This window comes from Danio rerio, chromosome 4 (assembly GCF_052040795.2).
Source record: "Danio rerio strain M-AB ecotype USA chromosome 4, GRCz13ab, whole genome shotgun sequence".
Taxonomy (NCBI): domain Eukaryota; kingdom Metazoa; phylum Chordata; class Actinopteri; order Cypriniformes; family Danionidae; genus Danio; species Danio rerio.
The window spans coordinates 40,933,749-41,005,837 of record NC_141024.2 but is presented as its reverse complement, the minus strand read 5'-3'; the positions used below and the strand labels follow the sequence as shown (position 1 = coordinate 41,005,837).

General features: G+C 39.8%; 2 protein-coding genes, 1 long non-coding RNA gene and 7 other non-coding genes across 23 annotated transcripts; 1 reads left to right on the top strand and 9 right to left on the bottom strand.

Annotated features, from left to right (window-relative positions):
- Positions 1-216: 216 nt before the first annotated feature.
- Positions 217-293, bottom strand: trnap-ugg (transfer RNA proline (anticodon UGG)). The gene has a single exon. It is a non-coding gene; the product is annotated as a tRNA-Pro (tRNA).
- A 7,443-nt stretch (positions 294-7,736) lies between these two features.
- On the bottom strand, positions 7,737-7,808 carry trnap-cgg (transfer RNA proline (anticodon CGG)). Its single transcript has one exon. It is a non-coding gene; the product is annotated as a tRNA-Pro (tRNA).
- Positions 7,809-8,107: 299 nt separating this feature from the next.
- Positions 8,108-8,179, bottom strand: trnap-agg (transfer RNA proline (anticodon AGG)). Its single transcript has one exon. It is a non-coding gene; the product is annotated as a tRNA-Pro (tRNA).
- Positions 8,180-9,608: 1,429 nt separating this feature from the next.
- On the bottom strand, positions 9,609-9,680 carry trnap-ugg (transfer RNA proline (anticodon UGG)). The gene has a single exon. It is a non-coding gene; the product is annotated as a tRNA-Pro (tRNA).
- A 3,055-nt stretch (positions 9,681-12,735) lies between these two features.
- trnap-cgg (transfer RNA proline (anticodon CGG)) lies at positions 12,736-12,807 on the bottom strand. Its single transcript has one exon. It is a non-coding gene; the product is annotated as a tRNA-Pro (tRNA).
- Positions 12,808-15,751: 2,944 nt separating this feature from the next.
- Positions 15,752-15,823, bottom strand: trnap-ugg (transfer RNA proline (anticodon UGG)). The gene has a single exon. It is a non-coding gene; the product is annotated as a tRNA-Pro (tRNA).
- Positions 15,824-17,347: 1,524 nt separating this feature from the next.
- trnap-ugg (transfer RNA proline (anticodon UGG)) lies at positions 17,348-17,419 on the bottom strand. Its single transcript has one exon. It is a non-coding gene; the product is annotated as a tRNA-Pro (tRNA).
- A 4,515-nt stretch (positions 17,420-21,934) lies between these two features.
- LOC148680718 (uncharacterized) lies at positions 21,935-25,828 on the bottom strand. 4 transcript variants are annotated; one of them, XM_088650256.1, is made up of 6 exons: positions 23,946-25,828; positions 23,389-23,859; positions 22,824-22,993; positions 22,467-22,721; positions 22,141-22,386; positions 21,935-22,061 (listed from the first exon to the last, which is right to left on the bottom strand). In XM_088650256.1, exons 1-6 carry the CDS (start codon positions 24,604-24,606, stop codon positions 21,963-21,965), a joined length of 1,902 nt encoding a protein of 633 aa, XP_088506382.1. In that variant the 5' UTR covers positions 24,607-25,828; the 3' UTR covers positions 21,935-21,962. The 4 variants fall into 4 exon arrangements, with proteins under 4 accessions (XP_088506382.1, XP_088506381.1, XP_088506380.1 ...); XM_088650255.1 differs by having other exon boundaries at positions 23,389-25,828; XM_088650254.1 differs by having other exon boundaries at positions 22,141-22,721.
- A 10,442-nt stretch (positions 25,829-36,270) lies between these two features.
- On the top strand, positions 36,271-69,973 carry LOC148680716 (uncharacterized). The gene is made up of 3 exons (XM_088650672.1): positions 36,271-36,310; positions 36,614-36,752; positions 67,499-69,973. The coding sequence occupies exons 2-3, from the start codon at positions 36,668-36,670 to the stop codon at positions 68,377-68,379; spliced, it is 966 nt and encodes a 321-aa protein (XP_088506798.1). The 5' UTR covers positions 36,271-36,310; positions 36,614-36,667; the 3' UTR covers positions 68,380-69,973.
- LOC148680717 (uncharacterized) lies at positions 51,907-59,795 on the bottom strand. 11 transcript variants are annotated; one of them, XR_015942732.1, is made up of 11 exons: positions 59,725-59,795; positions 59,219-59,309; positions 58,513-58,562; positions 57,552-57,850; positions 57,202-57,332; positions 57,027-57,073; positions 56,807-56,897; positions 56,600-56,727; positions 55,248-55,319; positions 54,662-54,749; positions 51,907-53,335 (listed from the first exon to the last, which is right to left on the bottom strand). It is a non-coding gene; the product is annotated as an uncharacterized LOC148680717 (long non-coding RNA). The 11 variants fall into 11 exon arrangements; XR_015942735.1 differs by having other exon boundaries at positions 56,600-56,710; XR_015942733.1 differs by having other exon boundaries at positions 55,144-55,319; positions 57,552-57,659.
- Positions 69,974-72,089: the final 2,116 nt, after the last annotated feature.

Here is a 72,089-nt window from a genome sequence, read left to right as displayed (position 1 = left end):
TAAGCCCGTAGACCTTACAAATCAGCAGACAAATGTAAGGGCTCAACCGAAATTTGAATCTTGGATTTCTCATTGCATGAACGAAAATCATACTCCTAGACCAGCAAGCCACTATTCAAAGGATTGTTTATGTGGCGACACTATCTGCTGACAAACTGGAATTCTTCGAAAGACATTTTAATGAAAGTCATAGTGCCCTGTAAAACACATGACACCTGCAAGGGCTCGTCCGGGATTTGAACCCGGGACCTCTCACACCCAAAGCGAGAATCATACCCCTAGACCAACGAGGCACTACTGTAATAAAATTTCACATGGCGTCAGAAGCATCAGATAGTCAGAAAACTTTCTCTGACGAATCAAGGGCACCCTAAGCCAGAATCATACCCCTAGACCAACGAGCCACTGCAAAACAGTAACTTTACATGGCAACACTATCTGCTGACAAACCGGCATTCTCAGAAAAAGGCCTCTGTGTAAGCCACAACGCCCTTACAAAACAAAAGACAACTGTAAGGGTTCAACTGAAATTTGAACCTAGGATTTCTCATGGCATGAACGAGAATCATACTCCTAGACCAGCAAGCCACTATGCAAGAAATATTTTATGTGGCGACACTATCTGCTGACAAAGTGGAATTCTTTGAAAGACGTTTTTACGAAAGATATAATGCCCTGTAAAACACAGTACACCTGCAAGGGCTCATCCGAGAATTGAACCCGGGTCCTCTCGCAATCGCAGCGAGAATCATACAGATAGACCAATGAACCACTAAATTGAGAGAATTTCACAAGGCGTCAGATAGTCAGAAATCTTTCCCTAACGAATCAAGGGCACCCTAAGTGAGAATCATACCCCTAGACCACAGAGCCACCGAGCCACTGCAAAACAGCAACTTTATATGGCAACACTTAAAATGAACTGGGTCCAAATGAACAGTTGCTTCATTTGGACCCAGGACTTCTGCAATGGTTCGTCCAGGATTTGAAAACGGGACCTCTCGCTCCTTATGCGAGAATCAAGCCCGTAGACCAACGAGCAACTGCAAAACAGCCACTTTACATGGCAACACTATCTGCTGACAAACCGGCATTCTCAGAAAAAAGGCCTCTGTGTAAGCCACAACGCCCTTACAAAACAAAAGACAACTGTAAGGGTTCAACTGAAATTTGAACCTAGGATTTTTCATGGCATGAACGAGAATCAAACTCCTAGACCAGCAAGCCACTATGCAAAGGAATGTTTTATGTGGCGACACTATCTGCTGACAAACTGAAATTCTTCGAAAGACATTTTAATGAAAGACATAGTGCCCTGTAAAACACATAACACCTGCAAGGGCTCATCCGAGAATTGAACCCGGGTCCTCTCGCAATGGAAGCGAGAATCATACAGATAGACCAATGAACCACTAAATTGAGAGAATTTCACAAGGCGTCAGATAGTCAGAAATCTTTCCCTAACGAATCAAGGGCACCCTAAGTGAGAATCATACCCCTAGACCACCGAGCCGCTGCAAAACAGCAAATTTATATTGCAACACTATCTGCTGACGAACTGGCATTCTAAGAAAAAAGGCCTCTGTGTAAGCCACAACGACCTTACAAAACAGCAGACAACTGTAAGGGCTCAACCGAAATTTGAATCTGGGATTTTTCATTGCATGAACGAAAATCATACTCCTAGACCAGCAAGCCACTATGCAAAGGAATGTTTTATGTGGCGACACTATCTGCTGACAAACTGGAATTCTTCGAAAAATGTTTTTTATGAAAGCCATATTGCCCTGTAAAACAAAAGAATAACTGCAAGGGCTCGTCCGGGATTTGAACCAGGGACCTCTCGCACCCTAAGCGAGAATCATACGGCTAGACCAACGAGCCACAAAAGCTTGAATATTTCACAAGACATCTGAAGCAACAGATGGTCAGAAATCCTTATCTAACAAACGTTGAAGCAGGGCTTTTGCTTCATTTGGACCCAGGACTTCTGCAATGGTTCGTCCAGGATTTGAAAACGGGACCTCTTGCACCTTATGCGAGAATCAAGCCCGTAGACCAACGAGCAACTGCAAAACAGCCACTTTACATGGCAACACTATCTGCTGACAAACCGGCATTCTCAGAAAAAAGGCCTCTGTGTAAGCCACAACGCCCTTACAAAACAAAAGACAACTGTAAGGGTTCAACTGAAATTTGAACCTAGGATTTCTCATGGCATGAACGAGAATCAAACTCCTAGAACAGCAAGCCACTATGCAAGAAATATTTTATGTGGCGACACTATCTGCTGACAAACTGGAATTCTTCGAAAAACGTTTTTTATGAAAGCCATAATGCCCTGTAAAACAACAGAATAACTGCAAGAACTCGTCTGGGATTTAAACCCGGGATCTCTCACACCCTAAGCGAGATTCATACTCCTAGACCAACGAGCCACAAAAGTTTGAATATTTCACAAGACATCAGAGACAACAGATGGTCAGAAATCCTTATCTAACAAACCTTGAAGCAGGGCTTTTGCTTCATTTGGACCCGGGACTTCTGCAATGGTTCGTCCAGGATTTGAAAACGGGAGCTCTCGCACCTTATGCGAGAATTATGCCCGTACTGGAACTGGAATTCTTCGAAAGACATTTTAATGAAAGACATAGTGCCCTGTAAAACACTTAACACCTGTAAGGGCTCACCCGGGATTTGAACCCGGGACCTGTCACACCCGAAGCGAGAATCATAACCCTAGACCAACGAGCCACTAAGTTGAATTCATTTCACATGATGTCAGAAGCATCAGATAGTCATACCCCTAGACCAACGAGCCACTGCAAAACAGTAACTTTATATGGCAACACTATCAGCTGACGAACTGGCATTCTCAGAAAAAAGGCCTCTGTGTAAGCCACAACGCCCTTACAAAACGTTACAAAAACGTTTTTTATGAAAGCCATAATGCCCTGTAAAACAAAAGAATAACTGCAAGGGCTCGTCCAGGATTTGAACCCGGGACCTCTCGCACCCTAAGCGAGAATTATACCCCTAGACCAACGAGCCACAAAAGCTTGAATATTTTACAAGACATCAGAAGGAACAGATGGTCAGAAATCCTTATCTAACAAACATTGAAGCAGGGCTTTTGCTTCATTTGGACCCGGGACTTCTGCAATGGTTCGTCCAGGATTTGAAAATGAGACCTCTCGCATCTTAAGCGAGAATCATGCCTGTAGACCAACGAGCAACTGCAAAACAGCCACTTTACATGGCAACACTATCTGCTGACAAACCGGCATTCTCAGAAAAAAGGCCTCTGTGTAAGCCACAACGCCCTTACAAAACAAAAGACAACTGTAAGGGTTCAACTGAAATTTGAACCTAGGATTTCTCATGGCATGAACGAGAATCAAACTCCTAGAACAGCAAGCCACTATGCAAGAAATATTTTATGTGGCGACACTATCTGCTGACAAATTGGAAATCTTTGAAAGACGTTTTTCCGAAAGACATAATGCCCTGTAAAACACAGCACACCTGCAAGGGCTAATCCAGGAACTGAACCCGGGTCCTCTCGCAACCGAAGCGAGAATCATACCCCTAGGCCAATGAGCCACTAAATTGAGAGAATTTCACAAGACGTCAGATGGTCAGAAATCTTTCTCTAACGAATCAAGGGCACCCTAAGTGAGAATCATACCCCTAGACCACCGAGCCACTGCAAAACAGCAACTTTATATGGCAACACTATCTGCTGACAAACTGGCATTCTCAGAAAAAAGGCCTCTGTGTAAGCCACAACAACCTTACAAAACAGCAGACAAGTGTAAGGGCTCAACCGAAATCTGAATCTGGGATTTCTCATTGCATGAACGAAAATCATATGCCTAGACCAGCAAGGCACTATGCAAAGGAATGTTTTATGTGGCGACACTATCTGCTGACAAACAGGAATTCTTCGAAAGACATTTTAATGAAAGTCATAGTGCCCTGTAAAACACATGATACCTGCAAGGGCTCGTCCGGAATATGAACCCGGGACCTCTCTCAACCAAAGCGAGAATCATACCCCTAGGCCAACGAGCCACTACATTGATAAAACTTCACATGGCGTCAGAACCATCAGATAGTCAGAAAACTTTCTCTAACGAATCAATGGCAGCCTAAGCGAGAATCATACCCCTAAACCAACTAGCTACTGTAACAGCCACTTAACATGGCAAAACTATCTGCTGATGAACTGGCATTCTCAGAAAAAAGGCGTCTGTGTAAGCCCGTAGACCTTACAAAACAGCAGACAAATGTAAGGGCTCAACCGAAATTTGAATCTGGGATTTCTCATTGCATGAACGAAAATCATACTCCTAGACCAGCAAGCCACTATGCAAAGGAATGTTTTATGTGGCGACACTATCTGCTGACAAACTGGAATTCTTCGAAAGACATTTTAATGAAAGTCATAGTGCCCTGTAAAACACAGGACACCTGCAAGGGCTCATCCGGGATTTGAACCCGCGACCTCTCACACCCAAAGCGAGAATCATACCCCTAGACCAACAAGCCACTACTGAGATAAAATTTCACATGGCGTCAGAAGCATCAGATAGTCAGAAAAATTTCTCTGACTTATCAAGGGCACCCTAAGCCAGAATCATACCCCTAGACCAACGAGCCACTGCAAAACAGTAACTTTACATGGCACGCTATCTGCTGACAAACCGGCATTCTCAGAAAAAGGCCTCTGTGTAAGCCACAACGCCCTTACAAAACAAAAGACAACTGTAAGGGTTCAACTGAAATTTGAACCTAGGATTTCTCATGGCATGAACGAGAATCATACTCCTAGACCAGCAAGCCACTATGCAAGAAATATTTTATGTGGCGACACTATCTGCTGACAAATTGGAATTCTTTGAAAGACGTTTTTACGAAAGATATAATGCCCTGTAAAACACAGTACACCTGCAAGGGCTCATCCGAGAATTGAACCCAGGTCCTCTCGCAATCGAAGCGAGAATCATACAGATAGACCAATGAACCACTAAATTGAGAGAATTTCACAAGGCGTCAGATAGTCAGAAATCTTTCCCTAACGAATCAAGGGCACCCTAAGTGAGAATCATACCCCTAGACCACAGAGCCACCGAGCCACTGCAAAACAGCAACTTCATATGGCAACACTTAAAATGAACTGGGTCCAAATGAACAGTTGCTTCATTTGGACCCAGGACTTCTGCAATGGTTCGTCCAGGATTTGAAAACGGGACCTCTCGCACCTTATGCGAGAATCAAGCCCGTAGACCAACGAGCAACTGCAAAACAGCCACTTTACATGGCAACACTATCTGCTGACAAACCGGCATTCTCAGAAAAAAGGCCTCTGTGTAAGCCACAACGCCCTTACAAAACAAAAGACAACTGTAAGGGTTCAACTGAAATTTGAACCTAGGATTTCTCATGGCATGAACGAGAATCAAACTCCTAGAACAGCAAGCCACTATGCAAGAAATATTTTATGTGGCGACACTATCTGCTGACAAACTGGAATTCTTCGAAAAACGTTTTTTATGAAAGCCATAATGCCCTGTAAAACAACAGAATAACTGCAAGAACTCGTCTGGGATTTAAACCCGGGACCTCTCACACCCTAAGCGAGATTCATACCCCTAGACCAACGAGCCACAAAAGTTTTAATATTTCACAAGACATCAGAAGCAACAGATGGTCAGAAATCCTTATCTAACAAACATTGAAGCAGGGCTTTTGCTTCATTTGGACCCGGGACTTCTGCAATGGTTCGTCCAGGATTTAAAAACGGGAGCTCTCGCACCTTATGCGAGAATTATGCCCGTAGACCAACGAGCAACTGCAAAACAGCCACTTTACATGGCAACACTATCTGCTGACAAACCGGCATTCTCAGAAAAAAGGCCTCTGTGTAAGCCACAACGCCCTTACAAAACAAAAGACAACTGTAAGGGTTCAACTGAAATTTGAACCTGGGATTTCTCATGGCATGAACGAGAATCAAACTCCTAGACCAGCAAGCCACTATGCAAAGGAATGTTTTATGTGGCGACACTATCTGCTGACAAACTGGAATTCTTCGAAAGACATTTTAATGAAAGTCATAGTGCCCTGTAAAACACATGATACCTGCAAGGGCTCGTCCGGGATATGAACCCGGGACCTCTCTCAACAAAAGCGAGAATCATACCCCTAGGCCAACGAGCCACTACATTGATAAAACTTCACATGGCGTCAGAACCATCAGATAGTCAGAAAACTTTCTCTAACGAATCAATGGCACCCTAAGCGAGAATCATACCCCTAAACCAACTAGCTACTGTAACAGCCACTTTACATGGCAAAACTATCTGCTGATGAATTGGCATTCTCAGAAAAAAGGCCTCTGTGTAAGCCCGTAGACCTTACAAAACAGCAGACAAATGTAAGGGCTCAACCGAAATTTGAATCTGGGATTTCTCATTGCATGAACGAAAATCATACTCCTAGACCAGCAAGCCACTATGCAAAGGAATGTTTTATGTGGCGACACTATCTGCTGACAAACTGGAATTCTTCGAAAGACATTTTAATGAAAGTCATAGTGCCCTGTAAAACAGATGACACCTGCAAGGGCTCGTCCGGGATTTGAACCCAGGACCTCTCACACCCAAAGCGAGAATCATACCCCTAAACAACGAGCCACTACTGTGATAAAATTTCACATGGCGTCAGAAGCGTCAGATAGTCAGAAAACTTTCTCTGACGAATCAAGGGCACCCTAAGCCAGAATCATACCCCTAGACCAACGAGCCACTGCAAAACAGTAACTTTACATGGCAACACTATCTGCTGACAAACCGCCATTCTCAGAAAAAGGCCTCTGTGTAAGCCACATCGCCCTTACAAAACAAAAGACAACTGTAAGGGTTCAACTGAAATTTGAACCTAGGATTTCTCATGGCATGAACGAGAATCATACTCCTAGACCAGCAAGCCACTATGCAAGAAATATTTTATGTGGCGACACTATCTGCTGACAAAGTGGAATTCTTTGAAAGACGTTTTTACGAAAGATATAATGCCCTGTAAAACACAGTACACCTGCAAGGGCTCATCCGAGAATTGAACCCGGGTCCTCTCGCAATCGAAGCGAGAATCATACAGATAGACCAATGAACCACTAAATTGACAGAATTTCACAAGGCGTCAGATAGTCAGAAATCTTTCCCTAACGAATCAAGGGCACCCTAAGTGAGAATCATACCCCTAGACCACCGAGCCACTGCAAAACAGCAACTTTATATGGCAACACTTAAAATGAACTGGGTCCAAATGAACAGTTGCTTCATTTGGACCCAGGACTTCTGCAATGGTTCGTCCAGGATTTGAAAACGGGACCTCTCACACCTTATGCGAGAATCATGCCCGTAGACCAACGAGCAACTGCAAAACAGCCACTTTACATGGCAACACTATCTGCTGACAAACCGGCATTCTCAGAAAAAAGGCCTCTGTGTAAGCCACAACGCCCTTACAAAACAAAAGACAACTGTAAGGGTTCAACTGAAATTTGAACCTAGGATTTCTCATGGCATGAACGAGAATCAAACTCCTAGACCAGCAAGCCACTATGCAAAGGAATGTTTTATGTGGCGACACTATCTGCTGACAAACTGGAATTCTTCAAAAGACATTTTAATGAAAGACATAGTGCCCTGTAAAACACATAACACCTGTAAGGGCTCGTCCGGGATTTGAACCCGGGACCTCTCACACCCGAAGCGAGAATCATACCCCTAGACCAACGAGCCACTGCAAAACAGTAACTTTATATGGCAACACTATCAGCTGACGAACTGGCATTCTCAGAAAAAAGGCCTCTGTGTAAGCCACAACGCCCTTACAAAACAGCGGACAACTGTAAGGGCTCAACCGAAATTTGAATCTGGGATTTCTCACGGCATGAACGAGAATCATAGTCCTAGACAACCAAACCACTATGCAAAGGAATGCTTTATGTGCCGACACTATCTGCTGACAAACTGGAATTCTTCGAAAAACGTTTTTTATGAAAGCCATCATGCCCTGTAAAACAAAAGAATAACTGCAAGGGCTCGTCCGGGATTTGAACCCGGGACCTCTCGCACCCTAAGCGAGAATCATACCCCTAGACCAACGAGCCACAAAAGCTTGAATATTTTACAAGACATCATAAGGAACAGATGGTCAGAAATCCTTATCTAACAAACATTGAAGCACGGCTTTTGCTTCATTTGGACCCGGGACTTCTGCAATGGTTCTTCCAGGATTTGAAAACGAGACCTCTCGCATCTTAAGCGAGAATCATGCCCGTAGACCAACGAGCAACTGCAAAACAGCCACTTTACATGGCAACACTATCTGCTGACAAACCGGCATTCTCAGAAAAAAGGCCTCTGTGTAAGCCACAACGCCCTTACAAAACAAAAGACAACTGTAAGGGTTCAACTGAAATTTGAACCTAGGATTTCTCATGGCATGAACGAGAATCAAACTCCTAGAACAGCAAGCCACTATGCAAGAAATATTTTATGTGGCGACACTATCTGCTGACAAATTGGAAATCTTTGAAAGACGTTTTTCCGAAAGACATAATGCCCTGTAAAACACAGTACACCTGCAAGGGCTAATCCAGGAACTGAACCCGGGTCCTCTCGCAACCCAAGCGAGAATCATACCCATAGACCAATGAGCCACTAAATTGAGAGAATTTCACAAGGCGTCAGATGGTCAGAAATCTTTCTCTAACGAATCAAGGGCACCCTAAGTGAGAATCATACCCCTAGACCACCGAGCCACTGCAAAACAGCAACTTTATATGGCAACACTATCTGCTGACAAACTGGCATTCTCAGAAAAAAGGCCTCTGTGTAAGCCACAACAACCTTACAAAACAGCAGACAAGTTTAAGGGCTCAACCGAAATCTGAATCTGGGATTTCTCATTGCATGAACGAAAATCATACGCCTAGACCAGCAAGCCACTATGCAAAGGAATGTTTTATGTGGCGACACTATCTGCTGACAAACTGGAATTCTTCGAAAGACATTTTAATGAAAGTCATAGTGCCCTGTAAAACACATAATACCTGCAAGGGCTCGTCCGGGATATGAACCCGGGACCTCTCTCAACCAAAGCGAGAATCATACCCCTGGGCCAACGAGCCACTACATTGATAAACTTCACATGGCGTCAGAACCATCAGATAGTCAGAAAACTTTCTCTAACGAATCAATGGCACCCTAAGCGAGAATCATACCCCTAAACCAACTAGCTACTGTAACAGCCACTTTACATGGCAAAACTATCTGCTGATGAACTGGCATTCTCAGAAAAAAGGCCTCTGTGTAAGCCCGTAGACCTTACAAAACAGCAGACAAATGTAAAGGCTCAACCGAAATTTGAATCTGGGATTTCTCATTGCATGAACGAAAATCATACTCCTAGACCAGCAAGCCACTATGCAAAGGAATGTTTTATGTGGCGACACTATCTGCTGACAAACTGGAATTCTTCGAAAAATGTTTTTTATGAAAGCCATAATGCCCTGTAAAACAACAAAAGAACTGCAAGGGCTCGTCCGGGATTTGAACCCGGGACCTCTCACACCCAAAGCGAGAATCATACCCCTAGACCAACGAACCACTACTGTGATAAAATTTCACATGGCGTCAGAAGCATCAGATAGTCAGAAAACTTTCTCTAATGAATCAAGGGCACCCTAAGCCAGAATCATACCCCTAGACCAACGAGCCACTGCAAAACAGTAACTTTACATGGCAACACTATCTGCTGACAAACCGGCATTCTCAGAAAAAGGCCTCTGTGTAAGCCACAACGCCCTTACAAAACAAAAGACAACTGTAAGGGTTCAACTGAAATTTGAACCTAGGATTTCTCATGGCATGAACGAGAATCATACTCCTAGACTAGCAAGCCACTATGCAAGAAATATTTTATGTGGCGACACTATCTGCTGACAAATTGGAATTCTTTGAAAGACGTTTTTACGAAAGATATAATGCCCTGTAAAACGCAGTACACCTGCAAGGGCTCATCCGAGAATTGACCCCGGGTCCTCTCGCAATCGAAGCGAGAATCATACAGATAGACCAATGAACCACTAAATTGAGAGAATTTCACAAGGCGTCAGATAGTCAGAAATCTTTCCCTAACGAATCAAGGGCACCCTAAGTGAGAATCATACCCCTAGACCACCGAGCCACTGCAAAACAGCAAATTTATATGGCAACACTATCAGCTGACGAACTGGCATTCTCAGAAAAAAGGCCTCTGTGTAAGCCACAACGCCCTTACAAAACAGCGGACAACTGTAAGGGCTCAACCGAAATTTGAATCTGGGATTTCTCACGGCATGAACGAGAATCATTGTCCTAGACAACCAAACCACTATGCAAAGGAATGCTTTATGTGGCGACACTATCTGCTGACAAACTGGAATTCTTCGAAAGACATTTTAATGAAAGTCATAGTGCCCTGTAAAACACATGATACCTGCAAGGGCTCGTCCGGGATATGAACCCGGGACCTCTCTCAACCAAAGCGAGAATCATACCCCTAGGCCAACGAGCCACTACATTGATAAAACTTCACATGGCGTCAGAACCATCAGATAGTCAGAAAACTTTCTCTAACGAATCAATGGCCCCCTAAGCGAGAATCATACCCCTAAACCAACTAGCTACTGTAACAGCCACTTTACATGGCAAAACTATCTGCTGATGAACTGGCATTCTCAGAAAAAAGGCCTCTGTGTAAGCCCGTAGATCTTACAAAACAGCAGACAAATGTAAGGGCTCAACCGAAATTTGAATCTGGGATTTCTCATTGCATGAACGAAAATCATACTCCTAGACCAGCAAGCCACTATCCAAAGGAATGTTTTATGTGGCGACACTATCTGCTGACAAACTGGAATTCTTCGAAAGACATTTTAATGAAAGTCATAGTGCCCTGTAAAACACATGACACCTGCAAGGGCTCGTCCGTGATTTGAACCCGGGACCTCTCACACCCAAAGCGAGAATCATACCCCTAGACCAGGGGTCGGCAACCCGCAGCTCTAGAGCCGCATGCGGCTCTTTAGCGCTGCCCTAGTGGCTCCCTGGAACTTTTTTAAAAAATGTTTGAAAATGGAAAACGATGAGGGAGGTAAATATATTTTTTGTTTTAATATGGTTTCTATAGGAGGACAAACAATCTTAACGTTTTCCAATGCTGTAAAAGTGTGTAGAATATTTAATTTCAACATTTCTGTCAACGAAGATTTGCGTCATAGCCTGCGACACACGTTTCTATCAGCAGGGCGGGATGCCAGGCAGGTAGCTGTTGTAAACAAACCGGCGGCTGTGTGATGCGCCATGGAGCGCAAGCTGTCTTTGCCAAAGATGTACAGCGGGGCATGCTCTCTCATTTTCCCTCACTGAGAGAATTCAAAGAAGCCCATCCCGATCACTCACTCAACGGTGATTATTTACAAGGTGCGATCGTTAATATGCAAACTGCATTTGGGAGCAGATTTTGTGAGTTGCGAAAGGAAAAAACGAGACTGTCTTTCCTTGACACACATCCTTGGAGATTGACCCTTCCTTGTTGAGCACATTCCCAGGAATGACTCGAGCTGATCTTGAAATGGAAATGGCAGGCTGCGTTTTATTGCACTGTTTGTTGGCCAGATAAGGGGCACGTTGTGCACGTTCATTTTGATGTTGTTTTTTTGAATCCTCAAAATAAAATAAAAAAAACATTAAAAAATCTGATTTCTTTATTGCATTTCTTTAATTTCATCAAAGCAAAACATAATGCAATAATATTGTAATGAAGTTAAACTTGATCATTAAACATAATTCATTAATATTGTAATGAAGTTAAACTTGATAATTAAACATAATGCAGTAATATTGTAATGAAGTTAAACTTGGTCATTAAACATATTTCATTAATATTTTAATGAAGTTAAACTTGATAATTAAACATAATGCATTAATATTGTAATGAAGTTAAACTTGATCATTAAACAATTCATTAATATTGTAATGAAGTTAAACTTGATAATTAAACATAATGCATTAATATTGTAATGAAGTTAAACTTGATCATTAAACAATTCATTAATATTGTAATGAAGTTAAACTTGAACATTAAACATAATTCATTAATATACTGTAATTAAGTTAAACTTGAGACGGCATCGTACAACAGAGTAGTCACGTGGCGCGTCATTCTCTACAGGATGCACTGCAGGGAAATGAACATTTAATCATGAAGGCTCAGTATGTATTTGTAGCCAACGAAGTCATTTTTTTAGTAGGCTAATATAGCTAATATAAATATATATAGCATGTGTTGCCATCATTATAAGGCTTATATAAAGCTTTTAATTTTTTGCGGCTCCAGACATATTTGTTTTTGGGTTTTTTTGTCCAATATGGCTCTTTCAACATTTTGGGTTGCCGACCCCTGCCCTAGACCAACGAGCCACTACTATGCGAGAAGGGTTCAACTGAAATTTGAACCTAGGATTTCTCATGGCATGAACGAGAATCAAACTCCTAGACCAGCAAGCCACTATGCAAAGGAATGTTTTATGTGGCGACACTATCTGCTGACAAACTGGAATTCTTCGAAAGACATTTTAATGAAAGACATAGTGCCCTGTAAAACACATAACACCTGTAAGGGCTCATCCGGGATTTGAACCCGGGACCTCTCACACCCGAAGCGAGAATCATACCCCTAGACCAACGAGCCACTAAGTTGATATCATTTCACATGATGTCAGAAGCATCAGATAGTCAGAAAACTTTCTCTAACGAATCAAGGGCACCCTAAGCGAGAATCATACCCCTAGACCAACGAGCCACTGCAAAACAGTAACTTTATATGGCAACACTATCTGCTGACAAACTGGCATTCTCAGAAAAAAGGCCTCTGTGTAAGCCACAACAACCTTACAAAACAGCAGACAAGTGTAAGGGCTCAACCAAAATCTGAATCTGGGATTTCTCATTGCATGAACGAAAATCATACGCCTAGACCAGCAAGCCACTATGCAAAGGAATGTTTTATGTGGCGACACTATCTGCTGACAAACTGGAATTCTTCGAAAGACATTTTAATGAAAGTCATAGTGCCCTGTAAAACACATGATACCTGCAAGGGCTTGTCCGGGATATGAACCCGGGACCTCTCTCACCCAAAGCGAGAATCATACCCCTAGGCCAACGAGCCACTACATTGGTAAAACTTCACATGGCGTCAGAACCATCAGATAGTCAGAAAACTTTCTCTAACGAATCAATGGCACCCTAAGCGAGAATCATACCCCTAAACCAACTAGCTACTGTAACAGCCACTTTACATGGCAAAACTATCTGCTGATGAACTGGCATTCTCAGAAAAAAGGCCTCTGTGTAAGCCCGTAGACCTTACAAAACAGCAGACAAATGTAAGGGCTCAACCGAAATTTGAATCTGGGATTTCTCATTGCATGAACGAAAATCATACTCCTAGACCAGCAAGCCACTATGCAAAGGAATGTTTTATGTGGCGACACTATCTGCTGACAAACTGGAATTCTTCGAAAGACATTTTAATGAAAGTCATAGTGCCCTGTAAAACACATGACACCTGCAAGGGCTCGTCCAGGATTTGAACCCAGGACCTCTCACACCCAAAGCAAGAATCATACCCCTAGACCAACGAGCCACTACTGTGATAAAAGTTCACATGGCGTCAGAAGAATCAGATAGTCAGAAAACTTTCTCTGACGAATCAAGGGCACCCTAAGCCAGAATCATACCCCTAGACCAACGAGCCACTGCAAAACAGTAACTTTACATGGCAACACTATCTGCTGACAAACCGGCAATATCAGTAAAAGGCCTCTGTGTAAGCCACAACGCCCTTACAAAACAAAAGACAACTGTAAGGGTTCAACTGAAATTTGAACCTAGGATTTCTCATGGCATGAACGAGAATCATACTCCTAGACCAGCAAGCCACTATGCAAGAAATATTTTATGTGGCAACACTATCTGCTGACAAATTGGAATTCTTTGAAAGACGTTTTTACGAAAGATATAATGCCCTGTAAAACACAGTACACCTGCTAGGGCTCATCCGAGAATTGAACCCGGGTCTTCTCGCAATCGAAGCGAGAATCATACAGATAGACCAATGAACCACTAAATTGAGAGAATTTCACAAGGCGTCAGATAGTCAAAAATCTTTCCCTAACGAATCAAGGGCACCCTAAGTGAGAATCATACCCCTAGACGACCGAGCCACTGCAAAACAGCAACTTTATATGGCAACACTATCTGCTGACGAACTGGCATTCTTAGAAAAAAGGCCTCTGTGTAAGCCACAATGACCTTACAAAATAGCAGACAACTGTAAGGGCTCAACCGAAATTTGAATCTGGGATTTTTCATTGCATGAACGAAAATCATACTCCGAGACCAGCAAGCCACTATGCAAAGGAATGTTTTATGTGGCGACACTATCTGCTGACAAACTGGAATTCTTCGAAAAATGTTTTTTATGAAAGCCATATTGCCCTGTAAAACAACAAAATAACTGCAAGGGCTCGTCCGGGATTTGAACCAGGGACCTCTCGCACCCTAAGCGAGAATCATACCCCTAGACCAACGAGCCACAAAAGCTTGAATATTTCACAAGACATCTGAAGCAACAGATGGTAAGAAATCCTTATCTAACAAACATTGAAGCAGGGCTTTTGCTTCATTTGGACCCAGGACTTCTGCAATGGTTCGTCCAGGATTTGAAAACGGGACCTCTCGCACCTTATGCGAGAATCAAGCCCGTAGACCAACGAGCAACTGCAAAACAGCCACTTTACATGGCAACACTATCTGCTGACAAACCGGCATTCTCAGAAAAAAAGGCCTCTGTGTAAGCCACAACGCCCTTACAAAACAAAAGACAACTGTAAGGGTTCAACTGAAATTTGAACCTAGGATTTCTCATGGCATGAACGAGAATCAAACTCCTAGAACAGCAAGCCACTATGCAAGAAATATTTTATGTGGCGACACTATCTGCTGACAAACTGGAATTCTTCGAAAAACGTTTTTTATGAAAGCCATAATGCCCTGTAAAACAACAGAATAACTGCAAGAACTCGTCTGGGATTTAAACCCGGTGCCTCTCACACCCTAAGCGAGATTCATACCCCTAGACCAACGAGCCACAAAAGTTTGAATATTTCACAAGACATCAGAAGCAACAGATGGTCAGAAATCCTTATCTAACAAACATTGAAGCAGGGCTTTTGCTTCATTTGGACCCGGGACTTCTGCAATGGTTCGTCCAGGATTTGAAAACGGGAGCTCTCGCACCTTATGCGAGAATTATGCCCGTAGACCAACGAGCAACTGCAAAACAGCCACTTTACATGGCAACACTATCTGCTGACAAACCGGCATTCTCAGAAAAAAGGCCTCTGTGTAAGCCACAACGCCCTTACAAAACAAAAGACAACTGTAAGGGTTCAACTGAAATTTGAACCTAGGATTTCTCATGGCATGAACGAGAATCAAACTCCTAGACCAGCAAGCCACTATGCAAAGGAATGTTTTATGTGGCGACACTATCTGCTGACAAACTGGAATTCTTCGAAAGACATTTTAATGAAAGACATAGTGCCCTGTAAAACACATAACACCTGTAAGGGCTCGTCCGGGATTTGAACCCTGGACCTCTCACACCCAAAGCGAGAATCATACCCCTAGACCAACGAGCCACTGCAAAACAGTAACTTTATATGGCAACACTATCAGCTGACGAACAGGCATTCTCAGAAAAAAGGCCTCTGTGTAAGCCACAACGCTCTTACAAAACAGCAGACAACTGTAAGGGCTCAACCGAAATTTGTATCTGGGATTTCTCACGGCATGAACGAGAATCATAGTCCTAGACAACCAAACCACTATGCAAAGGAATGCTTTATGTGCCAACACTATCTGCTGACAAACTGGAATTCTTCGAAAAACGTTTTTTATGAAAGCCATAATGCCCTGTAAAACAAAAGAATAACTGCAAGGGCTCGTCCGGGATCTGAACCCAGGACCTCTCGCACCCTAAGCGAGAATCATACCCCTAGACCAACGAGCCACAAAAGCTTGAATATTTTACAAGACATCAGAAGGAACAGATGGTCAGAAATCCTTATCTAACAAACATTGAAGCAGGGCTTTTGCTTCATTTGGACCCGGGATTTCTGCAATGGTTCGTCCAGGATTTGAAAACGAGACCTCTCGCATCTTAAGCGAGAATCATGCCTGTAGACCAACGAGCAACTGCAAAACAGCCACTTTACATGGCAACACTATCTGCTGACAAACCGGCATTCTCAGAAAAAAGGCCTCTGTGTAAGCCACAACGCCCTTACAAAACAAAAGACAACTGTAAGGGTTCAACTGAAATTTGAACCTAGGATTTCTCATGGCATGAACGAGAATCAAACTCCTAGAACAGCAAGCCACTATGCAAGAAATATTTTATGTGGCGACACTATCTGCTGACAAATTGGAAATCTTTGAAAGACGTTTTTCCGAAAGACATAATGCCCTGTAAAACACAGTACACCTGCAAGGGCTAATCCAGGAACTGAACCCGGGTCCTCTCGCAACCGAAGCGAGAATCATACCCATAGACCAATGAGCCACTAAATTGAGAGAACTTCACATGGCGTCAGAACCATCAGACACTATCTGCTGACAAACTGGAATTCTTCGAAAGACATTTTAATGAAAGTCATAGTGCCCTGTAAAACACATGATACCTGCAAGGGCTCGTCCAGGATATGAACCCGGGACCTCTCTCAACCAAAGCGAGAATCATACCCCTTGGCCAACGAGCCACTACATTGATATAACTTCACATGGCGTCAGAACCATCAGATAGTCAGAAAACTTTCTCTAACGAATCAATGGCACCCTAAGCGAGAATCATACCCCTAAACCAACTAGCTACTGTAACAGCCACTTTACATGGCAAAACTATCTGCTGATGAACTGGCATTCTCAGAAAAAAGGCTTCTGTGTAAGCCCGTAGACCTTACAAAACAGCAGACAAATGTAAGGGCTCAACCGAAATTTGAATCTGGGATTTCTCATTGCATGAACGAAAATCATACTCCTAGACCAGCAAGCCACTATGCAAAGGAATGTTTTATGTGGCGACACTATCTGCTGACAAACTGGAATTCTTCGAAAGACATTTAAATGAAAGTCATAGTGCCCTGTAAAACACATGACACCTGCAAGGGCTCGTCCGGGATTTGAACCCAGGACCTCTCACACCCAAAGCGAGAATCATACCCCTAGACCAACGAGCCACTACTGTGATAAAATTTCACATGGCGTCAGAAACATCAGATAGTCAGAAAACTTTCTCTGACGAATCAAGGGCACCCTAAGCCAGAATCATACCCCTAGACCAACGAGCCACTGCAAAACAGTAACTTTACATGGCAACACTATCTGCTGACAAACCGGCATTCTCAGAAAAAGGCCTCTGTGTAAGCCACAACGCCCTTACAAAACAAAAGACAATTGTAAGGGTTCAACTGAAATTTGAACCTAGGATTTCTCATGGCATGAACGAGAATCATACTCCTAGACCAGCAAGCCACTATGCAAGAAATATTTTATGTGGCGACACTATCTGCTGACAAATTGGAATTCTTTGAAAGACGTTTTTACGAAAGATATAATGCCCTGTAAAACACAGTACACCTGCAAGGGCTCATCCGAGAATTGAACCCGGGTCCTCTCGCAATCGAAGCAAGAATCATACAGATAGACCAATGAACCACTAAATTGAGAGAATTTTACAAGGCGTCAGATAGTCAGAAATCTTTCCCTAACGAATCAAGGGCACCCTAAGTGAGAATCATACCCCTAGACGACCGAGCCACTGCAAAACAGCAACTTTATATGGCAACACTATCTGCTGACGAACTGGCATTCTCAGAAAAAAGGCCTCTGTGTAAGCCACAACGACCTTACAAAACAGCAGACAACTGTAAGGGCTCAACCGAAATTTGAATCTGGGATTTTTCATTGCATGAACGAAAATCATAATCCTAGACCAGCAAGCCACTATGCAAAGGAATGTTTTATGTGGCGACACTATCTGCTGACAAACTGGAATTCTTCGAAAGACATTTTAATGAAAGACATAGTGCCCTATAAAACACACAACATCTGCAAGGGCTCGTCTGGGATTTGAAACCAGGACCTTTCACACCCAATGCGCGAATCATACCCCTAGACCAACGAGCCACTAAATTGAATTTATTTCACATGGTGTCAGAAGCATCAGATAGTCAGAAAACTTTCTCTAACGAATCAAGGGCACCCTAAGCGAGAATCATACCCCTAGATCAACGAGCCACTGCAAAACAGCAACTTTATATGGCAACACTATCAGCTGACGAACTGGCATTCTCAGAAAAAAGGCCTCTGTGTAAGCCACAACGCCCTTACAAAACAGCAGACAACTGTAAGGGCTCAACCGAAATTTGAATCTGGGATTTCTCACAGCATGAACGAGAATCATAGTCCTAGACAACCAAACCACTATGCAAAGGAATGTTTTATGCGCCGACACTATCTGCTGACAAACTGGAATTCTTCGAAATACATTTTTTTGTCTTTATTTTAACAAAACAAAAAAGAACAGAACAATGACAACAGCTTACAACCAAGAAATTTCTTAGCATCACAGCACATAATGAAAATCAAAATCAAAAAGAAGACATAAAAATACAGAGTAATAATAAAAATAGAAAAGTACATAAATTAACCAAAGTTTATGGTGATCTAAGGTTTTGCAAAAATGTACCTGAAATCCTAGGACCTACATATTCAAGCAACGGAGTCCAGATCTGATAAAAAGTGTTTTTCTATGGAGAGAGATTAGACTCAATAATAATTCACGCAAAAGACACGATGTACACATGCGTAGCCAAATTCACATGCGTAAAATATTTATTTATACTCACAAAAACAATTCACATGCACAAAATAAAAATACATTTTCATAAAATACATTTCACAAATGCAAAACACCATTTGCAAATATATAAGAGTGTACAAAAAGTTTTGAATGTTTAAAATTCACGAGTTCATCCTGAATGAGAATGTGCAAATCCTCTCTCACGTACGACTCACCCTGAATACGAGTGTGTGCATTTTTGAGACTTTCCTGTCAGCACACACCTCCCACGTGAGTCACTCTTGCCCTGTAGCACGTGCCCACAACTCCTTGAGAACGTGGGAATGACCGAAGCGCTTCACTGTGCGCTCCATTTGCGCAGTCTGACCTAATTAACGAAGAATACTCCTCTATTTAGCATGGCAGGTGAAGAGCGGGATGCGCGGGTAAGTGGTTACTTGATTTCTATAGTGGTTTATGTATGCAAAGATTAAGTATCAAACGTTTGTTAAAGCAATGGCTGCTGTTGTTTATAATGTAAACTTTATAATGTAAATTAAGTCAGTTATTAAGCCAACATGGCGAGTGAAGAACGGGATGTGTAAAATAGCATGGCTTCTGTCATGGTCGATTCTAGGATTGTCATTCAAGGGAGCTCAGCTATAAATTTGATCGAGGACTAATTTGGGGGTGGAATCGATCGCGTACTAAAGTGAAGACCGGGAGAGCGTAATGCCGTTTTGGGTGTGGGTGGGTATGGGGGGTGGAGAGAGGAGATGATCGCCGACTGTAAGGAACGGGCGGGGTGGGGGTCGGCAGTGTTGATCGCGGACTATGAAGATAACAAATTGTAAGAATTGAAATATTGCAAATATTCTGATGTCTTTGACAATTCAAAACATGAGCTGAAAACAGAGACTGGTAACTTCACAACTCAGCAAGGGGAATGCGGGAAAAACCAGTTCCTGCTGCATTTGCATCTGAGTCTGCTTCATCCCCCCAACTCACACATATGGTCATTTCAATGTTTGAATGTTCTAGAATTAACCAAACTGACTTTAACTATCATGTTTGATATCATTTGAAATGTCTCAGTGCGATTGGTACAATGGTCTCATTCTCTCAGAAATAGACATAATCAGAACAATAAATATATAACTTCAGGCATCTTTTGATCCACTGTGAGGGGTGTGACACTAAGTGTGAATGCCTTTTGTTATACATTCACACCCCCTTCCTTGAGGGAATTCTTGGATTATTTAAGGTAAGGACTAAGAAAAGCTCAGGGCGATTCTGCCTAACCAGATCAGCCCATAACATGGGGTCTGCCCCATGTTATGTATATTTCAAAGTCAGGTATGCATCTTTTCATCTTGGATTTATCTTTGATAATTTGATGTTTTGTATTGATCATTTATGAATTGACTGATTGAATTGGCATAATACATTTACCTGACTAATAAATTGTTATGTTTTGAATGATTCAAACAGAGTTTGTGTTATTATCTTTAGTAGATTGTGGTAATTTCATAGCACCACAAGCCCCTGTTCAGGTTAGTAGCGGACTAGAACACGGTAGACGGAGCATTGCGGCACGTTACACGATGTCTCTAGAGCTCCGACTAACAAATTGGCATTTATTCATGTATACTTAGGCTGTAAAAGGATATCTAAGGGGATAGTCCTTCACCCGATAAACTTTTAATACTATTTAGATAGTATAGTGATTATTCAAAGTTACTACTAGTTTAAGTACGACTGGTCTGCTTAATTCTATAGTAATGATCGTTATATGACTAAATAGCTCTGTCTGATTTAGGAGGTAGCAGACCTATGGGGACCGCATAAAAAATATCCTAATCTGAGTAAGTAGGGTTCTGCCTTTTTAGGATAGCGGTCAATCGCCCCTGTTTAGTGACCAAGACTGACATGCTTGTGCTTAAGAAATTGTATACTCGGCCGGTACAAGATTCAGGATGTTATAGAGATCCCAATGAACGAGAATAACATAAAATGATGAACCGAAGAGAATATTCAATCATAATCTAAAATAATGTGAAAGGAAACAAAATAACCTTCTCAATGTTTTATAATTGGAGTCAGATAAAACGAGGATAAACATATTAATATTCTAAACCACCTCATACTAAAATTGGAGTCAGATATGAGTTAAGTTTAATATAAATCAACATTGTGCACTGGAAAGACCGAACATGCAGTGAACCTTCATCCACCATTGGATACCGTCATTGGACCAACTGGGTGGACCCTACAAAATGATAAAAGGTATAATTGGTATTTGTCTTACAGGCACTGTCATCAGAAGTAGAAATAGCAGCAAAAGCTCTGATCGATGTATTAGCCAGGGGCCTTACTCCATCTTCGTAAAGAAATGCACTAGCTCCATAAAGTTAACCTCCACTCCACAGCTGCCCTGTCCTGACCTATTCATGCATCTCTAAGGACCGAGCTGTCCCGGGAGAAGCTTGCTAATATACAGAATTGGACTCAAGGCCTTCTGGGCGTTCAAAGCATTTGCAGACCTGGACAGATTTGTCCAGCCCATCACCCCCTTGTGCTGGAAAAGGGATTCATTCTCCCTATGAGCTATCAACCAAGGCTGAACCTGGACGGGGGCGTCCCGCGAGTCACTTTTAACACTCAAGGCAGGGATAGTTTGTCCCAATTGGAACGTAGCCAAGGCAGAACCTGGACGAGGGCATCCCACGTGACACTTTTAACACACAAGTTAGGGCTAATCTGTCCCAATCGGAACGTAGCCAAGGCAGGACCTGGACGCAGCAGGCATACAGCGTTGAACTAAGAAGACAGGGCTCATTTTTGTCCCCACTGAATTTACTTTTACCACACAGATAATAAATAAAAGGAATAATGAAGACACTGAACACCATTTGACCGTTAAGTTGTACAATATTTATTCAGGACGATTCAGAGTCTTCTGTTTGTTCGAGCGGGCGAGCGCCCTGGCTTTTCCCTTTGGCAGGGCGCCATGGCAGCGTCCTCCTGCTGGTTCCCTCCTGGAAAAGAGACACATAAAGGGAAGTTAGCCAATGCCACACGTTCTGCTGTCCACGCCAAAGAGAATGTGATTTTTACCAGGGGAGAGACGGAAGTCTCCGTCCTCTTGCGCCCTTTCCGCGGGGGGCTTTCAGTGCCCGCTGCCTCCCCATCCTCCTCCTCCTCCTCCTCCTCCTCCACCAGGGCCCTTTCAAAGAGTCTGCGGCGCTCGCGTGCTTGGAGAGGTCCGAGGTGAAGTGCGTAGAACTTATCTGAGGTTGAAGTGTCATGGCACATGAATTGCGCCACCTTGCGGCGATCCTCTGAAGAGTGTGCATTCTTTGCCTGCGTCGGAGAGAGACAGAAGCTTGATTAGGATAGAAGCCGCCGCTGGTAGTTACAGGGGCGTCACAATGCCTACTCACATGAGTCGCGATCGCAGTGCGTACGTCAGTAAAGGTGGGTTTGCCTGGAAGGCCCATACTGAGCCAAGCAGACTGAAAGTACTTGTTCAGGGTCCGACAAGGACTGGCTCTGGAAGTGAAAAAGAAATAGGTAGCCTGGCTCCCTCCGGGGAGACCAGCCCGCAGCGCCAAAAACCTGCGGAACCAGCTGTATTCCTCCCTGTTTAGGGACAGCTGAGCCGCCCCAAAGGCTCTGTTTGTTTTGTGAGTGGTAATCTGCCATCAGAGAACAAGCAGTGAGTGAGTGAGTGAGTGAGTGAGTGAGTGAGTGAGAGAGCATGCTACTGGTGACCCCCACCTTACTTGCGCCATACTCACGTTAATGACATAAGCAGACTCGTCGGGGCTTCTGGAGGCCTCTTCAACCTCCTGGATTGTGAGATTCTGGAAGACTCCACAGCGGTGCCCAGAGATGGAGGTTAGGTAGCCAGTCAGAAAGCCATAGAAGCGCCACTGTTGCCTAGTGCTTGGGTTGGATTCGAGGCTATCTGGTGAAGGACATTAGACAGATTAGACCACCGACGGTTCTATTTCCTTTCTGGGTCACCAACAGCTCTTGGCTGCTGGTGACTTGTTCTCCGGGGCGCCAGCAGCTCAAACAACAGCTGCTGGTGGCCCGGAGAGGAATTGTGCGTTTCTTCTTCAGGGGCACCAGCAGTTCATGGACTGCTGGTGCCCCTGAAGAAGAAACGCACAATTCCTCTCCGGGCCACCAGCAGCTGTTGGTTCATCCAGCCACGTCGGTCTGCCCCCCTTCCCCCCCGAATGAGTCCCATTCGCGGGGGAGAGGGGCAGACAGACGTGGCTGGATGAACCAAGGGCTGTTGGTGCCCCGGAAGAACGAACAGGGGGAATCGCTGGAACGGCGGAAGGGCTTGCTTACCTAGCAGGGCGGGAATTTTCCTCCCAGCGGTCCGGTGACAGCGCACCAGGCTGGCCTTGGGGATCAGTCGGCTTTCCTTCGCCTGCTTGGTCCTTACCTCGTGCACGACGACACGCCGGCGTATGCCGCGGATGAGGGCTCTGACCTCCCTTCGAATCAGAACCAGAGCCGTGCTGGAGAGCTGACAGGCGGCCGGCGGCGTCTCCGAGAGGTAGTCTAGGAACTGAGCCACGTTCTTCAGGTAGTGCTGCCTGGTGGGCTCGGCCATGCGCGTCTGACCTAGCCGGGCGGCCCACGCTCGGATTCGGGCTGGTTGGTTGAGGAAGAGGAAGTCCCCTGGCTCCGCGGTGCCCCTGGCCATGTAACCAAGGAAGGCTTTGATTCTCCCCAGCTTCGAAGTGACGTTGTTCCGCAGGCGGGGGGTGGGCTCGCTGCCCAGTTGGTACCCTTCGAACTCCCCCAAGAGAAGGTCTGTGGAACGAGCACAACCAAGAGTCAACTTCCCCGAAGGCACACAGCCAGCAGAGCGACAGTGACGTGCCTGAAATATACTCAACTCAGCGCGGGGACGTGGTCCGGGAACGGGTAGGGTTCCAAAGCCTCCGGAGGCTCGGGGGGCGTCGGACCTCCGGCCGCGCCTCGCCCGGGAGCCGGTGGTGCAGGAGGCGACCTGGTTCTCCTCGCCCGCTTCCTCCTCCTTCTCCCCCCTTCTCCCTTCCTCAGCTCCCGGTAGAGGCGTGTGATCTGGAGCAGGGTGGACCGCATCTTGGTAACCTGTTTCCCCAGGTCCGTGAGCTGAGCCTGTATGCGCTCGGTGGCGCGCCTGCAGCCGCGGTCGGCGCACGGGCGGCCGGCCTCTGGGTCCTCCGAGTCCCGCTCCCCCTCGGAGGACGATGCTAGCTGGGACACGACAGGGATTGCAGGCTGGGTGGACCTCAGCCACTGCAACTCCCGAGCTACTTTCCGGCGTTTCGCCCTCCCCATAGCCTCTTTCCTTCCCGAGGTCGAGAGCTCCGCGTGCTGCCTCAAGTGCCTGTCTAGGCGGGCTGGCGTCCGGCGACATCCCGGGACCGGGCACGGTGTCTTCCGCGTGTCCACGCGGCCGGCGGCCAGCGCGAGAAGCAGCCGCTTCTCGTCCGAGTTGGCCACCTTGTGAACGGCCGTCAGGTGAGGCGCAAGCCGGCTGTAGACGTTGAAGCATAGGGCACATTCAGCCATGACCGTGCCAGAGCCAATGCAGAGGGGGAAAGGGGCCCGCACGCCACGTGCGGCGGTTAATAAGCGGCCGGAGGCGGCGTCCACTTCCGCGTCATGACGTTGGTGGACCTGTATTTCTTAAAGGGGAAGGACACCCCCCCGCACCAGGAGGTGTAAGCCGATGCCCTACGGAGATCCATTCGGTTCAAGCCTTCTTTTGTTACGACTTCTCAAGTAGGGGGGAGAGGGGTGTCCACCTCACTCCCTTCCCCCCTTTTCAAAGGAACCAGAGGGGGTGTCCCGTTAAACAATTCACCCCACCGCCCCTTCATCGTTGCCCCGGTCAGCGGTTCGACACCTCTCTCTCTTGTCACGACTCGAGTTGGGGAAGGGGTGTCCCACCTCACTCCCTATCCCCCCCTTCATTTTGCTGTTCTGGCCAGCGGGAGCTTTTCCACAGCCATTCACGTTCACTTTTTCCACCCCAAAAAGGGGATTGATTGTTTGAGCCCCATCGGGGGGGGACAGCTCCACACGCGCCAGCCGCGGGAGCTTTTGTGACCTGCTACAACCAACATGGGATACGCACCAACCATCGAAAGGGGGGTCCAGACAGCCCGTAACCCCGGCACCACTGACCCTGGCACGTTTCACCTCGCCGGAGTCCACTAGCTTCCCCTCCCAACCAACCACCCTCACTCCCCCGGGAGCAGGGTAGGCGGGGTGGGGGTCAGCCGGGAGCCAGCAAGGATAAACCCAGGGGGTGGGCGGCGTTGCGGGCGGACGGACGGGATGCAGACGCACACACTCGGGCGGGGGTAGAATCGAAGCCCACACCAGCTCGTTCCCTACGCTGCCCCTGGGGCCTCGATTCACGGCGCCGGGTGACTCGACCGAACCCACCGAACATCCCCCAGCCCTCGCAGGGCGAGGGGCGTGGGGCGGGGGCACGGGCCGAGTATCGGCGCGGGGGAAACGGAGTCCAGGGGGGCGGGCTGGCGGGCAGGCTGAGCAGCAGACAAGCTCTGGGTCATTTAGCCAGACGGGCCATCTGGGTCCTTTACCCACAGATCGGGGCGGGAAGGGGGGGCGCTGTGTGCGGAGGGACACCCCCACGCCTCCCTGATAGAGCGCCCAGGACGGGGAGGATCTGCCACACCCATAGAGGCCGACCCCATTGGTGCTTTGGGGGGCCTGGGTGGGGGCCTAGCCCCTGGGGCGCCACACTAGCTCCTATCGATCAGTCACCGTGGGGTCTGGCGACTGGACTGCCAGAGACTAAGTCCATATTTTTTCGCCTTTCCCGAAACCCTGATGGCAGGTCAGAGATTGTGGGTGTCGGGCAAAAACCTCCAGGCGCGGGACGTCCCGACAAGCAGGCCGGGAAGGGTGGTCTCCCGTCGGGCATGGTTTGGTGGGCTCGGGCCTGGGTCTAACCAAAGCCCCGGTGAGCGCCAGGCATAACGTATTCCTGTTGGACCTTTGGCGCTAGATGCGTAAAGATGTGCCGCTGGTGAACCATTGATGGAGCCGCTGGTGAACCATTGATGGGGCCTCTGAGATCCAGCGTTGGGGAGGCCTGTGCCCCGCGCGCTCTGCCCGGGGTACACGCACCCTTCTTGGGGAGCGAGCCCGGCCCCTCTCCCTGGCCTGGGGCCTATGAGATCCAGCGTTGGGGAGGCCTGTGCCCCGCGCGCTCTGCCCGGGGTACACGCACCCTTCTTGGGGAGCGAGCCCGGCCCCTCTCCCTGGCCTGGGGCCTATGAGATCCAGCGGTGGGGGGGGGGCCTGTGCCTTGCGCGCTCTGCCCGAGGTACACGCACCCTTCTTGGGGAGCGAGCCCGGCCCCTCTCCCTGGCCTGGGGCCTATGAGATCCAGCGGTGGGGGGGGCCTGTGCCTTGCGCGCTCTGCCCGAGGCACACGCACCCTTCTTGGGGAGCGAGCCCGGCCCCTCTCCCTGGCCTGGGGCCTCTGAGATCCAGCGGTGGGGGGGGCCTGTGCCTTGCGCGCTCTGCCCGAGGCACACGCACCCTTCTTGGGGAGCGAGCCCGGCCCCTCTCCCTGGCCTGGGGCCTCTGAGATCCAGCGGTGGGGGGGGGCCTGTGCCTTGCGCGCTCTGCCCGAGGCACACGCACCCTTCTTGGGGAGCGAGCCCGGCCCCTCTCCCTGGCCTGGGGCCTCTGAGATCCAGCGTTGGGGAGGCCTGTGCCCCGCGCGCTCTGCCCGGGGTACACGCACCCTTCTTGGGGAGCGAGCCCGGCCCCTCTCCCTGGCCTGGGGCCTATGAGATCCAGCGTTGGGGAGGCCTGTGCCCCGCGCGCTCTGCCCGGGGTACACGCACCCTTCTTGGGGAGCGAGCCCGGCCCCTCTCCCTGGCCTGGGGCCTATGAGATCCAGCGGTGGGGGGGGGCCTGTGCCTTGCGCGCTCTGCCCGAGGTACACGCACCCTTCTTGGGGAGCGAGCCCGGCCCCTCTCCCTGGCCTGGGGCCTATGAGATCCAGCGGTGGGGGGGGCCTGTGCCTTGCGCGCTCTGCCCGAGGCACACGCACCCTTCTTGGGGAGCGAGCCCGGCCCCTCTCCCTGGCCTGGGGCCTCTGAGATCCAGCGGTGGGGGGGGCCTGTGCCTTGCGCGCTCTGCCCGAGGCACACGCACCCTTCTTGGGGAGCGAGCCCGGCCCCTCTCCCTGGCCTGGGGCCTCTGAGATCCAGCGGTGGGGGGGGGCCTGTGCCTTGCGCGCTCTGCCCGAGGCACACGCACCCTTCTTGGGGAGCGAGCCCGGCCCCTCTCCCTGGCCTGGGGCCTCTGAGATCCAGCGTTGGGGAGGCCTGTGCCCCGCGCGCTCTGCCCGGGGTACACGCACCCTTCTTGGGGAGCGAGCCCGGCCCCTCTCCCTGGCCTGGGGCCTCTGAGATCCAGCGTTGGGGGGGGGGCCGTGCCCTGCACGCTCTGCCCGAGGTACACGCACTCTCCGGCGGCGAGCGCTGGTTCCAAAGGACCCCCTAGATTTGCACCTAATCACCAGCCGTGCCCGGGCACCCCACTATTAAGCCCGGGGACACTAACTCCTCCAAACCGCATGGATCAGACAGACGTGCTGCTGGTGACCCAACTGGCCAAGACGTACCGCTGGTGACCCAATCGGTCTTTGGGTTTGTGAATGGGTCACCACCGGCCCTGGGCTCGTGTATGGGGCACCAGCCGCACGTCGTTCTAGCCTCCGTCTGCGATGGGGTCTTATGTTTGCTGCGGGGTGACGGACGCTGGGAGACGGGTTAGCAGCTCAGAAATGGACCCTTGACTCCCGTGGACCCCCTAACTCCCATGGTGTTCAGACCACTGGCCTTGCCCGGATTTGAACGCTTGTTTTTGGGTTAGCTTTGCTGGCCAAGAGGCCTGGATCCTTGGAAGGACCAGGGCAGCAGTGCGCATTTGGTTTGCCCGGATTTGAACGCTTGTTTTTGGGGTTAGCTTTGCTGGCCAAGAGGCCTGGATCCTTGGAAGGACCAGGGCAGCAGTGCGCATTTGGTTTGCCCGGATTTGAACTCTTGTTTTTGGGTTAGCTTTGCTGGCCAAGAGGCCTGGATCCTTGGAAGGACCAGGGCAGCAGTGCGCATTTGGTTTGCCCGGATTTGAACGCTTGTTTTTGGGTTAGCTTTGCTGGCCAAGAGGCCTGGATCCTTGGAAGGACCAGGGCAGCAGTGCGCATTTGGTTTGCCCGGATTTGAACGCTTGTTTTTGGGTTAGCTTTGCTGGCCAAGAGGCCTGGATCCTTGGAAGGACCAGGGCAGCAGTGCCCACTTGGTTTGCCCGGATTTGAACGCTTGTTTTTGGGTTAGCTTTGCTGGCCAAGAGGCCTGGATCCTTGGAAGGACCAGGGCAGCAGTGCGCACTTGGTTTGCCCGGATTTGAACGCTTGTTTTGGGGTAGCTTTGCTGGCCATTGAGGCCTGGGTCCTTGGAAGGACCAGGGCAGCAGTGCCCACTTGGTTTGCCCGGATTTGAACGCTTGTTTTTGGGGTTAGCTTTGCTGGCCAAGAGGCCTGGATCCTTGGAAGGACCAGGGCAGCAGTGCGCATTTGGTTTGCCCGGATTTGAACGCTTGTTTTTGGGTTAGCTTTGCTGGCCAAGAGGCCTGGATCCTTGGAAGGACCAGGGCAGCAGTGCGCATTTGGTTTGCCCGGGTTTGAACGCTTGTTTTGGGGCAACGGGGCCCTCGTTAGACCCCTGGTTCGTTCAACCGCGAAATCGAAAATTGCACTAAGTCCTTCATTTGAGTCTGTTATCGAAAACTCGACGGCAGGTCAGCGAAACCCAGGGACGCGCTACCCCCCCCTCCAGGCGCGGGTCATGCCGGAGAGAGTGGTCTCTATCCGGGCATGGCTTGGTGGGCTCTCCCCCTGGTCCAACCAACGCCCCCGGTGAGCTCATCCATAGCGTTTGCCAGCGGTCGTTCCAAAGACCCCCCCCGCTAGAGACCCACCATCCCCCAAATGAGTGTTAGTTGTTTCAAACAGCAAAAAAATAAAATCAATGCATTTCGTTTTCAAAATGATTTTTTTTTTACTTTCTAGTGGTAGTAGACCAATGAGAGAAAGCATCTCAAGTGGGACCATTCCTTTGCCTGCAGAGCCTGAAAACATGGTAAGGCAAGCCTTAAAAAGGTAATTTTTCATGTTTACTGTAAAACACAACTTTTTGTGTCATACAAAAAATGTTTCTTATTATTAATATGTTTATTCATTTTGCCCTTTTGTCACTATAGGCAATTCCCAAGTATGTTTGGGACAGAGATTTTTCTGTGGCCAAACCTGGAAACATTAAAAAAACTGATTTTCAAATCCATGTCCTCTCTGAACCATCACCCTTCACACCAAAAGGAGATGAAGACCTTGAGCTTGTCCATGCTGGACTTGGAAAAAGGCTTTTAACTGTTCCAGATAATTTTAAACACAGTGAGGTAATTGCAAATGTTACCATAATACTAGGAATTGATGGGAGTTTTATATCTGTTGGAAAAAAAAAAAAAAAAAAACTAAATGATGAATTTTGTTTCATTCTTAAGATTGTCAGTCTGCTTGAAGGAGAGTTTCCCAAATTAAAAACATTTCAGGGTGGCTGGATGTTTTACAAGTCTACAGGTATTTATGTTTTGCATGTTACATATAAACAAAAAATGATTTGTGTCCATTTGCAATAACTTTGCACTTTTGTAAATTAATGAAACTGGTATGTGCTTTGTTGGCGTTAATAATTTAGTAATAAGCTTCATTAGTTTAAACTTTTTAGTCAAGCACATGTTTCTCTGCCATGTTCTAAGATTATGGCATGCCCTACTTCAGTTTTCCAGTGGTAAACAGAGCTTTATTGAACATTTCTGTCCAAAATTTTAGGTGACACATTTATAACAATATTGCTAGCCCAAGAAGGCAACAGTAGTCCTGAATGTGATTCTCAATTGATTTTGCCATTAGGTAGGGATGTAACGGTATCAGAATTTCACGGTACGGTAATACCTCGGTATGAATGTCACGGTACGGTATTTATTGAATCATTTACAGGAAAAAAAAAAACTTTTGAAAATACTCCAAAAAAGTGCCAAAAGTGTCAATGACATACAAATTAGCCATCTATCTGTTAGCTTTGAAACAGGAACTTCAATTTTAATAACAAAAAATTATTAAACCATGTAAAAAAAAATAAAGTTTCAATTTAGTATTGTTAAAAACTCATCACATTTAACATTTAATCACTCACTTAGATAGAGATAGGTTTAAAAGAAAATTATCATATAACTATAATCTGGTAAAAGCTGGTATCTCTGGGTATTTACAATGTCCCCTGCAACAGAAAAAAAACCCTCTCATTTGGGACTGAGGATTCTGGGACAAGAGAGATATGACTTGGCCCATGTTGACAGCAGTGGGGTAACGTTGTGCATTGTCTTTCCCCCACTTGAGAGGACAAACCATGAGTGAGATAGAGATCTCTTTGCGGTACAAGTCAATGTCTGCATCAATCTGAACAGTGTGCTGTGTTTCTGCAGTCCCCATGACTGTTATTAGTCGTATTCCCCAACTTGCAGGCACGTGCACACATAGGGCTCAACCTGTGCAGTGTACATGCCCTTTTTAGTCTTGGATAGAAAATGCCCTTCCAAAACGATCAAAAGTGCCCCCGCGACGCGACACAACCTCCGTCCAGTCCAGCCCTTCAGTAGGCGCGCGATAACACCTCTCTTGAGTATGCGGGCTCAACCCCCCCTCGGCGCTTTACAATACGCGCGCCACAACACAGCTGATCAGAACGCGCGCGACAGCACCGCTATTCAGCACGCGCGCGGCGACAACACCCGCTTTAGGTTCGATCATTTCCATCTTTTTTTCATCTCCGCTACTAGCAGCACACTCCATTTCCGCATTACTGGATCTGTAGCGACAACAGACCGCAAAGGATTATGGCCACGCCGGGGCTGATGGGAAATGAAGTTTCAGCTACCTCCCGTTCGCTTCATTCGCCTGAGCAAATTTTCTCAGAAGACCTATAGTTTTACCGAGTCATGCGACTTCGGTAATATCGAAAAAATTTAATATTGCGGTATGACGGTATTTACAATACCGTTACATCCCTACCATTAGGTGGTGGTGGGCGGCGTAAGCTGTCTATAATTCCCACAGATGCTGATGGATACTCAACTCGACTCCTAAAATCAGTGTCAAATAATGGAAAGAACATGCTGTTTGTAGTTCCATTACAGGAACAGCTTTCCACTGAACCATTACCTTATGATTCTGTGGAGTTTGCTAAGATGCCACAGTCCAGCTGTATGAAATGTGGTAAGAAAATACCACTGCCTTTGCTGCCCTTACACATTGAAGAGTGTAAAGAAGCTGAGACAGTAAGTCATACAGTATTATGGTTTTATTTTTCTATCAATATTATTTATTTACAATGCCAATGCATTTTGATTACTTTTATTAGGAGTCTTCAAATGATATGACCATTCTAGATGATGATGTAGACGAAAATGTAATCGAAACTGTTGACCAGCCAAGCCCACTTCACCCCATCTTAGAACCATCATTACAGGTCTTTGATCAAAGCCTATTTCTTGTATTTGGGTATACTCACTATATTTGAATATAGCCAATTCGTGGTTCCATAAAGAATGTGTTTGAAGCTATTAAAAATTTGAGACTATTCTTAATATTTTAGAATCTTTTTATGGGGTAGAATATGTATGTTCTTCAACAAATTTGCTACAAACATACATTGTTTAATTTAATTTTACTTTTTACAGATTTGTCCAATTTGCCAGATCTCTTTCCCAACTGATATCTTGCCTTTTCATGCAAGCATGTGTGGTGAAGGGTAAAGTTATGCTAAAAATTGTAGGATGACATGCCTTTAATACTAAATGATTAGTTTGCACAGTTTGTTTTGGTTGTATATATCTCGAGGGAGATGTACAAAGATCAGATGGAATGTAGGGTAAAAAATTAACAAAATAATTTTCTGGTGGGACTGTCTTAAATTTAAATTAATGTGTTGGTTTCATAAAATGGGTCAGTAGTAGACATTATTAGATTTGATGTATGTAACTTTTATAAGCCTTGCTTTGAGAAAATCATTACTGGTTAATTTTGACATTAATGACTATATACAGTATGTCATTGTATGTTACATCCAGACTTTGTCTGGCACTAGGGTCTAAGCCTTGTCTATGAAACTGGGCAAATGCTTTTAATATGCATGAAAATTTTTGAAGTGGCTTAATGAACAAAATTGAAATTGTTTGTGTCTTGCCTGTTTTAGAGAAAGGACTTTTGGTGACAATGATTCTTCATTCACTTTAATTACAGAAGAATTGCCAGGACCCTCAACTGCACAATCTTCAACATCCCTGTCTTCAGGTTAGACACAACACATTTTATTTTTTTTTTAGTGCTGTTGTACTGTAAAATGATAAGTGCATCTTTATTCATTTATTCTTTTATCTTTTTTGTATTGTTATTCAACTATGCTTGTAAAATGGTATTTAGATAAATTGTTCATTTGATTTCAGCATGGAAAAATGAAAATGACCCATTCAAATCATCTCGAATGTTCTGTGATGAGTTGCTCTCCATCAATTCACACTGTCCATCTCTATCATTACTCATCAACCAGTTTGATACTATGGATGAACAAGATAGTACCCTGGTTTCATTTTATAAAATGAACAGTGCTAATTGGTCCACTCCATTGAAATATAGATTAACTGGTACTCCTTTTTTTATTATTAAAATCATTTTAATCGCTTATAGTCTGTACAGTTTGTGCAACGAACTTGCTTCATTTTGTATTTTTTTTTTAGGAGATGCAGCTGTTGGCAAGGGAGTTAACCGCCATATTTTGTCAATGATGATGCAAAAACTGAAGACTGGCTTCACTTTAAATTTGGGTTTGTAATTGGTTGCAGTTCAGTTACATGTGCACACACGCACACACACATATATATACATATATATATATATATATATATATATATATATATATATATATATATATATATATATATATATATAAAGTTAATTTTCGTCAACACTGCCTGTAACCCTGACCTTTTTCTGTATGATTTCGTGCACTGTACTTGAGAAGCCTTTTGCTTTTGCACACCTGATAAGATGTAAAATGTTCATAACATTATCTTTCTATTTACTGGTGGGCAATGCAGATCGATGCTGACTGGTACCACCACAGTGCATACAGAGAAAACATTTGTTTAGAATTTTACAGATGTGATTTGATGTTTTATGTCTCTTTTGCTTTTGGGCTCCCTTACAAAAAAAACCCCGCAGGAATCCTGCAGGAATTTCATACAGGTATCCTACAGGATTTTCAGCTCATTTTCCTGTAGGAATACCTGCAGGAATTTTATGAAGGAAATTTATGCAGGGATTGTTTCTGCAAGAATTACAATCCTACAGGTCTATTAAAATATACAGTTCCTGCAGGATTATTGTGCAGGATAGATATGAAGTTAGAGAAATTTCACAATGAATCAATGTATTTTCACAAATTATTTATTAAATCTGTTAAAAAAATAAAAATAAAAAGTAGACCAGAATCCAATGAACAGGCTGCGTTTACTCCATTTTCCTAAAAAAGAAAAAAGAAAAAAAAGTTTCCTGTAAGTGGTAGAGTTGGTGTAGGGCAGAATACAGTGTACAGTATAAAAACCATTACAGCTATGAAGAATCCCCATAAACAACCAATGGACCCTTTTCACAAGACTGTTACGATGTGTTGTTAAAGATCATCTGCATCCTAAATACCTTAAAGTTTTTAATATTTAGATTTTTTAAATTTATGTACATTTACATTCATATATGTATAATACAATCTTTATGTCAAATTTAAAAAACAATGCGAGGAGTATCTAATGAAGTGTCTATGGGGACAGGACAGTAAATTTGACATTGTTTTCTGTAGCAAATAGAATTGTAAAAAAATTAAAAAGTCGTTGTACTCTCTCATTCACTGCGCTCGGAGTTTACCAACTATGATGATTTCAGCTGCTAAAAAACACGCAAATGTGAAAAGGGTCCATACAAGTGTGTGCGTGTGTGTGCGTGCGTGCGTGCACAAATTATTACCTTCCTTGTAACTTGTGCTCATCATTTACTTTTTTCCTGAGTGCTGCCCTGATAAATTTTATTGGTACGTTTGGAAACTTCTTCTGTACTACGTCTGTAAATTCCCCTCTTCTGAATATCCTCCTCCTGAGAGTTTCTTTGTTCTCTAAAGAGAAATAGATAAAGTAGAAAATACTTATCTTCAATCATGATAAAGCATGGGCAGGATTTAAGTTTCTGTTGGTATGATACCCTTGGATAAAATATCACAATATTGTGATTACTGCTCTAAAATAAGTTATTTTTAAACATCTGAGTAAAAAACAACAACTTAAACACATTATATTTTAGGAAAGATTTTAAATATTTTGGAACGGCAAACATGTCAGGCTAAATAATTAAAATAAATCATTGACTGCTGCTGTCGTCATTAGTTTCAAAAACACAGATTTCTTTACAACACATAAAAAACCTTTGCAAATACCTTGGAAACGGTATAGCAGAAAATATTGGTGGTTATAAAACCGTGACTTTTCCAAACAGACATAAACCTTGAAACCGGTTATTGTCCAATGCCTACTCATGATCACAAGTCTTGATGTTTGCTGTACGTTTTACCTTTAATGTCTAGAACTGTGGCTGGTGAACTTTCATCCTCATAGGCAACATCCACAACATCCCCAGGTTCAAATTTCTTTTTCAGTAGGTTCTTTTTAGAAACAATAATACCAGTTTAATACCTCAAATAATTATACATGCGAGGCATCACAGTGGTGCAGTAGGTAGCACTGATCGCCTCACAGCAAGAAGGTTGTTGGTTCGAGCCTCCGCTGGGTCAGTTGGCATTTCTGTTTGCGTGTTCTCCCCATGTTCGCATGAGTTTCCTCCAGGTGCTCTGGTTTCCCCCAAGTCCATAGGCATGCGGTATGCATATGGTGTATGTGAATGAGTGTGTATGTATGTATCCCAGTAATGGGTTGCAGCTGAAAGGGCATCTGCTGCGTAAAGCATGTGTTGGATAAGTTGGCAGTTCATTCCACTATGGTGAACCCTGATTAATAAAGGGACTAAGCTGTAAAGGAAATTAATAAATATATATGAGTAATATCACACGAGGAGCAGTGTTATGTGGCCTTCTATCTGTTTTTGTATTTCTATTTATTGTAATGGCCTGTTGTTATTGTTAAAATGAATAAATAAATTTTAAAAAACAGTGGGATGTGGCTGTTTAATAGCAGGGGTGGAAGGTGTGTGTTATAGTGTACACTAGGCACTCGAGAACGATTGTCCCTCTACCTGTTGTTTCAATCCCCTGAGATTTTTGGTCATCTTCAGAACGCAAATGAAGACACTTTAGATGAAATCAGAAAGCTTCTTTATCTGTCATAGACAGCAAGAGATCCAAGAAAAGGAACCAAAAACATTGCCATAACATGTGACATGTGACTTTAGTGGTTAAATTGTAATCAAGTTCCAAGAACATTTTGTGCAAGAAAATGTGGAAAAAAGCAGCCATGTCCAAATTGTTGAACCATACAGTGGCTGTTTTTTTGCCCCAGTATTCTCTTTATTTGCATTCAGCAGAAGAAACTCAAACAGATTTGGAAAAAGTAGTGGATGAGTAAATTGCAGAATTGTGATTTTTATGTGAACTGCCCCTTTAATGCTTTTGTAAGTAAAGGAAAATAAATATTACTGAAGATATTGCTAAATAATAGCAGGAATCGTGGAACACAGATAATAAGAGACAACAATTCATGTGGAAAAGAAAGAAATTCTACATAGGCCTATTAAGTTGTAGAAAAAGAAAAGAAGAGGTCATAATTATGAGGATGAGATTTGGACTCAGATATTAATAGGAAATAATGTGTTGTAGACATACAAATCATTATAAAGTGGATTAAAGTTAAGAAAATATTTACATTTAAGGTTTTTGTGTGAAAGAGAGCAGATATAGTGTAAAGTGAAAATCATGGGAGAAATGTATCAGTAGGTCATGACTGCAACAGATAGCGGCAAAAAAGTTAAACAAAAAAGACTTTTATTTTGCCGTGGCGCGTGACGTCATCAGGCAGCGCCGCTTCGTCGCTGTGATTCAACTGGAGAAAGGTTTGTTTGAAAACGTTTACAGATATAAACTGATTTAAAGTTAAAACTCTAAAGTTTTAAGTGTTTTTATACGATGCTATATTATGTTCCTGCTATTGGAAATATTATTTTAACCCTTTATACAACGTAGTACTATTTTATTCTCAGTAACTGATGGCTATTGTTTGAATAAAGTAACAGGAAAGTGTGTAATAAGTGTTTTAAAGAAACGTTTTGTTTTACTCTCATATAAAGAAACCATTGAAGCAAGTGTTGAAGAGAAGTTATTTTGTTTCTGTTTATTGTTTTATTAATTTTAAACAGGATATAGTGTCCAAACACAGAGCTGAAGCGACTGATCTCCACACTGTTATAAAGATGGCGTTTATTAAAGAGGAGAGTGAAGATGTGAAGATTGAAGAGACATTCACAGTCAAACAGGAAGATCCACAGGAACAAACAGGTTTGTTTTCATTCAGAAATATTTTAATAATACGAATACTAAATTAAATCCATCTTGCAGCCCTGAGTGTGCTGCCTAGTTCTCCTAAATGCACATAAGCACTCATTGAAAGACAGGAATGAGTTTCTTTTGTTACTTGTTCTCATGTCTTTTGTCATTATTTTAATGTATTATTAGTCTCCCATTTTCTCTACCTTCTTAAGGTTATTGCTTTTCTTGTTCTCCTGCTGTTTGTAAAGCGTCCTTGAGCACTGGCACTATATAAAATAAACAAAAACAATAAATTAAAAAAGTTTAAATGAGCTGACGATATTTGACCTACAGTATTCTCATAGAACAGTGGTTCTCAAAAGCCGCTTTTCCACTATCGTGCTGAATCGTTCTTTAAACAGAACTGTTCCATTCCGTGCCAGACAGCACGGATGCGGTTTCATTTCCACTGTTGTGCTGCGACTTGGTAACGCAATGTAAACGGCTCCCTTTGTTCAATTAAAGTTAAATAAGAGCCGAAACTATTTATTTATTTATTTTTCAGAAAAGCGAAAGCAACCATGTGACTGAACACTGTTATGCTGCTTTATCAAATAGGGATGCTAAATATAGGTACATGTGCACCCTTATTTATTTATATGTTGCGCAGCTCTGGCTAAGTTTTATTTGGAGGGAAAATTACCAAAATGTAACGTGATGATTGAAAATAATTGGAGGGAAATAAATAATATTTAAAATCTCTGAACATAACAGAAAAATAAACAATGATAAGACAACAATAATAGTGCATTTGCATTATAGTGGCAGAAATATAATTTTGGACAGGCCTTGTCAAAGGTGAGCGGGCACTTTCACTAATAAAAACACAGCACATAAATTATTTCATTTTTAACAATCAAATAAATTACACTGCGTTTTTTCATAAAAAGTTGATAATTATATAAACTATACTACATTTTGATGGTAAAATGAAACCAATTAAGCAATGGCTGTTATTTGTTTTACTATTCAAACATTAAATAACGAATGCAGCAAGTGAAATAAAAAATGAATATGAAACAACACATATAGCAGGATATAAAGCATATAAAGCACTATTATATTTTGCAAAATGCTGCTCTATTATCTTTTTATTTTGATCATTTTATTTTTATTATTATAATTATTTTTGTGTTCATAATTACCTAACAAGCTGTAGGCAAATTATTGCTAGACGTTTTAGAAAATATTTGCGTAGCTATATTAAAGATCACCAAGAACAAAAAAACAAAAACACAGAAACATGTTACATGCCTCATAAATGTCATATAACTTATGTATAACTGAATCATATATTTGCCTATAGCTGAAATGATGAAAATTGCTCTTTTTTTTTTTATAAAACATTTGTCAAAACATTTATCAGTCAAAATTATTCACCCTTCTGTACAATTTTTATTTTTTTTTTTGTATAAAAATATTTCCCAAATGATGTTTAACAAATTCAGGTATTTTTCACAGTATTTTCTATAACATTTTTTCTTCTGGAGAAAGGCTTATTTGTTTTATTTCAGCAAGAATAAAAGCAGTTTTTAATATTTTGAAACCTATTTTAAGGTCAATATTATTAGCCTCCTTAAGCAATATAAATTTTTGATTTTCTGCAGAAGAAACTACTGTTATACAATGACTTGCCTAAATACCCTAATTAAGCCTTTGAATGTCACCCCAAGCTGAATGCTAGTATCTTGAAAAATATCTAGTAAAATAAAATGTACTGTCATCATAGGAAAGATAAAGGAATCTGTTATTAGAGATGAGTTATTAAATCTATTATGCTTAAAAATGGGTTGAAAATAAATCTTTCCATTAAACAGAAATTGGGGGGAAAGGGTCATTAATAATTGAGAAGGGCTAATAATTCTGACTTTAACTGTAAATATGCAGTTATTTTCCTCCTTGTAAATGAGGAAAGGAAAATAAATACAATAGAATAAAAATATGAAATAATCTTTAAGCATCTTCACTGTAAGAAAAAAACTTCAGCTACAAAAGTCCTTCAGTCAAGAGCAGTGAGGGATTTTCTCAGGCGGCAGCAGGAATATCGCACGCTGTCACTTTAAGAATAGTGCGGCTCTGATATGGTTTCTCCTTCACGTGTCTTTTGATTCTCAGCTTGTTTATTACACAAATTAGGGTTAATATGAATATTCACTAAACACAGCACTCTGACACAAATGTGCATGTATTTGACCATTAAAGCGCTCAAATTAAGATGGCGTTAGATGTGTGTGCTCTCCTCGTCTTTGAGGCCAAGCGGGTACACACACAGAAGCATGCGGTCTCGTTTGTGCTTTTTTAAAACATGAATGATTCGAACGTACATCAATAAATGATGCTCATCTCATGCTGCAAACGTTACATTACAGCACATGCTTTTAGTTATTTTCACGTGGAACTGAGCTTTGCAGAGCAACAAATGTGTACAACTGGAAAGGGGGCGGTATATGATGCAATAATCATTTATCTCGATTAATGTATTTTTATAATCATAGTAAGCTAAAATTGAAGTTGGATTTTCGATTAATTGCCTATCATATGATGATGAAAATGAGTGTGAATGGACATCCTTGATTCATTAGATAGAAACGCTGATTTATTTACATATTTTTTATTCAATATTCCAGTTTTGCTAATAAGTCACACAAAGAAGTCATGTACGAGAATGGCTTGTCCTTCTTTAATGAATAATGAGCTTTAATTCACAGACCTTCGACAGGGACATACTGTAACTAGATTAATGGGATCATTACTCGTTCTAAAAACAATATTTAGTACTGCTTACATTCTTATTATTCAAATATTTTATATTCAGTCTTCAACTTTTCCACAACACACATATTGAACAACAAATTAACATGGTACATAGCTACAGACATACTCACACCCCATAAAGAAAAATAAAAATAAATTAAATAAATATATCAAAATATATAAAAAAAATTAGGGATAAACTCTCACTTAGGATATAATAACCCCTGAGCGTTCAATGTGGGATAGGAAAGGCTGCCAAACCTCATAAAACTTTTTTGTAGAGCCTCAGATGGTGTAATTAAAGTGCTCGAGTTTAAGACGTGATAACACTTCTAATATCTAATGTTTGTTTGATGGCGGGTTTGTTTTTTTGCTCCTGAGAAGAATCTGGCATCTGGCCAATTAAGAAGAAAAGCCAAGGATTTCTATATGATTAGCTGACAGGTACATTTCTTCTGGCACTATACCAAAAATTGAGGTCAAAGGATTAGGATTAATATTTTTATTACATTTAAATGAAAATGATCTAAAAATATTGGTCCAAAATCTATGTAATCTGGGGCAGGGGTTTTCAAACTTTTTCAGCTGAGGGCCCCTTTGTGTAGGGCGAATTCTTTCGGGGACCCCCAAAAAATAAAAATGACGCCACCCCCTCAAATTAACAACTGTACTTAATTTTTTTAAAATTGTATTATTCAATACATTTATATTATTATATATTATTCAATAAATTTATATTATTCACTATCTGGATTAATTTTTGTAAGATGTTAGTTGAGTTGACATGGTTTCAGTGCTTCAATCTATTGATCAAATCTTCATGCGCAGTGTTTATTGTGGTCTGCTCTCACTGGATTCCATCAAGCCATATTTTGTGTTTGAGTCATCACCGTTACACAGTTTTTTATGCCATTTTTATGCTTTTTTTCTGCCTATGCACAGCTAGACTCTTCTGTATTTACCCTTACAGCTGAGAGTCTAAATGTATCTAAAGATTTAAAGCTTTGAAGTTTTAAAGAGTTTTGTCAATCATCAGCCTGTTAACAGTTAACTGTACTTTTGTAACTAGCAATACTACAATGGAGGCTGTAGTGGTTCAGTGTGTTTTGTTTATTTTTATTCTTTTTTTTGTGCACATCAAAATTTACTCAGGTCGACAATCCTGACTTAAACTTATAAAAAATAATTTCCTAAATGCAATCTAGAATTGGGTATTCAAGTTCAAAAAGCCATACATTTTACTTTGCATAATTTTAGAAGCTTTGCTGACTTTAAAATGTTCATACCAGTTTGTTCTATTAATAATAATACTGAACATTACATTTAAATTAGTTACACAAATAAATATGGGAAAAAGTGGAACATCTTGAAAAAAATGCATTTATATTCAGAGTATTAAAATTTGATCAGATATGTTGAGTTCCATTAAATACAGAGCACTAATACATTTTAATATGTAATAATTAATTAGCTCTATAACATAACACAAACAGATGCATTATAATTTTTATAGGCTATAGTGGTTTTATTCAGGGTGTATACAATTTAGTTTTTTTTAATCATCCAGTTATGAACCAATGTGAGTAAGAGGTCCACTGCAGAGCTCATCCAGCTGTCATTAGTGTAATAGGAGTGAAACTCTGAGCACTCGCTAATGTGATGACAGCTCCATTCATTGTTATTGCAGCACTTTTTGCTTTACAATTTTAATATGTTTGTTTGCCAAAGAGGACCGTCTTATATTTGTACAATGCAAAGTGTAAAGCCTGTCTCACTGTGGACGATGTGCAATGTTGTGCCCTGTCTTTAAAATGATATTTGTTCCCTATAAGTGAAGCCTGCGCAAAGAGGCGCGCACTCTGCAGCACCCAGCTGATCGCTTACTTAGAAACGCAAGCCATAAACAGGGACGTGCTTTCAGCCTCCGATAATGTTCTTATTGATCATGTATTTTAACTGAAATATTGCCGCTGTGCTTCTTTTCCTGTTTCACAAAAGTGTCAACTGCATTGAAATGACATAAACAAAGCTTAATTTTTGCAGTACTTTTGAGCTCAAATTATAATAAAAATATATTAACCGTCAGAATGCAAAATTCATCTATGTGGGCCCATTGATTACCGCTTATCTAAAAATTTTTGCGGCCCCCCTAGCGCCATCTGGCGGCCCCCAGTTTGAAAACCAATGATCTAGGGCAGTGGTTCTCAGTGGTACGCGGGCTTCCTCCAAGTGGTACGCGGAGGAACCGCTGAATAATGAAAGAAACAATTAACACTTTTAATCCTTTAAATCCTTTAATGCGTAATATAACATCGATGTGATCAGCAGTGGCTGTTTTGTGAAGCGTACGATCACAACGCTGTTCTTATAATGTTTATTTAGTGCATTGTGTCATAAGCTGCTGAAAATCAGTTTCCGAAGTTTAAGAATTGATTCTGAAGCGTGATTTGACTGACATGAAAAGTAACCAATCACAGTCGACCGTGTCTAGTTGCGTGAAACGTAAGGGCGGGACAAATGCTTTCTGTGTTGCAGAGACAGAAAAAACAACTTAAAAACAAATGTTTTGTTGGAATAATGCTTCTCGGATGTTTTCACTATAGAGATGTCTAGCAGAGTAATTAAACCGCGGACATATTTCCTGCCTTTTTGATGATCTACATACACGTTTCGGTTTCGCTCTCCGACAGCCAGTCGACTCGCCTCTGACCTGTCACTCCTCTAAATACATTCTGAATGGCGGCGCGGGAATGGAGGTATTGCGCAATTACTAATTTCTGCAAATGTGGCGAGTGCTTTATTTTAACACGACAGCGCAGTCATGTACGCAAATCGCTAAAACAGATATGCGAGCTCTTAAATATGCTTTTTTCAAATGAACTGCAAGACCTGTGTGCTCAGATTGAATATAATCGCGATCTCTCCACTATTAAAGTAGACATTATTTATCTTTGCTCCTTGACTAAATTTAGTCAAAAGTATTCAAAGTTATCAAGTATTTAGAATTAGATTGATGCATGATCGATGCCAATGCTAATGGTCTTCTTGTTTGGCTGTGTTGTAAAGTGAAACTTACTTTTAGCAAAGGTGGAATTTTTTTTGTTTCTTTACGACAAAAGAATTATGCTGGAAATGTTTCTGGATGAGGTATTTGTGTGATTTATACATTTAGCTGTATTCTGATCTGTCTTAAAGCATTACAGGTCAAAGCAATCCGTTGTTACTTGTTTATTTATCAAAATTAACAATAAGACTCTTAAAGCACTGCTTTGATAAATGTATTGTTGTCACATTTTAAATACCTCAAGTAAAATTAAGCCATTTGTTTTATTTTTTTACTGACAGTGTACTTGTCTTTTTTTTAAAGTTTCTATTTAAGATTAAGATCAAGTGTAAAATAAAATCTACATGTGATGTACAGCTATTTAAGAAATAAATTTGCCATATTGTAAAGAAAAATAGTGTAACAAATGTAAATAAAAGGCTAAATTTAAATCTTTTTACCATATACTTTAATTTAACCTTTCAAAGCTTGAAAATATCATTTAAAAATGGGCAAAAAGTGTCTCTATGGCCTTTAAGATTATGTGGTAGTTTTACCAGTGCTTTTGAAAAATATTAATTGTCATGAAAGGAAAAATCGACCATACTTCCTTTGTTAGTGCAAATTCCTATTCATGTAGCTTTGGGATTTAAGCAATTAAACCATTCAATCAGGTTTAAACTTAAAAAAAGTGATTTCATAATGAAAATCTGATTTTTTTTTTAAAAGTAACCAACTAATACTTTTTACAAGAGTACTTTGTACTTTTACCTAATATTAGTATTATTTACTAAAATTTGTGTTATTTTAGCAGTGTAATAGTATTTTTACTTGAGTACAAAAAAGATATCACAAGCATTTAGTGCAGGTTTATTATATTAATAATATATGATTAATACATATTATTATTAATGGTTTTTATTTGTATCTATTCGTATGCAATGTTTTATGGGTTGCTGAGAATACATTTCAGGTCTTCAATACATAACATGTCAGTCTTGAAAAAAAAATTAGGTGCTGGAAAAAGTGCTTAAAATTCCTTGATTTTCATTAGGCTGTGCCTGTATGAACCCTGTCATATGTACATTTAACATATATTTTAAGATTTGTCTGAAAGTGTAGGAATATGACATATAGCCTATATTCATAAGGTCCAAGCAACATCTCCAGCTTTTGATGAATAGGCTACTATGAATACTTGAGATTTAAGTACAGCAGTTTTCGTTTTACTTTTTAAGAACAGGTAATTTTTAATGAACTTTTAAAAGCACATTTTAACTCAAACTTTTTTTTTAAATCTGAAAGCACAGTTAATGTTCAGACTATTAAAAATGTTTAAAGTGATTGACAATAATACATATTCTTAATAATAGGAATTAATTTGCATCATTTTTAAACTGTGCACACCTGTAGCTGCTTAATTAGGCCTACGACGCTATTTTTTTAATACTGGTTAAAAAAATAGCGTCGTAAGGTGGTACTTGGTGAAAAAAGTTTGAGAACCACTGATCTAGGGCATCCCTAGAACATATGACTCAGATCTGCTGGCTCCAAACCACATGTGGAGCAAGATGAATCTGACCCTGGATAAATTTTTGCCAGCTTGTTCCCAGATATGTGAAGCCTATAAAGCACCTTAAACACCATGTCTAATACATACAGAAGATGAGTGTACCAGTTCTATGGCATATTGCCAGGCTGTATCTGATATTTTAAATCCCTGTTTGTCTTCTCATTTTTGCTTTATATGATTTAGGGAAGGGGAGGCAGTTCTTTGGATCTCTTCATATAACGTGGACATCACACCCCTTTGATATGGGTTTATATTTACCAATTCATCTATCCATCATGCTTATGGTTGGTTCAGTGAAGGAGAGAAATCTTTTTTTAACAAAACTACGGACCTCAAGGTACCTAAAAAATTAGACTGGGGAATCTCAATGTCTGTTCTTAACTGTTGAAATGAGATAAATATGCCATCTTTAAACAGGTCTTTAACACAGTTATCTCCCTTCCTAGACCATCATTGGGATGCTCAATCTATAAGAGAGGGAGGGAATAACGGATTTAACAAAATGGGAGCAGAAGGCAATGCTTGTTTATTATTAAAGTGAGGTCTGAGTTGTGACCATATTCTGAGTTATCCATTAATAACTGGGTTTTTTATAGAATTTTGTTTACTCACTGGAATCGAAGCACAAAGTAGTGAGCGTAAAGACACTAGATTAGACGTGTGCTGTTCCATCAGTAACCAAAGTGGGGCCTCATCATTACAAATGTTGGAAAGCCAGAACAGTGTTTCTATAATCAGTTTGTGTAAATTGGCCGTGCTATAATAGCGTATATGCCGAAGCATGCTAATAGGACTTTTAATTTGCCAGTAACCTGGGTTAAGCGCTTCCGGTAAACTGTATGCCAATGCAAATATCTGTGCATTTAAGGTCTGCTTTCTTTAGAAGTCAGCAATTTCCACTGGCCGAGTGATATCTGATATAAAGTGGGTCTCAGATTGTACAAGAAGCACTGCATTAAATTAAATTTTTTTCCGCCATGTCTTTATAATATGAGCATTTAATTTACTCCAGTATATTAAATGGAACTTCTGCGCTAGCCTGCCGATTCTGATGGGTGAGTGCTAGTAAAATGCCTTTTGTCTTGTTTTACGCTTGAACAACTAAATGAAGGCCAAAGTTTATTTACTGAATGTATTTTCATTACATTACAAGATCGATGCTGTAAAAGGAACCGTATGAAATGGAAAAAAAAAATAAAAATAATATCACAATAACGGGTCACCGGAAGTTTATCAGTATGGGAACAACTAGGGCTGGGCGAAATGGCAAAGAAAAATCTAGATTTTTTTATAAAGTTTGACCGATTCACGGTTTCGATTTTTTTTATTTTAGTTTTTTTTTAAATTGTGTAACTATAGTCAACTTAAAACATTACAGCAACATGACTGAAGTAACATTCTCTTTATAAGTAACTTGAAAAACCATCTGGTTAGAAACACTGTATTTTTAATGGCAAGGCCTACATAGATTTTCAATGAAGATTATTTGTTCTTTTTTTTTTTTCTTTTTTTTTTGCTTGTAGCAAGGATGAACACAAAAATCTTTTAACAGAAGGCTGTTCCATACTTAAAAAATACACACCGTCACCTTAGAATTATAAGGTTCTATCTGACGTTTTTGTCAAAATTGAGTTATTCACATATTCTTTTTAAATGGCAACTTATTTACATTATGGGATGTGTTTTTATTCATTATGGGATGTACGTTGTTTACATTAAGGCTTTTTATTTAAAAAACAAAAAAGGTGTATCTACAAAGTTGAACTCTAGCTTGGCTCTATAAGGTTCTAACTGTGAGCCAGTCAGCATTTTTAATGCATGCACAAGGACCAATTAGGATTAGCTTTCTTTGTCATTTCGCCGGACTGCTCCATTGACAGCAGGAAACACCAGAAAGACAAAAATCACACAAAATCAGAGTCGACTAAATAATGCCACACCACACAAAATTTAAGCAAATAGAAGCATTTCTTGACATTTGAGATTCATTCATTCATTTTCTTTTCGACCCTTTATTAATCTTGGGTCGCCACAGCGGAGTGAACCGCCAACTTATCCAGTATATGTTTTACACAGCGGATGCCCTTACAGCTGCAACCCAACACTGGGAAACACCCATACACTCTCTTTCACACACATACACTATGGCCAATTTTAGCTTATCCAATTCACCTGTACCGCATATCTTTGGACCTGTGGGGAAAACCAGAGAACCCACAGGAAACCCACGCAAACACGGGGAGAACATGCAAACTCCACACAAAAATGCCCACAGCCAAGGCTCGAACCAGCGACCTTTTTGATGTGAGGCAATCGTGCTACCCACTGTGCCAACGTGTCGCAAACATGGAGATGAAATGCTCAATTTTAAATTGTTGAAAAAGAAATGAATATTTAAAAATTTGTATATTAAAAATTTAAAATATTGTGTATATGTAGTCAGTGAAACAATTTTCAGTGTTTATTAAACTCATTTGCTCATAGTCTGTTTCTTTTAAAGTCTATAAGTTTAATATTAAGCCTTGAAGGGCAAATACTTAATTTATTTCATGGGGCATACAATTCAATAAATATAATTTAATAATTTATTTAAAAGTATAAAATTTTATAAATATGAACATAATTAGATAAAATTAACAGCTGCACTGGAAAAAAAATAATAATTGTACAGCCTTGTATGCTTAATTTTAAAAGAGAAAATATTTATCCTAAAACATGAACATATAATTCCAAGCGGAAAAATGACTTTTCAGAATGAGAAGGTTCTATCTGCATTTAGCGTGGTTTATTTACTCCAATTTTCAGGGCGGTGTTGGTTAATGCACACCACGTTATTAAACTCCCATACCTCTGAGGGAGATTATGTTACCCGGTTTTAAAAAATAAAAGGCATTTAAAATAAGAACAAGTAACAAATAAAATTGGTCCCGTGGACTTTAGCACCTGTTATCTTGCCAGTGCATGTAGAGTGTGTATAGAGCTCTTGTAGCGCATCTCATGTGCCGGTTGGTGTGAGAGCGTAAAGAGCTCAAAGCCAGCATATAACTAAAAGCAAGATTATATCTTTATAAATATTCCATTAACAATACTTATCGAAATATTTATACATTTACACAGTGTTTGAGATTGTGTGATCTGTATAGGCTGTCTGATCTAAACAGAAGCCAGGCTGATTTCATCCAATCAGTGCGGTTCAATCTAAGTTAATTAATCTGGTAGCAAGAAGTTCAATGGCAATGTCAAAGAGCAGAGGGGACAGAGGGCAGCACTGTGTCCTTCCTCTAGAGCAGGGGTCTCAAACTCAATTTACCTGGGGGCCGCAGGAGGCAAAGTCTGGGTGAGGCTGGGCCGCATAAGGGATTTCACAAAAAAAAGTCCTCAAATGTCATTATTAACAGTTTTAATTATTTCTTCTGAACATGAAGTGTCCTGAACATTAATATAACATTTAGTGAAGATTATGAACAGTTCTTCTGAACATGGCATCTTTTGCCTACTCCTTGCTGCCAGAGACTTGACAGCGCTTCTTCTCACAAATCTGAACCACATTTGTCTTTAGAGCGGAAGATCATCATTAAGTCTAGACCTGTACTTTGACTTATTGAAGTTCAAGGTGGAGAATAACTTCTCACACACTTCTCACACACTCAAAACTTCCATTCCCTCACCTAAAAAAAAAAAGGCGTATATGTATAAATAAAACACCCCCACCCCACTCCAGTCACATCAGTCTGTGCCAGTCTGTATCTCCCTATAATATTAATATATATAAGATGCAGGCTGTAGCTAGGTAGGTGGCAGGCTGCAGAAAGGTATCTAAGTGGCATTCAGGGGCGGGAACAGCTTACCTAGGTTCTGGCCGGCGCGAGTTCCCTCCTAAACACTTCCCGCCCGTCACAGCGTCTAACAAAGGGGCGGGGTGCGTGGTGACGTCACCGGCATCCCCGCCCCTTTGTTTACACGGCGGGCGGGGAATGCCAGTGACCGCTGTGTACGGATAGAATCAGCGGAGCGGGGAGCGCTGTCTCTCCCCGCTCCCCTGATTCTGTCAGGCACCGTTTACACTAGTGCGTTTTAGTTTTAAAACGGCGTTTTAGAATGAAAACGATCTGCATCCACACTCGCGTTTTACCCAGCGTTTCTGAACTGCTCTCCGTCCACACCAAAACGCTGAAAACGCACATCACGTGACCACACACACTTTCGCAAGCGCTGCAGCCTGTCTCCCCAGATGAGAGCTCTGCTAGTCGGACTTCTCATCAAGCATCTCCCGCTGGATCTAATTTCACTATATTTATTAAACGTGATATTTCATTTGTCTTGTTGTCTTTATTTAACGCCATATTCCCTGACTTTGGTCATTGGAATCTATTACTTGCTCTCAGGTAACGTGTTTTGGCTGAGCGCAAAGATAAGTTAATGATTAATGTAACCACGTACATTCTGTATATTGACTGATCGCTTGCCTTTATTTCCTATAATGTATAAACTTATTGTATGTTATACTTTTATAATGGCCATTATCGATTATTAAAACTGATATTCAGCAAAAGAGAGGGTAAGTTTCGTATTTTCACTGAAATTGAAAGGAGCTGTTATCGGCTCTGTTTTGTTATAAATATCCACACAGTGAAGATGACGCTCATGCAGCACGACGCCTCAACATTTCTGCTGTCTGTTTAGTTGTTAATATTAAAATAAAAATAGGCAGTTCCTTATATCAAGTTTACATTTTATTGTTGAGAAAGTGAAACAACGTAGCCAGGGTGATGTGAATGAAGTTATAAAGTACACGGTTCCCTGTGAAGATTGACGCGTGTCCTCGGTATGTTTTACATATCAAACTGAGAAGAAGAGATGCAGCCTTGATCAAACTTGCAAAGTCTGAACTTACACGGAGAAGATTCAGGACTGAACTGTGTGTTAGACTACTTTATATTGAGGAAAAGCCCCAATCAGAGAGGCGAATGTCTGCAGCCCCGCCTCCGTTTTCAGATGTCTCCGTCTTTCCCCATCCACACTGAGACAGAGCAGCAGCGTTTCAGAATGAAAACGGCCTCTCCAGCGTTTTCGAAACGATCCGTTTTCAGCTCTCGAGAACTCCGGCGTAGTGTGGACGGATTCTGTCAGTGTACAGCGGTCTGCGCGGGCCACAAAATATTGCACTGAGGGCCGCAAATGGCCTGCGGGCCGCGAGTTTGAGACCCCTGCCCTAGAGAGTGGAAAGCATTTAGAAATTATGTTATTTGTTCGAATGGATGCTTGGGGCCTGGAATATAAAATTTTAACCCAGGAACAGAATCCAGGACCAAAACCCAAGTTGCTTTTCCGGTTTTCAATTTTTTTATTGCATTTTCAATTTCAGAAGGTGTTATATTTCCTTCTAATGCCAACTGATCTGAATCACAAAAGGATGGTAATTCTAAATAATTTTTTAAAAAGCTCTCAATATGTTCAATTTCGTTTACCTTAGAGCTGCAAAGAGTTTATAGAAGTTTTTAAATTGATCGTTCATTTCCTGTTGATCAGTAATAATACTGCCATCATCCTTACTAACTGCTGCTATAAAACCAGCTGCTGAGGATTGTTTCAGTTGGTAACACAACAACCTGCCAGCTCGTTCACCATGTTTATATTGAATCTAGCGTGATCTTATGTGGAGATCCTCTGCATTTTCGTCTGTCAAGAAGTCATATTCCGCTTGCAGAAGAAGTATTTTCTTAAGGAGCTCTTCGGAAGGTGATGTTGAGTGTAGCTGATCAATTGTATTAATTTTATTCATAATCTCTGTAAGCCATTTTGACATTCTTTTATTTGCACAAGCTTGATATGACATAATCTATCCTCTTATATATGCTTTCAGAGTATCCCATAGGATACTATAACTCACCTCTGGGGACTTGTTGGTCTCAAGAAAGAAACTGATTTGAACATCAATGAATTTTACAAAATCGTCGTCTGCCTAGAGTTTTGAGGTAAACGGCCATGTACCTTGGGGGATTACATTGCCTGGAAAACAGCTTTAGTGAAACTGGACAATGGTCAGAAATAACAATACTACCATATTCTACTTCTGACATAGGGGGAAGTAACTGCTTGTCCAGGAGAAAATGGTCAATCCTGGAATAGGTTTAATGCACAGGTGAGCAGAAGGAAAATTGCTTGGAAGATGGATCTTTAAATCTCCAGGGGTTACTTACATCATATGTCTGTAGGAAGAAGTTGATGCATTGTGCTGGCTGACTTAATGTATTACTCGAAGCGGTACAGCAAACTAGTGTGAGCATACACATCGACCAGGACCACAGACATGTTAAAAAGTTAATCTTGGGTTATTATGTATCTGCCATTTTTATCCAACACATTTGACTCCAAAACAAACTGTACATTCTTATGTTTGAGTACAGCAACGCCCCTACTTCTGCTATTGAAGTTAGAATGATATATTTGTGTATAGGCTCCTTTATTAAGTTTAGAATAGTCTTTTTTTCAACAGATGTGTCTCCTGTAAATATACAGTATAAGAGTTTAACTTAAGATTTGCGAACACCTTGATTCGTTTCACTTGGTGATTTAGCCCCCGCACATTTCAGCTGGTAAAGTTTGTCTTTACTCCACCCATTTTATGGAGGGCTGTCAAAAACATTTTTCAGAAGCATCCGAAAGGTATCTGTGGGTTTTGTATGTAGGGGGTGTGTGGGAGAGAGAGAGAGAGAGAAAAGGGGTGATCGCACATACACTTATAAACACGAAACAACACAATATTGAAACCTTGTGTGTTTACTTGCACACGCTTCCAGCTACTCCCACTCTTAACTAGCTGACCATGTGGGACCTCACGTGTAAAACAAAACCATTTGAACAGCTTTTGATGTTTTACTATAAAGCTACCCCATTTCTGACAAAATATACTTGAGAACTAGAAATAACAACAAACGTGCTATAATGGTCATTTAAAAGTTTAACAAAGTAAACAAAATTTTAAGTTTCACGTGAGGACCTCAACAGTTTGCGTTATCGACTGCGGGATGAAGGCTTTTGGCAGCTGACTCCATGCCAGGGAGATAGATCGTTAAGTTGACTGAAAGTACACTGCACTGAAGTCTTTGGTGACGTACTCGTTCACAGACATCACGAGCACTTCAGTAACAAAACTCTTGCTTTGATACGTACTTTTGCTTTTTTGTTTCTCACAGCCAATCGTTACTTTACATTGCTCGTCTCGACCCGATTTCTCTCCTCGTTTCCCTGCACTGCAACAGTTCAGTCAACTTCTCTTTCTTCCACATACCATATGATGCTGCTCTCTTCAACTCTCCTCTTCTTCCTTTATGCTTTCACCTATTTTCTTTTTGCCATCCCATGGGAGGAAGACCATTTAAACAATGTTGACTGTTGTCACAGAAAACCAACAATTATAAATGCATGATAATATGCTGTCATGACTTTGCAATAAAATTTTTTTTGTTGTAATAGAGGCCAATCCCAGACAGCACACATACGTTGGGCCGACGTCGTGCCGATTTTCAAAATTCCATCGGTGCGATGTCGCTCAGGGAGCGTTTGCTAATTGGCAAAATGTCGCCGCGACGTCGGCAAATGATCGGAAACGCTGTCCGGCCGATGTTAGGACGACGCAACCGGAAATACCGGCCGCTCCGCGGAGGCGCTGTTCTCTGGCGTTTTGCTCATACTTATGGACCACTAGCTGCAGCAGCAGCTTATTTATAATAAACACGACACACCACTCTCAATAACAGTTGAAGATTTATTAATATTTTCACAAACATACAGATAGATTAACATACTTTTATCACACATAACCATGTTTTACCACGTTTAAAACAAAACCAGCAAGTTGTACTATAACCATGGCTGAACTACTGTGCAATAAAGATTTTAAATACAAAGTCCATTGCAGCATTTACATTAAGACCATAGGAATATTTAAAAGTACTTCAAAACATGTACACTAAGGGTGACTATAGTTTACTATAGTAAAAACACAAATAACTTGTGTCAGCACATGTTATAATGCTTATAATTTCTTAAATAGTGTTAAAGAAAATGCATGTTTCCAAGACTATAATCTTAAAATACAAGATAATACCAGTCATGTGTTCAGTATCCAAAAGACTTTCCTCAGGGAGTTACAATAATAAAAGAGTACACAAACACAAAATAAATACCAAGCAAACAATATTTACAGTAGTAAATAAAATCATACAAATTAAAATAATTGTCTGATAAAATCTTATTAAAGTCTGTAGTCAATTTATTTTTTAGAATTTTTTTATAAATGGCATTCAACAATTTGCAATCTCCTCTGAACTAATAACACATCAATAATATAAAATAACAATACTTTCTCAGAGATAACCAGTTTTTTTTAAGCAAACTCTAATGCACAACACAAAACAGATTTTGTCATTATATATATAGGAAGATATGAATGCTGTTTTTTGTATCAAAGCAAGTGTAGCAGGCTGTTGCATATATATATATATATATATATATATATATATATATATATATATATATATATATATATATATATATATATATATATATAATCCCTTAATTTCTGTTTAACAGAAATATTTTTAACACATTTCTAATCACAATAGTTTTAATAACTCATTTCTAATAACTGAGTAAATAGTATTTGACTAGATATTCTTCAAGACACTTCTATACAGCCTAAAGTGACATTTAAAGGCTTAACTAGGTTAATTAGCTTAACTAGGCAGGTTAGGGTAATTAGGCAAGTTATTGTATAATGATGGTTTGTTCTGTAGACAGTCAAAAAAAATTGCTTAAAGGGGCAAATAATATTGACCTTAAAATGTTTTAAAAAAAAATTCTAAACTGTTTTTATTCTAGCCGAAATAAAAGAAATAAGACTTTCTCCAGAAGTTTTTATATATATATATAAAACTGGTTTTAAATTGTGTACAATGTTCCAAGAAAACAGACAAAATGAAAAGAAATAACCTGTCATTTACTTTTGTTTTATCTTGTGGAAAGTTGCTTACACATAAAAGGGGATAAATAGGTGGAATAAAAAGTGTGTTGCCATCCTCGAAATTGTTCTTGTATGTTGTCTTCAACTTTAGTCTTCACAAGTGAGGCTGGCCCAAACCGGGACTGCAGTAGCCAAATCTAATCCTTGTTGTGGGAACCCTTAAATAAAGCAAGAAACCAAAAGGAGAAAGATTAGCATTGCAGCAGTTCATATTACCACAAATATATATTATTTGTTTCATGACATATAACTGGAGTATGTGTTATGCAAGTGCCTAGCTAAAATAATTAATTTAATTTTACCTTAAAGAGTATGTCTGAGCACTAATTTTCAGAAAAGCCATTTGAAAGTTAAATTCCTTGTGAAATCATAATGAATGTTTTTTTTTTTTGGTTTTTAGTATCATTGTGTTAGTATAAATCTGTATCTAAATATATGTCTAATCTTCAGATACCACATTACATGCAAATTAAACTAAGTTTCGTCAACTAAAATGTCACACTGTACACCACATTTAATATATAATAGCTAGGGCCAGGAGGAATCTGCAGATGTTTTTTTGCTATTTCTGCTGAAAATTTTGGTGGAGGTCTGCGGATTTCTGCGGAATTATTTTGGGAGTATCATAACTTAAACCTTAATATATGAAATAAAAAAAATAATATATTTAAGTTTTATTTAATGTTTAAAATGCAAATCCAATTAGATTCACTTTATTTGGTAAATAAAGCAAGTTTTTTATATAACATATCTAGTAAGACAGAAAATATTACTGTACAAACCTCATTGTACATAAATCAGACGAACATTTTAACATTAGTCAATAATATTACTGAAATTAATTTAAAAACTGAATAAATATAGATTTACTCAAGTAAATAAACAGAATTAATGATAGGCTAAACATCTGCGGAGTTCTGCAAAAATTCCGGGTGAGCCTAATCATAGCTTTATTTCTGCTACAAAAACAATTATATGTAGGCTATAGAGGAGGATATATAAAGAAATTATATATTCAACTCTCTAATTAAATGCACCTGATGCAGCTAATCGAGTCTTTTAGGCTTATTTGAAAACTTAAATGACGTGTTGGACCACAGTTGGACAACGCTCAGTGAGAATACTTTTTTGCACAAATTCTTTTTGTTTTAAAGAAACATGTCTGATTGCTAGCAATCATCAAAGACCAAACTTTTTTGTTTTTCAAATAAATACTATGCTCTTAAAAATAAACTTTTCATACATCAAGAATACTATTTAAAATGTTTTATATAAAAAAAAACAGCTTGAGGAGAGAATCAGTACATTGGAATACTATTTTTTCAGAAGGATCATGTGACACTATTAATTATATACACTGTATTAAATTCACAGTATTACTGCTTGACTGTATTAATTAAATAAAGCTGACACTATCAGAAGAGAATTTACCATACCAACCTAAAAGCTATGAAACAGTAGTGTATGTTTAAGATGTTACTTACTAGTCCTATTGTACTTTGGAGAGGTTGTCTGAAAGGAGGATCCCTTCAACTCAGCAGAATTCTCAGCAGACCATCAGCGTACACCAATCTAAGAATAAAATAAGCAATTTGTTAAAAACCAAAAATATATATATTTTATATTTTCAGGTTTATAGGAAAGAAGAAAGCTAAAGCAGATTTAAAATGCAGGAAAAAAATAAAACCTATTGACAATTTAATGGCACAACATACCCCAAACTAAGCACGCTCAAATGGTTAATTTACATAAATGACAACTGCTGCACATTATACCAATATTAACTGTTAAGGATTCATTCATTCATTTTCTTTTGGGCTTAGTCCCTTTATTAATCTGGGGTCGCCACAGCGGAATGAAAGGCCAACTTATCCAGCATATGTTTTATGCAGCGGATGCCCTTTCAGCTGCAACCAATACACACTCGTTCACACACACTTATACACTATGGTCAATTTTAGCATACCCAATTCACCTATTTCTTTGGACTTGGGAAAACGGGAGCACCTGGAGGAAACCCACGCCAACACGGGGAGAGCATGCAAACTTCACACAGAAACACCAACTGACCCAGCCGAAGCTCGAAGCAGCGACCTTCTTGCTGTGAGGCAAACGTGCTACCCTCTGCGCCACCGTGCTGCCCTGTTAGGGAATCAGATTAATATAAATGAGTTGACATGTTTATTTAGTGTCTGACACATTAAATATTGCATTTTTAAATATTGTTTCATTTTAAGATTTATTTCAGAATTAACTATAGAACCTGGATATATCGTCACATTTTCATGCACAGAAGCATTTCCAAGAACATAGAAAAACAGAATAAAGGCCAACTGAAAAAATAAAAAATAAAAAAAACTCTGACTGAATGCCTTAAGTAACTGGCTAGGAATGGGCAGGTATAAGATTCTGAAGGTATAATCTTAGATAAAAATATCACAGTTTCACAGTATTGTGATTACTGCTCTGAAATGTGTTTTTTTAATCTCTGTGTAAAAAACAGCTACTTTTTCCCCATTGAACATGATATGTTTTATTTTAAGAAACATTTTAAATATTTTGTAACAGTAAACATGCCAGGCTAAATAATAATTTAATAAAATAGTACTATCTTCATTAGACTCAAAAACACTGATTTCTTGTGAAGGCATAATAAGCTATTTGTTTTTCAGATGTTTGCTGAATCGTGAGCTGACCAGTAGCTTTTGATGTGGAGGGTCTTTTGCTGCTGTAGATAATGTTGGACTATTTTTTTTTTGGACTATTTTTTTAAGTCTTTGATAACGCGCTAAAAACCATATACAATGCATCCGGAAAGTATTGATAGCGCTTCACTTTTTCCACATTTTTAATGTTTCAGTCTTATTGCAAAATGTATTAAATTCATTAATTTCCTCAAAATTCTACACAAAATCCCCATAATGTGTGTTGACCCGATTTTAGTTAATCATTTACAAGTCAATATTGCCTATACGGATTGTAATTTTAAAAAAAATTAACATGTAAAATTGCAGTGTTAATTGCAATGCCATCAAAAATTTTAGACGCACCAGTGCAAAAAGCTAGTTTAGAGCACTTGGAATGCTGGTGTAGTTCTAGTTAAATTCAGTTCAGTTAAAACTGTATATGCAGCCGGTCTCAAGTATAGGATTTAGTATTTAACTAATCTTAGAAACTAAACATTTACGAGTCTGTATTAGCCAGCTCATGTACTACAATGTAACATACTGTATATTGCCACCTTGATACTTAAGCTTTCTTTAAAATATTTTGTGTTCAACCGATTAATTAATTCTTTCATTTAATTTTTTCAGTGCAATAGTATAGCTTACACTGGTGTATTTGTATGGACCCCCCAAAATAGCGGAGGCCACTTTCTGGCCAACCAAGTATAAACTTCTAGCCTAGCCACTGTGAACTACCTGTCTGTCCTGCTCCAGAACTCTTTGTCGGCTGCTTGTATGTCTGGATAGTCTTTTAACACTGACAAATACAGCCTCTGCACATCCTCACAACCAGGAGAACAGAATGACCTGAAAAATATAACCAACTGAAATCAGTTGAAATGTATTTGGTCTTGTGATGATGACACAAAAATAAATTATTTTTCACAAAGGATGTGCTGTTACCTATGAAACGGTCTATAATGAATGATCTTTTGATCCTGTTTCCTTGATGTCATTCACTCAGAGATGGTTTGGACATTTGATTGTATCTAAACTGTAAAGAATTTAAGTTACAAAAACATTGATAGCAGGACCATTGATCTTGTAACTTATACAAATTGTTAAGTATTGAACAAGTCTGCAACCAAACTAGTCAAGTTAATAATACTAATCTCAACTCAACTATGATTAGTTGTCTTGTTTCTGCTGCCCAGACGGTCTCTCCACCTGCTGATAAAAAAGGAAAAAGTATGGTATTTTTACAACAATGAAACTGCAAACAACTTAACTATAAGGGGGTAAGCAGTGAGCATCTTTTATTATAAGCAATTTACTGAATACTTTGTCACTGGTATTACCTAAAAACCAAACGTCCCAAGTTTGGCTCATAGCTGTCCACACATCTGCCCAGTAGCTTGTGGTAATACTGAAGACACTGATCAGCTGGTCCAACTGAGTTTGGAGTTGAACTGCAATTAGGCATCCAATACTGCAAAGAAAGAGAAACTCACTTTGGGTTAACAAATAATGTAATCCCATCCACGCATTTCAAGTAATTGTGCAGTTAATTCTCTTATTGAATTTTCTGAGAGCTTATGAATATATTTTGTCTTCCCAAAATAGCATGTACTGAAACACAATATATTATATAAATATAATTTAATAAGAGCGTGACGTGGTGGCACAATAGGTAGTGCTGTCGCCTTACAGCAAGGATGCTGACTCGAGCCTCGGCTGGATCAGCTGGCATTTCTGTGTGGAGTTTGCAAATTCTCCCTGCGTTTGCGTGGGTTTTCTCTGGGTGCTCTGGTTTTGCCTACAAGTCCAAAGACATGAGGTACAGGTGAATTGGGTAGGCTAAATTGTCTGTAGTGTATGAGTGAGAATAAGCGTATATGGTTGTTTCCCAGTGATGGGTTGCAGCTGTAAGGGCATCCACTGCGTAAAACATATGCTGGATAAGTTGACAGTTCATTCCGTTGTGGTTACCCCAGATTAATAAAGGGACTAAGCAGAAAAGAAAATGAATGAATGAATTAAATAAGAGTTAAACTGATCTGTTAACATGTCTGTCAGGAGCTGATCTACCTTATAATTAATTTTTTTGCTTAATTTTTTTTAAAAGGGAAATCAATACCCACACATATACATATATATATACACACATATATATATAAAATGTATATAAAAATATAATATATATAAAAAATGGTTCCAGTAGTAACGCTCCTTAAAGTTAAACTACATATTCACATTCCTCATCTGTCTACTGTTACATTATACTAATTACTGTTACATACAGTGGCCGAGAGTGCGAAAGAGAGTAATAAAACACAGACAAAGAAGACAGTTTTGTCACTTTTTCTATGCTATTTGTGAGATTGTGTATGTTGTCAAACTGATGAAAATGTTTTCTCAATTTACTTTAACATTTTTATAACTTACAGCCGTTGTTAAATTTAAAAGTATTTTAAACATGGATGGACATCTAAATGCATATAGGGCACATATCTCAAAACATTATTAAATTTTTCCAGATAAATCAATTTTGAATTAAAACGTATATTAATCTCTAGACTTGCATCTCCCTGATCTTTTTAAAAGAACGGCCCCTCGTTTGCTCATCACTGTTTGACAAGTGTCTGGCAGTCCGTCAAAAATATACTTACATATAAAGATGTTCATCAGCTACACGGCACTTAGGTTAAACTTTGACCTCCTTTTCAGTTGATGTGGAAAACAAAACCAAAAGAAAGACAAAACAAAACGACATATCATGCCTGTACAAATCAAAATTTATTCATTTAGGGCTTAAATTGACTTGTTTGAGGATGAGTTAAGGTGTAAGGGATGGGTGAACGGTGTAAATATACATGTAATTCATAGCTATGATGTAAAGCTGAATTTTCAGCATCATTACTCAAGTCTTCAGCGTCACTTGATCTTTCAGAAATCTTTTTTAAAGACGTTGATTTAGTGCTTGAGGTTGAACTAATATAATGGTGATTATCAAATGGTGCTGATTTGCTGCTCAAGAAACATTTCTGATTGCTATCAATGCTAAAAACAGATGTGATGACAAATAATTTAGTGTAAACTTTTTTCTAAGATTTAATAAATCAATTAATCATAAAAAAAATTAAACAAAATGAAAATAACAAATATTACTTCATTAGCAGCAAATCTGCATATTTATTAAGTTCTGAAGAATCATGTGATGTGAAATTTAACACCACTCACATGTTTCAATGTCAAAACTTTCTTAAAATAACTGCAATAAAGACAAGTAACAGATGCATAATATATAGACATGTAACATGTGCATAATGATGTGCAATGGAAATTCATATGAGTTAATCCTCTGCTTAAAGTTACCTGTCTTTTCTGCATCTCTGTGATCAGCTCCCTTCAGAAATTTAGGAATCTTGTGTTATGTTTTCTGTAGCAGGGGGTTATTCTCTCACTCCTGAAACCACAGAACACTTTTTTACTTAACATTTGTTTAAGATAACGTTACTATGAAATATCAAAACACGATTGAACTTTTGATTCACGGTCCTTTACAGTACAATGCGTATTAGACTAACGTTACATATGGAGTGCATTAAATAAAACATTGACAAAACCTCTCATCTACACATAAAGAATAAATAAAAGCCTAAACTTTAACAAACAAGTTTAACAAGAGCTAACATTAAGTAAGTTAACGTAATATTACCCCGACGCTAACGTTACCAGTGCTAATATGCTAACGGACTTTTACGAAGACTTACCACTCTTATATAACATAATATTCAACTGAATATTCATCAACTGCCAATAATAAAAGTGTGAGGAACAGTTTTATGTAGTATTTGCTTTGTTTTAGGGACTAAACTTACCTGAAAACTGTCAAAACGGCAGCTTGAGAGAAGTCGTGTTGTGTCTTTCAGGTGGTGTCGTGTCGTGTTGTAGCTTCGTTTCCTATAGCAACATCCCCTCCGCTCCAGTGTTGGAATGAGACGCGCGCGCGCACATCAAAGTCATGCAGTATTACATTTATAAACATGATCACTCCATAGACTATTTAAATAATAACCTTGTATTTTATATATTGAATTTAAAATGTATTTAGTAGTTTTATATACGCTATTATCTTTAAGACGAGCTTTATAGCCTACTAATCTGTTACAAAACAAACACTTATTTGTGCATCAGATTCACTGTCAAAAATAAATAACCAATAAATATAAATGCAAGCATATATAAAACAAAGATGTCACTCTGTAAAAAGGTGTTTATTTTAATTAAACAGCCGAACATGCAGAACATACTTGATTTTTACACTGAGAAAAATGTAGGCTATTAGAAAAAGCCACAATAAAAAAAGCAAACAGCAGTTAACACCAGAAAAAAACAACGTTTTCATTATTTAAGCATAACAACAAAACTTTTTATATTTTAATGAATTGAAATCATGTGTTGTAGGCATTTTGGTCAGTTTTACTGCATTAATGTAGACTATTTAAAGCTGGACCGACCGACGCAGTTCACATGATGCATGTCGCGTTTGTCTAATTTATTATGCACGCAAAAACTTACTTGTAAACCAAATATGTTGCCGGATTCCTTCATGGGCATGAGAGATAAAGTGCTTATGAAGTGCTTCGTCGGCCTCTGGTCGTTAACCGATGCAGAGCCGACGTTTGTTGAGCTGGAACAATAGAACACACGACCGAACGATCATGCGTATGTTTGGCCGACCATATACCGATGTTAGAATTAAAGGGGCCGACGTGTTGACCTTCGGCCGACGTCGGCCCAACGTATGTGTGCTGTCTGGGATGAAGACAAAATGGCCATGAATATAATGAAAAGGGAGTAAATTTGCCCAGAGTGTATTGAGTTTTTTAATTTCAAAGCATTTTTCCAGAATAGGTCAGAAAAAGATGTCCCCAAATATCAGTCCGTTTCTTAAAACACAGAGAAAGTTTTGGCCAAATTAAGCCTCAAAATCAACCCAGAATGGATGAAAATGACCCAACAGCGCACAAGGGGAAAGGTGCAGAGATGTATAAAGTACTAGAGACCCAGACTTAAGTAAAAGTACAAGTACTCTATCAAAAAGTGACTTGAGTAGAAGTGCTCTTTAAGCACCATACTTAAGTGGAAGTAATAAAGTATTAAACATTTTTTTCACTTAAGTATTGCAAGTAGCTTATTTCAAAATTTACTACTCAAGTACTGAAAGTAAAAGTAGAAGTATTGTGTAATGTAGTTATTAAAGAAAGCAGTCAAAAGACATATTGTTTTGTTAATTTTAAATCTTTTTTTTCTTGAACCACAGATCTGACAGATTATATCAGCTTTAACACACACCTTTCAAAGTTGTCACAAAAACACTTCATAATTCACTCAAAAGGCTATTGAAACCTATTTTCGGAAATGGGTTTCGCAAATTACTGGTTATAAACACTGTAAATGGAAGATCTAAACATTTTTCCAGAAGACGCTGGTCGCTATGGCGACCTCAGTGCAGCTGCCAAGAAAAGGTCTATAATTGTAACGAGTGGGGGTGTGAATTTACACTGGTCTCACGGTTTGGTTCGGTTACGATTATTATGCCATTGATTCAGTTCATTTCGATAGCCAAGTATTGACGATGCTTTCCATACATAGATTTTTTGTTCACAACACAATTTTTTTTTTTATTAAAATCTAAAAAATATATTAATATTTATATATTATCCCTTTAACTTCCTGCTCGACCAAATGGTTGACCATATTTTGACTGACCATATCTTATTGAGAGGAGTACCTAACTTACCTAAACCTGATTGAGCCATCTCTATCACTTGGTTGAGATAGGTTATGCCAAAAAAATCCACTAGTTGTCACTAACTCAATCAAAAGCACTCGTCACAACATTGTTTCTACAATGAAATCAAAAACAAGGAAATCTGTCCTGACATCATGTGAACTGTTTTTGGTAAAAATTAGCAAGGTAAGCATATATTTTGACTTATTACCTGCTTAGAGCCCTAACTTTACAAAGTTATGTTACTTGGTGTCATAAAAAATATTTAGTGTGAATTTTTGAAAAACATGGTCTACTAAATGGTTAATTTGTCACTTTATGGTAGAAAAGCAAAACTAAAGATTTCATATCATGCATTTCTGCAGTCTGAATGGACTGCTTGCTGAGAAACATCAGCTTTTGATAATTCACAGAATAAATATGACACAGCTTGTTATTTATTCATGAATTACTGAGATCATTTCTCAAGTATATCTTTTTTCAACACTTTTACGATAGTTTTGGAGTAAATATAATGAATTTTTAGAACTTATGTGTGGAAATCACAACTTTTAAAGATAATTACCTCTTAAATGGCAAATACTTGTATACCAGCATTAGCACAATTGTAAGAAATTTAAATTTGATTGTTTATTTTTTGTAGATATTTGATGGATGTCAATAGTTTTTACAGTACACTGTTAAAAATTGTCCCGTTAAAAAACAGTAAAATACTGGCAGCTGCAGTTGCCAGCAATGTACTGTTATTTTACAGTATGTTGCTGTAAAAATACATGGACTACATTGATTTACACAATACTCAAGTGAACTCATTTTGCTCACTGAAAGCAACTGCCTCAACTTGGTCAACTGCTGAATGAGTTTATGAAGTAATGTGCTATATATGATTAGAAGCATACTTATAATGATGACTTATTTTAGTTAATTAGAAAAGTTCGGTTTAACTCTAATGTCTTATTTTTCACAACAGCACACATACATGTAAATCTGGAATCACCAAAGAGTTTCTGACTGCATCAGCAACTAAACAGCCGCTTTCTTTAAATAGAGAAACATGCAGAATAACATCAGCAGTTCATTGTTCATCTTTAACTCATACACTGGCTCTACTCTCCTCCACAACGGTGACAGACAGAAGAAATTAGCTTCAGGTTTTACAGTAAAATACTGTTTTTTCCTTGATTTAACAGTAATCTACTGGCAGCTGTGGTTGCCAGCAATATACTGTTTTTTTACAGTCTACTTCCGTTGTGTAAATTAACAGTATATTACTGTTAAAATACATTTTTACACTGTGTTTTTACCTCTCACACCTTTAACCCTTTAAACCCCAGAGCATATACTTCAGTTTTAATTGAAGTGTCCACACTACTGAGTGTTCAAGAAACATGTAGCAAAGCTGAAGTAAATTCATTAATTAACTGACTAATTAAATGATAATTGAGGATTAACAATGAACAAATGAAGAAATACTGAAGGGAAAAAACAAGAACTAACCTGAAGAACAACAAATTATTAAATCATTTAAATGATCAGCGGATGATTAAACAACTCTACAAACATCATCACCAGCTACACTTATTACTTAATACTTGTATTTTTGTATAACATTTACTAAAGTTCTTCTTGAGAAAAAAGTGAAAGTTTTACGTCACCATCATGGAGAACAGAGTTTGCTTTAGTTGGGCTCTTAGCCCTGTCATTTTTAACATTTATACATCGTGGCTGCTGCAATTGTTAAGAACTTTGTTTAAAAAGCTCCTTTGTTGTGGCAAGCCAGCCAAAAACCTAAATAAGATCTGGTGATGTTCATGTTGCTATTAAATGGCAGAGTCTGTTCTCATTTCGTATAATAAAATGTACTGCTGCTATTCAATGTTAAATCTATTGTTTTACATTATGTGTATATATATATATGGCAATGATTTCTGGAAGTTTTTAAGAATATCTTGGACAATAACACTGCTCTATGGTGTAAATCGCACTCAAAGAGACATCAATAATCAGCATATGAACCTCAATAATGGTGACAACTAACAAAATTAACAGTTTAACTCACAAACAGTCAACTGAAAGTCTAAACATAAACAACAGCAGAATCAAACACAAATAAAGAAAACTGTTAGACCATCATACAACATTTATTTATACCGCAATGCATGCTGGGATATTTGTACAGTGCCACTCCCAGCATGCATTGCAGCATGAAACATTTGAGATGTTACCATTGTTGAGATACAAGGTCAGATTCATGAGGTCTGAGTGTGTATTTGTCATCACTGAACTGTTTTTGTATGTTATTTCTTTACTGTTAAGTAATTACGGAGGTATCTTTTCTGTTTCCACTTCTCATTAATTAAATTAATACCTGCAACTAAGCATAAAATCTATTGAATGTGGCCCTTCATCCAGATTTATACCAAAACATTTATCAGAACTAATTTCAGATAAATAGATTTCTTTATTTATTGACTTCCCAACTTTATTGCTCTAATACAAACGTTATGTAAACTCTGCATTCAAGCAGTTGGAAAGTCTTCTTAAATGAGTTCAAGGGTTAAGAGCCCAACTAAACCAGCCCCTCACTCCATTACGGTGACACAAAAAACACCTTAATTTCTGTTGGATCTCAATGAGAATAGTATGGAAGTCAAATCAGTCAGTAATAAGTGTGTGTCTGCTGTTGTTTGTGGAGTTGTTTAATGATCCTCTGCTGAGACTGAAGCTGTTTTATTTGATTTGATTTTATTTAATGTTGTAACTCAAGTCACTGTTTGTATTTCTTGTTTATTTTCTTCAGTAATTGTAATTATTAACAGCAGGTGTTCATCAGTGTCTGAATTCACTCATTAGTGTTCATTAAAACTGTCAAGTGAACTATATTAGTTAACTAGTGTATGAAATAGTGAACAAGGACACAAAGTGTGATTTCAAACACAGACTTCAAAACATCGAATCTGAACTCTGATAGCTCACAGTTTTCTGCAGTTGGTTACTTTCTCGAAAACAAAAAATGTTACCCAGAAAGCACTGTTTTTAACAGAATATTACTGTTTTAGTGAAAAAACATTGTTTTACCGTAGAATCTGACCGTTTTTTAACAGCAATTTTTTACAGTGTACAAGAACTCACATCGTCAGGCCCTTTTACCAGAAAATTCTTTCACTGATGAGATAATTCAGCATGTTCACTCACGTACATACACTCTCTCTCAGACACACATGCACATACACATACACACACACACACACACACACACACACACATACACTGGCCTGCACACACCTAATGTAATGTACTATGTACACATTCTCCCTACACTCTCACACATTCATACACTCTAACACGCACACACACACACACACAGTTCTCTCTGTCTCTCACTCACACACAGATGTTTGTTTTTTTGAAAAGTGGGTACATTACATAGGTTTCCATTCATTTTATACTGTCCAAACCGTATATTGTATTGCCCTCACCCCACCCTAGCCCTAAACCCAACCATCACAGGAGACAGTGTGCAGCTTTACTCTGATTAAACTCATCCTGTGGAATTTATAAGCTTTTTGAGAAAGGAGGACGTCACCAATGTTCTCATATTTCACCTCCTTTTTGTAATAACCGTGTCATACCTATGTCATTAAACAGATTTGTGTCCTAATATGTCACAAAATCACGTACACACGTTTTTGTGAATTGTGGGGATATTACATAGGTTACAATTGTTTTTATACTATATAAACTGTACTTTTGATTGCTCTAACACCAAATCTCTAAACCCAACCCTTACAGGAAATTGTGTAGTTTTACTTTCTGAAAATAAAAAAATATTTTGTATGATTGCATGTCAAACATAATGTCCATAAAATTTACCATCTTCTCGTAATATCCGTGTAATACCGATGCCTTTATACATATACATGGACACACGTACACACAAACATGTATAAATACACTCTTTTCCACACTCATACACTCTCTTTTACGCACATACACACACAGGTACAATCACACTGTTTCTCACACTCTCTCTTACACACATTATTCACTCTCACACACACACACATAGACAAACTCACACTTTGGGAGTTTTGAAGTTTGATTGGTTAATACCACAATAAACAGGAGTTCAATCTTCTGGAAGCTCTCGTGAAACTAAACTAAACAAGCAAACTAAATCCTGTTGCACTAATTCACTTGATTTTGATTTTATTGTAAAACAAAACAGGATAACATGTATATTACTGTGTTAAATTAAAATCTGAAATATTTTATGGCTTGTGGCTATGACTTATTATTCAATAATGTTTTATTTTGATTATGTTTTATGTATTCTTACACTTCATATTTTCAGGTTTTTATAGTATATTTATTAATTCTGGTACTTTTACCATAAACCTACATCTTAACCATTTGGTAGAGGCTGATATTTAAAAAAAAAATTATAGGATGTGTTGGGGGAAAAAAATGCATTGATTGTGTTAACTAGCGACATTAGGAGTTAAGAAATCCAAACAAAAAACATTCTATTGCTTTTTTCTTGGTGTGATAGTTAAAGGGTTATTTGTAATACAATTTTGTCCTTTAATACAGCAGTAAGATATATAAACTTTACCCTTAATTTGACCTGCTCAAAGAAAACACTCATTCTGAATGTTTCAAACAAAACTCCAATACATGAGCATTTATACTAAATGAACTAGTGTAAATATTCTCCCGCTTGCTTTTTGAGAGCAGACAGGCAAGGTCTTACACCACTTTGATTGGTTATTGTCTTCACCTGCTCAACAGAAAGGGTGCGATCTGCTTTAGAAATGAAAGCGATGTTCACCGAAGGTGGAAGGAACAGCCGAGGTTACAGTTTATGCACATAATATGCGGTTATCACAGGTAACCCAAAATAGACACAGTAGAGAAAACTTGCACATCAGGCACGCTCCTGTCTGGATCCACAAGAATCGCTTTAACAGCCAAGAGGAGATGAACAGTTACCTCACAAACAGGCCAGCGCAGCGGGTCAAATGTCCAAAGTGAGAGAGAGGCAGAGATGAAGTTTTACAGCATTTCTCCCTATAGAGAAATAGTGGCTCGTGTGCTGTGCCGCCTTCACTCGCCCTCACCTCCATCCTAGTATTGCGTCATTGTGCATATGAGATAAAGTACGTCAGTACGTAACAACCGGTTATGATTTATTACTGAACTGATATGGATAATTTTGACACCCCTAGTAATGAGTAACGATGCAGCACATAAAAAAATCTATCGTAGTAAAAGTATCAGCGAAAATATGTACTTAAGTAAAAGTGGATACAGGAGAAAAAAAACAATACTCCAGTAGAGTACAGATACAGCCTTTTAGTACTTAAGTACAGTATTGAAATAGTTCTACTTCGTTACTATACATTTCTGGAAAGGTGCACGTTCCAGCGTTTATGCAGATGCTGTACAGGTATGTCTCATGTCTGAGAGGGAAATATTCAGCTGTTTGTTCATTATGAATATATTTATGAATAAAAATAGGCCATTTACGACTTTTAAATATGTGTCTTATCAATATGACCAAAATGACTTTTGAGAAACTGAAAACTGGACTGACACGGTTTCAATTTACTAGAACTTCTATTAAGCGGCTTTGACAAAATTTACATTGTAAAAGCACTAGATAAATAAAGATGATTTGAATCTGCTTAAATGTGTACACGTTAACAGACCAAACAAAATATGATCTGATTTATATTACATTTAATGTGCATCAAAATTACAGCATGTGTAGCCAATGTTTCCAGTGTCTTTTCGCTTTTCAGCTTTTGATGAAAGTTTTTAAGACTTAATGAAAACTAATGTTTTATTTATTTCAGACTTAATTGAAGAGTACGAGGGGAGTAAAGATGAGGAACATCATGTCAAAATTGAGGAAAAAACTCATTTACAGACTGATGGTGTTTTGAAAAGGAGAGACAAGAATCGATTCACCTGCACTCAGTGTGGAAGGAGTTTTGGAAGAAAAGGCGATCTTAAGATTCACATGAGGATCCACACTGGAGAGAAAATATCCACATGCACTCAGTGTGGAAAGAGTTTTGGAAGAAAAGACCATCTTAAGATTCACATGATGATCCACACTGGAGAGAAACCATTCACATGCACTCAGTGTGGGAAGACTTTCAGCTACTCATCACACCTTAATGAACACATGAGGATCCACACCGGAGAGAAACCATTCACATGCACTCAGTGTGGGAAGAGTTTCAGCCATTTATCATCCCTTAATCAACACATAAGGATCCACACTGGAGAGAAACCATTCACATGCACTCAGTGTGGGAAGAGTTTTAGACACTCATTAATTCTTAAACAACACATAAGGATCCACACCGGAGAGAAACCATTCACATGCACTCAGTGTGGGAAGAGTTTCAGACAATCATCATCCCTTAATTACCACAAAAAGATCCACACTGGAGAGAAACCATTCACATGCACTCAGTGTGGGAAGAGTTTCAGCCAATCATCATCCTTTAATCAACACATGAGGATCCACACTGGAGAGAAACCATTCACATGCACTCAGTGTGGAAAGAGTTTCAGCCAATCATCATCATTTAATTACCACATGAGGATCCACACTGGAGAGAAACCATTCAAATGCACTCAGTGTGGGAAGAGTTTCAGAATATCAACATCCCTCAATTTACACATGATGAGCCACACTCGAGAGAAACCATTCACTTGCACTTAAGCCACGATCACACTGGACTTTTCTTCCCATAGACTTCCATTCATACGCACGTGAATGCATCGGACAGGAAACGCAAATTTGTGCGTTTCCTGCAAAGTTTTGCAGTTTACTACATTGCAAAGTTCAAGCTTGGTAAACTCTGACCTGCAAAAACGCATCACTTGATTGTGTGAGACCAATCGAAGATCAAAATATGAACTCTCTGGGCAGAAATGTAAAATATGGACCAATCGCTCACTTTTTTTAATGTCTAATCATCTTGGTTAATCCCGCCCCTTTTGCAGCGCCATACAACAGAATTTTGCATGCTCAAACTCTAGTGTGACCGCAGCTTCGGTGTTGGAAGAGTTTCAGTTACTCATCAGAAGATACTAGAAAAATACTAGAAAAATTTGTTTCTACTCAATTATGTTCCTTTTCTGCAGACGAACAATATTTTTGAAGTGTTTCAGTCAGGTTTCAGGGCCATCACAGTACAGAAACCGCATTAGTGAAAATAACCAATGATTTACTCTTAGCTGCTGACCAAGGGTGCATCTCGCTATTAGTTTTACTCTATCTTAGTGCGGTATTTGACACCATTGACCACAATATCCTCATAAATCGCTTAAAGTCTACAGGTGTCCAGGGACAGGCTCTACAATGGTTTAAGTCATACTTAACTGACCGCTACCAGTTTGTGAATCTTAATGGACAGCCATCACAAGTCAGCCCAGTAAAGTATGGGGTGCCTCAAGGATCAGTTTTAGGCCCTTTACTGTTTACAATTTACATGCTACCTCTGGGAGACATTATTAGAAGACATGGGATCAGCTTTCACTGCTATGCAGATGATACTCAATTATATATTTCCACTAAACCTGACGAGACGTCTGAACTGTCTAAACTAACTGAGTGTATCAAAGACATTAAAGACTGGATGACAAACATTTTTTTTCTCTTAAACTCCGACAAAACAGAATTATTACTTATTGGGCCTAAATTTTGTACACAGCAGATCTCACAACTCAATCTACAATTAGAGGGATACAAAGTTAGCATTAGCTCTACTATAAAAGATCTGGGTGTCATATTAGACAGCAATTTAACTTTTGAAAAATATATATCCCATGTCACAAAAACTGCCTTCTTTCATCTGAGAAATATCGCTAAATTACAAAGCATGCTATCTATCTCTGATGCAGAAAAGCTAGTCCATGCTTTTATGACTTCGAGGCTGGATTATGAAGTGGATTTTATACTCTTTAAAGTGTGATGTTAATATATATATTCAAATTGAATGTGTATAATCTGCTTGTAGACATGCATACCATTAGAAGAATACCATTAGAAGGGTTAACCTAGGTGGAAATTGGGGTCAGGGGTTAAATTAGGTGGAATTTAGGGTCAGGGGTTAACCTAGGTGAAATTTGGGGTCAGGGGTTAAACTAGGTGGGATCTTGTGTGAACAATGTGAAAAACAGTTGCAAAAGAGTATTTAAGCAGGCCAGAACATCAGTGAGACAGAATTTTTTTAGACAGAGATGCTACTGGGGGTCTCCTGAAAATTCTCCTTTGTTGTCGACAATAAAGTATACTCTTCTGATATTCATAACCTTCAGACTGAGTTTGATTCATTAAGAGAAAAACCTAAGAAATCACTATAATTGGCGTCCCTGGGTGGGCTGGAAAGGAGCAGGAATGGTGTTACTGTGCATGCTGGACTGGAGAAAAAACACCAATATGTGGCCACAATAAAAAACGGTAAGCGATTTTATGCTTATTAGTTTGTGTTTTTTCTGCCAGGACCTGATTGTAACGGTAAATACACTTGAACTGTTTCTCCAGCTTTAAAGAATTAAAAGTAAATGTAGAAATCCTGTGGTTAGAGGCTGCTTGGACAGGTCACTCAAGAGGAGTGTAGAGTATTTATTTAATTGTAGTGTTTGTGTATTTGCTGCTTCGGGTTAGGCAAAATAGTCCACATTGGTGTGCAGAGAAGACTCCCTTCCTCCTCCTTGACTGGAATGAGGATGGGTGATGCAGCTCAGGTTACACTAAGTGGAGGAGAGGAGTGAATGAGAAGAGGAAAAATAATAAGAGTAAAAGTGTGAATGCGTTTAAAAGTTTTTTAATAAGGAGTAGGTTAAAATAATGATTATAGTATATTATAATATAAAAGGAGGGCTGCATATGTGAGGTGTGATTTAAAGAACAATAGGAATAGTGATTTATTCAGTTTAAGAGAATAGATTATGATATAAAGGAGGAGTCTTCTAAATCAAAACTAATGGAACATGTTGCATTTGAAAGACACAGAGTGAAAAGGCAGAAGAATATACTAGTTAAACATTTTTCTGAAATTATCTTTGTGTTTTAAGTTTAAATATGTTAAAAAAGAACAATAGGCTGAATAGAATTAAATTCTTTACATAGCAACAGGTGAAAGACAGTCTGCCCCAGGATGGGGGTAAGAGATAGATTTATGGTGTCCATGTGTGAACAATAAATAGATTATTTCTATTTACAGCACAAGGAAAACAGAGAAGAGGAGAGTAAAAGAGAGAATATCAAACTATTAGATAAAATAATGACATAGACTTTAGCATAATTGTGGATAGAATATAAGTTATTGATGAATAGATATATTATAAAGTGGTATAGTAAGATAAATGAAATGAGGAAATACTAATAATAGAGTTATATTATATAGAAAAGAGTTTGAAACTCTACCAATGGAAAAGAATAAATGAAGCCATAGTGATGAATATATATAGAGATAAAGGAAGTATAGAGTAAAAGAATGTATTAATAAACAAATAGATTTACTAAATAAGTATGAACGAATAACATATAAGTTAGTTCTTGAATTAAGAATAAAATAGAAAAAGAAAACTTGAAAAATGAATATTGATTAATTGAAGATTTAATTATAAAATGTGAAACAAAATAAGCTTTAAAATGTATAAGAAAACCTAAGAGCTAAAAACTCAAATTACAGAAAGGAAAAAGAATAAAATAGAAATAGAAAAAATAAGTCCACTGTTTCATAGATAAAATTAAAAGTTTAAAATATGCTTACAATATAGGCACATTGAACAGATAAGATAAAAAGTAAAAAGCAGTAACAATTTGAAGAAATAATTGACTTTAGAGAATTTGTTTGTATTTAAGGGCAATACAAATGCTTGTTTCATCTCTCAAAGTCAGCTACATAATGTGATCTAAGCCATCATCTATTTGTAGTAAGGTATAGTGATTTAGATGAAAATCACACTGGGTAATTGTTAAAACATGATAGAGTGAGTATATATATATATATATATATATATATATATATATATATATATATATATATATATATATATATATATATATATATGTATGTATATATTTAAGAGTGTAGGCAGTAAGAAGGTAACTGATAATTAAACATTGCATTTCAAAAATGAAAAATGCTTTTAGTAAATAAATATGTGAATTTAATTAATAATATTAACTTTGAGCTATAGCAGTAATGATTTTGAACAGTTATACCAGATACTGGGCCACCATGTAGTATTGTTGAATTAAATCAGGTAAGGAAAAACATATACGGAAATAAAAATGCAATACTAAAATACGTGGCAGAGAAAATAAAAGATAAGATAATGACAAATGGCAAACAGACGAAACATTTGATGTAAGCAGTGAGAAATTAAAAACTGAGTATGGAAAATGTTAGGGAAATT

Coding starts and splice junctions, on each gene's coding strand:
- LOC148680718 (XM_088650253.1), bottom strand. CDS start 24,598: ATGTGCCCTATGCTTCAACGTCTACAGCCGGCTTGCGCCTCACCTGAC. Junction 22,994..23,388: donor GAAAATTCCCGCCCTGCTAG/GTAAGCAAGCCC, acceptor GTCCTTCACCAG/ATAGCCTCGAATCCAACCCA. Junction 22,062..22,140: donor AGACTTCCGTCTCTCCCCTG/GTAAAAATCACA, acceptor TCTCTTTTCCAG/GAGGGAACCAGCAGGAGGAC.
- LOC148680716 (XM_088650672.1), top strand. CDS start 36,668: ATGGCGTTTATTAAAGAGGAGAGTGAAGATGTGAAGATTGAAGAGACA. Junction 36,753..67,498: donor AGATCCACAGGAACAAACAG/GTTTGTTTTCAT, acceptor TATTTATTTCAG/ACTTAATTGAAGAGTACGAG.